General features: G+C 43.7%; 2 long non-coding RNA genes and 1 pseudogene across 2 annotated transcripts in view; all 3 read left to right on the forward strand.

The window, feature by feature from the left end:
* The first annotated feature begins 16,384 nt into the window (after positions 1-16,384).
* Positions 16,385-33,308, forward strand: LOC142775782 (uncharacterized; annotated as a pseudogene).
* Positions 33,309-55,080: 21,772 nt separating this feature from the next.
* On the forward strand, positions 55,081-56,658 carry LOC142767661 (uncharacterized). Its single transcript, XR_012885082.1, has 4 exons — positions 55,081-55,423; positions 55,482-55,586; positions 55,642-55,755; positions 56,052-56,658. It is a non-coding gene; the product is annotated as an uncharacterized LOC142767661 (long non-coding RNA).
* Positions 56,659-64,998: 8,340 nt separating this feature from the next.
* LOC142802549 (uncharacterized) overlaps positions 64,999-72,089 on the forward strand; it is a 10,733-nt gene continuing 3,642 nt past the window's right edge. Inside the window, exons 1-2 of the long non-coding RNA XR_012893946.1 lie at positions 64,999-65,388; positions 69,535-72,089. The exon at positions 69,535-72,089 is cut by the window's right edge and continues 3,642 nt beyond it. This is a non-coding gene — a long non-coding RNA (uncharacterized LOC142802549). The remainder of the gene's footprint in view (positions 65,389-69,534) is intronic.

A 72,089-nucleotide genomic window follows, 5' to 3' on the forward strand; every position in this document is an offset into this window, starting at 1 on the left:
ACTGACTACACTGAATGACTGCGGTGGTCGTTTGTACCCTTCACGAAATTTGTAGTACAGGGCTGGACAGTATCACGATGCAGTAATATCTCAGAGATACTTTTGAGTTCCTGTACCGAGATACATTTAAAAAATGTGTTTGTATCCCCGTAGTGAAATACTTTTTCTTTGTATCAAATGTATCGAAATACTGCGAATACACGGCTATCTCGCTACCATTTTGTCAGAACTGAGCCGGTGTACGTGTATCAAATATCGAAAGAAAAGCTTGTATGCGCATAGCTAGGCAAAAGCACCCTGCCAGTCGGCGACACATGATCTGCCAGGAATACTCTATATGCACAGAATGTTCTGTATGGTTAAGTGTTGGACGTGACTGACGGCAGAATCAAGGAGGCAGGCTTGGATCTCGCTGAAGGCCGGTGAAGCACTGTCAAGTTCATTTTCGGGGACAATTTTGGTATTTAGTAGTTATAACACGAAGTTGTGTTCGCCCACAATACTAGACAGACTTTTCTGTATATCGCCAGTCTTGAATTGAAACTTTACCAGTGCTCTGCCTACTTACAATCTATTTGAAAAGCTTCTGTTACTTTAGTTATCGTAAACCTTCTCGGCAAAACAGATCGATTATGTGTGTGAAATAAGGGCATACAAATTCTCATCAGTGGTTTGTTATTAAATAGAGCGAAACAGCTGACAGCATTGTAATTATCTGCAGCATCATCGATAATATTACGGTACACTTATTCAATGTACATGCGGAACATCAATACCCATATAACTTTAAAATATTTTAGTGTCTGTATTGTCTTTGTATTTCTGGTAGTGTATTCTGGGATACTTTTTTATCTTTTCGCAAAACTATCTCCGTAATATCCCGTTATGTATTCAATAAATATTTTTCAGTACTTGTATTTTTAGGCTTCAGCTCGTCTATTTTTATATTTGTACTTTCAGAATATTTTGATGAGTATCTCAGCCCGAGTCCTGAAATATGCGCATAGACGCGCTCCGTTGTCTCGGAGCTACACAGGAACAGCATTCGTATGATTGTGGCTCTTGTGAAGAACAACTTGCTCTGCTCCAATGGTTATTCTATGCGACACTCACAAGAGAGGGAAAACATGAGAATTATTTTGTCGGTCTCTTCACGCACCAACGCTTGAACAAAAGCATACACTACAGCTGGGCATCGCACAGCTTTCTTAAAAAGCACGCAAAAGAAGCAGTATACGTGAAAGGACTCGCTGCCAGTAGAGAACACCTACCAGCTTCCACTCCACCAGCGCCGCTTCCAAGGCTGCCGCGGCGGCTGCTCGCCGGAAATAACGAAGTGTTTATCTACTTTTTCACTAGGAGGTAGTGCGGGTGTTTGCGATGCGGCGGCTTCATCAATATGAGGTCATGGCCTCTCCTATATTTTTCTTTCCTCCATGAGCCACACGACCAAAGAACCTGAAATTGCCAGACCCACCGTTAACTAAAAGTCACAGCACACCACACGCAGAAAATATGTCTAGAGAACCAGATTTAACTCTGCAGAGAACCTCAGGTCGCCTAACCTACCATTCTCCAAAAGCATAGTTTTGTACGGATCCAAGTCAAGTTGGGTAAAAATAGCATTTTCGATATTTTCACCGGGGTTGTAGAAGTCGCGAGCGTCTATTTATTGTACAGAATCTTACCTAAAAAGAGGTTTTCTGGGGATTCTTCGACCTAGGGATTTTCTATGGTGGCACCGTTACGTCACAGCGGAGTTTTTGAAACGCCGCTTCGCCGGCCGGTGAGGCGTTCGCTGGCCTGATTCTCACGCTAGCGCCTTGTTCTAGTGAGTCTGATCATTTGGCTGTGATCTGGCTCTGTGAATCGTGCAGTTTTTGTGTGGCTAACGTGGTGCACGAACCGGTGCGCCGTGGTGATTTTGTTTACATCGTGGTGACTCTGCTTGCTTGATCGGCAGACGTCGCAGGCTGAAGTGCGCTGCCTTGCCACAACAGGTAAGCAGTCGTCTCTATTATTTGTAATTGTACTCAGCCCTGTTGACCGCTATCCCGCGTGCAATAGTGAAAAATACCTGTCAACATTAGACAGCGTGATAGCGTGGAAATATAGGGCTATGTTGCCGGGATTCGAGAACATTTTCCCAGATGCCTCCCTTCTGTAGTGCTGGATTCTTTGGCACCTGTAATAGCTTCCTGAAAAGTTGTGTAACTTGCACCGAGTCATCTTTTCTTACACTGATAATCTGGAATGGCAAAATTAAATTGTGCTTCGCGTTGTCCATTTGGGATTGAGGTAACAACACTGGTGTAATTGTAATAACCCTAAACGCGTGCTTGTCCGCAACACACGTACATTGCGGTGAAACCAAACGTGTAAATGCGAGTATTTTTCTTGGGTGCTTCTTCGCAGCGCAAGTGTATGGCACTGAAGCCGAACTTGATCATGCCTTGCATTATTTGTTGTATTTACAGCCATAGAGATGAGCGTTTCAAGTTTAAATCAGTACGTATTTTTCTTTGCTTTTATCTAACAACCTATTTTTTAATTATGTGGACACATTTGTCATGAATTACCCACAAAAATCCTAAGCTCTCATATAATGAAAGAACATGTCATCATTTGGTGCCTCCTACACACTGCTGTACCATGGAATGAACATGTCGGCTGTTTGTCGTGCTAATACATACTGGGCAATAGAAGGGCCATGGGATGAATGTGTAAGCAACTATTCAGTCGAGCTGACATCCCCAAAGCCAAGGATCTCGCAAAGCTTAGCTCTGAAAAAGACTTCAGCTATATAAATGTCCGCTCTATTCTTAATACAGCCCAAGGTATGCAAGCTTCTTCAGCTAATATCTGTTGCATCCCCTCCTGGTTCTTTTACGCCTAAACTTGCAAGAGACACTAGCAAGGTTTTACTTCTCAAATTTTGTTTACTTTGAGGTTAAATCTGATTTTTACATTTAATCTACTTGGTAAACCACCTGAAGTAACTACTAGAATAAATTAGGAATACAGTATTTTAATTATTTTACAAAACTGCAACCAAGAAGCAAATGGGACAGCTACTGCAATATAGCCTTTCATTATTAAAGCAGCGAGTTGGGCTTGTCGGTACATTATTCTGGTGCACTACAGTGCGAAAACACACAATAGAGAGAAACAAATGACGACCGCTGATTGGGAGAGCCATTCTGGCAGGTTATACAATGGCTAGCTCGGAAGTCTTCAAAATCTTTTCCGTCATGCGCATTGTTGTTCACATTGTTTGCATGCTCTCTTAGCCTATCATTTATGCAACGCCAGGTTTGGCCATCGTACAATTTATCTCACTTTAAAGGAATTTCGTACTCTACCCCTTCTGCACAATCAGGAAAGGGTGTCCTGTGGAAAGGGTGTGTGATTGCCTCCAGGTTAGTCAATCTGCAGAGCTTAGAGAGCCAGTTTGGTACTAAAAATACGAGTTTCACGTCTTACCACTGGGCCACCTTTTTCAAGTTTCAAGACAGCTTGTGCATATAAGGTATCAATGCTACCATCTGCCAGCGCTGTGCGATGGCTTCACAATTTTGTGGGTGGTGGCGCACCTTCTTGAGCAGGTTGTCTGCAACTGAAATGTGGAGTGGCTCGAGATTCCCAGCACCTGACCGCCTTGTAGCTTGACACTCAAATGCTTCAGAAGTACAGTGTGGGCGAAATTTTCCCAGAGCACTCTTGAGGCAGAACATGGCAATAGCTCGTTTAACGAGCTTAGAGTGGGCGGGCTTGAAAGGTAGTAGTGGTTTGTTAGTACATGGTTCATAGCACCAGCAGACGCTAACACATGTAAAGCGAAACCGGGTATCTAAAAATCTAATTTGGCCATTTACTGGGAGTTCATGCGTTAGGCTAACTGGGCTCATCACACCAAAAAAAGACATCAATCAGCACTTAGCTTTGTATTTTCAAGTCGTACGGATCACAACCTAAAGCAATGAGGTAATTGTCAACATATCAGAATATGCTAAGAACATTTTCATTGGTGAGCAAGTCATTGATCTCACGATTGAAGTGAGCAAGAACTAGAACTCTAATAATGGAGCTATGCAAGAATGAGTGCATACGCCTTGCTTCTGCAGGAGTGGGATTCCTTCAAACATTACGTAGGTAGACGGCTAATAAAAGCTTAAACATTTTAAGAAGCCACCAGCAGAAATTCCCACAAAGTTTTGGAAAGCAACGGAACTGTGTTTGTCAATAAAATGCTCAACATACTCGAAGATTAGGTTATGATTCAGCGAATAAAAAAGATCTTCGATATCAATCAATAAATCGTGACAGCACATGTCAGTGAATGGTCATAGACGTCTAAAACCTGGTTAGATTTAGTCTCAATAAAAGGGTCATCTATCACTAAAAGCTTGATATTACGCTGATCCAGATTCATAGACAATGGACTAGAAGGTACGTCGACCTCGCGAATTTTCACACTAGAAAGACATTTCAAAAATTGTTCTTGCTCTTATCGATCGCCTTAACCAGATCGCCTTAACTCTTGCCCTTCTAACCGTCAGATCAGAAAGGTTAAGCTTCTCACACTTTTTGCATTAGACTGCTGTTTTCGCATTAGACTTCTGTCTCAATGAAACATTGGAGTTAGAATCGACTGTAGAAATTGGTTCTCTCGACATTGTTTTAAGAATATTTTTGCTCAGTAGAATCATGAAACCACCTCTCTTTTCGACCAAGAGAATGTGGATGAGTAGTCACATAGAAAAAAGCTTCTCGTCTAATGGGTGGGCCGGGGTTTAAGTTCTTGCAGCTGTTAAGGAATCTTTGAAGAATTTCGGGGCCCTATACGTGACTTGCGGACAGAACTGCTATTTTTGAAATATCGCATGCTCAAAACAAGCCAGATTTACTATTTTAGGTTATTTTTTGTTCTGGAATAACTTAAACGCAATAGACTCTATCATTCACTGGATTCTCGTGGTTCTCTGTACAATTTTCGTACTTACGCTAGAAGGACTCCGCAGACTCGAACAATCTACGGACGACAACACTCATCTTTTCAGATACCCACCTTTTTAAACAAAATCAACAGTTTCTTAGATGTAAATTGTACAGTTTCGAGGCATACGATCAGGATGGTACTGATCGAAAACAACATTGAATTTTCTTAACTATCATTTTATATGTCCTCTTTGCCTAAGTAGTATCTGATGCTTTTTATGTGTGTGTTCTTTTCCTATGACTCCCTGTGTATATTGTTATTTTTGTATATCTCTTGCAATAGTGATGAGAAATCGCAACTTTTATCTATTGGTATTTAAAACAGTAAGATGGTTATGTATATAGTTGTTTACTAGAAAGAACACTTTATTACTGTTGTATGTGTTACAGTATTTGCGCATGTACTTTTTGTATTTTTGTATATTTTTGTATTTTTTCTGTATCCTGCAAAATTCTTATGTGAGTCTGTCTGCCTCACTGTATTTGGAGCAAAGGCCCCTAGTCAGGCTTTTAGTCTTTTGCCTTCGCTTCATTTTCTGTACTGGCACAGAAAGAAAGAAAGAAAGAAAGAAAGAAAGAAAGAAAGAAAGAAAGAAAGAAAGAAAGAAAGAAAGAAAGAAAGAAAGAAAGAAAGAAAGAAAGAAAGAAAGAAAGAAAGAAAGAAAGAAAGAAAGAAAGAAAGAAAGAAAGAAAGAAAGAAAGAAAGAAAGAAAGAAAGAAGGTTCGCACCTCCTGAAATACAACATGCGCTCTAATCAGCAGGGGCTTCATGCGAAACCTTACATACAAAAGAAAGCTGTGCTGGCCTCGACTCCCTGAATTCCACAGCAAACTTTGGTCCAAGGGAAAGAAAACAGGTTAGACCGGCTGGCAAAGTTGCTTCACCGATGATGTGCACATTACATTGCATTGTGACTTACGTGCGTAGGGTACACCAGGTCCTCAGCTTTCTCAGGGCGGTATAATTATACGTGCTATTTCTTAATAAACGCTGTTGAAAGTTCAGCGCTTGTTCTCATCGATTGTGTTCTGTCCATTGTTTGTTTCTGCACTATAGTGCGCCAAAACTTTTAGTATTGTTTCACAAGTACGTTCACAGACCAGGACCTTCGCCAAATTGTTTGCGTCTCACCATTTATGTTATGAAGTGTACATAATCGTGTCTTTCGAGTGCATAAGTGATAAAACAAACGCCTTTAACTCTCATACGATCCTCCATCTGTCAAGAGCGTATCATTGTTAAACATGACATCGGCATCTGCAAAGAGCTTTAATGTCATGTCAGCTGAACATAACAAAGAAACGTTTTACACCACCTTTTACTTTTAAGTAAATGGTCTTCATTTACTAGCCAGATTTATTTTAGATATAGCGTGTGAGTTCATTATCAATTCTCTCCTGAGTGATGTAGTGGACAACTAAAGGACATGCATAGTAATGCCATGAAAGAACTTTTGCGATAAACTTTGTGTGCCCTTCTGTTGTGAGATTGTTTTTTACAAGGTAAGGAGGAAGGGGTGAATAGAAAAAACTCTGGGCAAATTTCATAGCTTAAGGAAGCTGCATGTTCGCTATTATGCCTGCATTACCTTAAAGTAAAGATGACTTTTTTTAGCTTTCTGCTAAGTTTTATTTTTCCGTCTTGCAGTTTTAGGGAATGTTACAGTAATACCTTTTTTGAATTCTTTTTTTTTTTTGCAAGTGCATTACAGCAGACTCGTTGGAAGATAAGGGACGACCTTGGCCCCTTATGCTGAGATGTTTCTGCAGTGCAAACAAGATTCATTCATATGAACGAGGCAATAAAGAATTGTAGCAAATTTCAACAATACATAGGTCTCTCAAATCAATTACTGGAAATGCAGCATTCTGCCAAGTACTCTGAAGGGACCTGTGACCAACAATTAGTCAATTCGTACCATTTTTTCTTTGGGTTTGTTTCAAATATTCTATCAAGCCAATATATGCTTTCAAGCAGGTGCACGGTTGTAGCGCCAACTAGATAAAAGCATCCGAAAAGGCGTGACTGACACAAGAGAGATGGAGACACTTGTACTGCCAAAAGGTGCCGAAAGGAAAACCCTTTAATCGCATCGAATGCACTGTACTTAGAGCCCACAGTAAGAGTGCTCGGGCATCATAGTGACATAAAAGTTAATATATAACATTCTCGTGGTGACTAGCTTCCACTTGGAACTATATAGAAGTATCAGGTCAAGTGATAAGTTGATTACGAGATGAGAAGTGGCTTAGACAGTTACCTGTAACGAATCTGTATAGAGCAGATAATGGTTCACAAGAGGGAAAATTACTGGAATGAAGACATTTAATTGTTTTTGCAGTCACAAGTTGATTAATGAATAGAAAAAAAACGTTCAAGAGCAAACCTTTGAACTTCCCACCGCATCCTCACTGCCCAACAGCCAGCATGGCGTCACATAATCAAACAATCTTTTTATGTATTTACTTATTTATTTATTCACCTACGGCCGGTTTCTACAAATCGAAATGTTATGACACCTCAGCAGGGATGAAAAGTTTCGAGACTTAATTTTTTTTCCTTCCACACTAAGCTCAGCCAAATAGCCTAAGAGTATGTACGCAGTAATCATTTTCTTTTTCATGCAGAAAAGGCTTGGTTCGTGCATTAATGGCTGGCGCGCGTGAATGACAGGCCAATCAAAGATGCTTGTGAAATTGCGATTTCAGTTCTTGACTGCGCAAAGCGCCACCTGCTTCCTGTATCAAGTGTCAAGGCGACTTCCTGTTTACCTTTTTGGATGCAAGGCGTGCGTTCAACGTCCAAGCTTTGGGCTGTTCTACGTGACATTGTCGGATCTATGTGGATATATACGTGGTGATCACATTTAGCACCATCAGGAACATCGAGCGTCAATATTTGATGTGTGACACTCCGCCTACTGGTCGTCTGAAGGTGAGCAAAATGCCACTGCTCTATGCACGAACTTGCGCGGTCAGCGTGTTAAGGCGAATATTCATTGTTTACACGACTATTACAGTTCTTGAATTTTATAAATGACGCTTGGCTGCTTTCACGTTGCATTAGCGACCAAGGCCTGCGTCTTCAATGCGGAAGAATGTGAGCTGCACCAACACGGACTTCGCAGAGCCAGACGACGTACCTTTTTTGTTCTTCGACGCATGTCCCCACATCTCAATCAGTTCCTGCGAACTACAGCGAATTTCCGAGTGCATTTTTAAATAGATATCGCATACGTTCGCGTGCAGGATCACCCGTTCCCTTTGCTTTTTTGTTTGTTGTTTTTTTTCGCACAGAAAGAAGAGCGGCTTGTGGTTGCATAAACTGCAGCAAAAGCGAGAGTTGGGGTAGTTGGTTTGGGTTCATTTTGAAATAGCGCGAAGACTGAACACATGAAAGACAGCGCTCGTGTTGGCCAGCTTCTTCCGTCTTTTCGCTGTCTTAAGATGAAGTTGCATGCATGAACTGCCTTGTTGACTTGTTTTCTGCACCGCACGAAGCCATAAGACTTTCGCCACTGCGGTTTCCCTTCGGCTGCTGTCCTTACTGTACTGGCCTCAGCCAGTACAGTAACCCATAAGCAAGCGAGCTCCTGTTTTCGCTACTCTTAGCACAGTTGTACAGTTTAGACTCTACGGACCGCACACGCAGCATCTCGAGGAGACATGAACGCGGTGGTTCAAATAACAAACACACATTGGATTTTTTTTTATCTTGAAGGATCGTAAATTAGCGTGCACGTATGCGCAACTAAACAGGTGGAAAAAAAGTTGCATGCTTGTTCATTCACAATGACACTATGGAAAGCGATCAGTTTCTTGGTCCCGAAAATTGCGGGCAATCAATTTAGTGCAATATTCGACCTCTTTCAGTATCATCGCAACAAAAAATTTTTCGCTGTCTTCAGAAGCGGTTTAATGTTGCTATCGTCGGTATAATCTAGGTTGATTAAAAAAAAAAAGAAGCCATCAATAGAATACTGCACGAATTAATAAGAACAGACGCTGCAGTGTCAAATCACATCCAAGGGGATGTTATTTGTTGCAATTATCATACAAGTGTGAAGGGGGCAAAAAGAAAGATTGCTGTGACCGATAATTGCTACAGGTAACATTTCCTACACTTTCCTTGCTATTACTTCCTGTGCTCAATAATATTGTACCTAACAAAAAAACGAGTTCTTAAAATATTCTTCTTTCTTTAATACTGCATGAATTTTTCTGATCTGCTGCTGGTTGCTAGAAAAGGAGTGGTGTGCTTTATCCACTTCACAGGCGTGCACCTTTCTGTAACGATATGCATTTTAGTGAAAGCAAAACAGCAAGTCTGCACCCATTTTGACAATTTTTTCAGTTCTACAAGATATACAATTTCGTCACACGCCAGTATAGTTGCTAGTAATTGTGTCAAAGAAGCATGTAGGCCGATAACCAAGTAGTTTTAAAGAATAAGGAGCGTAAACCTAAAAAAATGTGTCAGGTGACCTAACGTCAGGTGGGTGATATTTGTCCCAAATCCTGCATGTATGGTTTCGTTTGTCTGACACATTTGGTATTTACGTACAAGTGCTCCGAGCGAAAATTCAGGGTAGGTTGACTACGTGCCGTTGACATTTTGGCATGATAAAAGAGGAACTGAGGCATCAAGACGGAAGCACGAAAGGCATTTGAATTTGTAGTTATTCATCAACAGAATCCTTATATAGCCATCTACTACAAGCATATGGCGTTTACGCTAAAACGCACAACCGTGACGTAGCGTGCAGCCAGCTCTGACCCTGATACAGAAAAATGCGTGACACAGCAGCCGCCCGAAATCAGGCCAGTGGTAACGCTGCGGAATCCATGGACACAGCATTTGTCAATGACATCAACCACAGCATTGTATATGCAATCAGTCTGCGGTTCTGGCGGCGACCACCTCGCACCAGTAGGACAAATGTCAGTAACGTTATGTAGGCAAGAAAATACTATTCTGTTTGTCGAACAGCTATGCAATATGTTTGTGTTGATTTCAAGTGTTTTTCCAAGCATTTCATTTAGTAGTCAGTTTATTTATACCTCATCCAGTGCACATCGAGCAGAACAGGTAACTATGCATAATAAGCACAACGCCTGACTACGAGGTGAGTGTCGTCTCGGCCAGCTTGTTTACCGACACGATGCAATACATAAATGCCAGACAAGCTCGACTTTGCTAAAAAAAGTTGCCGCCAACATTATTAACTTTTTAAAGCTTTGTCAGTAATGTATTATAGTCTAGGTCATCACAAACAAACGACTAAACAGTTTTCCAGGCCGTTGCCATTGAACGCGTAGTTTCAGTAATAAAGTTCATACCCCTTTCACACGATGAAAATTGATACGAGCTGCGGTGCTACTATGAATGCCAAAGCAGCTGAGCACCCCCAAAGATGGAAACACGCAAAAATAAGCACGTTAGTGTGTACACTGCATTAATATACAAGTGTAAAATACTTGAAAGACGTGACAGCCAAGTCCACGCCACTTACTATTCCGAAGAAACGCAGAATCGCCATAGCATGTACAGTCTGTTGCTTTGCACGCACTTGACGATCTTTCGCGACAGCACATGTTTTTCGTGGTCAGTCGTAGATGCGACTATGCTAACGTGCTCTAGAAATTCACAGCATACACGTTAGGTTGCTCTGAAGAAAGACAGCACACTGATACCCAAGGAGGGACGCAGCAGATTGATGGAGAGCCAATAAATCGGAGGCCAGTGCAGACTGCGTGCATCCCATAAGCCTTGAAGAGTTTACAGATCACCTATAGAACCACCTTTTCCACTCAGCTGCCAACAAGTCAGACCATTGTTCTTTTCAGGTTGTCTTGCATAACATTCTATATCATAAATATATTAACAACTCTCCTTTGTACAATGTTTGGCATTGAGAGTATAATATAAATAAACAATTTATGTTTAGGCACTTCGGTAATGCAGTCAAATTAAAATTTTATGCTTGCACTTGTTTGGAGGGGCATACAAAGAAAATTTATTGAGCAATGTTCAATTAGACTGACTTGTTTTAAGCCAGAATCATTTTTATGTTGAACATCTGCTACGTCCTCAGTTGTCAGTTCCTAAGTACGCTTAGCTGTACCACGTGCTTTTGGGGGGCAAAGGAAAGAAGCAGTGATCATGCGGATGGTAAGATCATATGCTTCATTTTGTATTTACACAGTTTGACAAGAATTAATCGGCTTTCTCCAGTGCCAGTGATTCACCAAGTTTTAAATGATTTTATTTAAAGTATGTAAACACTGGGGATACACCTTTCATTCTTTTTTTCTTTTGTCGTTTGCAGCTCCTCTAAATGTAACCTGCACAGATCATGTCTTGGAGTTGTCTGCTGCTTCAGTTTCTCACACTTGGATCTTCAGCAAAGGTGAACTTTGCTCCGAAGATCACAGCGCCGATTGAGTGCACAGTTTCCGCAGGTCATTCTTTGGCCACATCCCTTGAAGGCCTCACTTAACATAAGCATTGTGAATGCTAATCATATTGCTTTCTTGTCATACTTTACATGGAGAGCCTGAAAAAAAGACAGAGCAATAAATTCCCAAAGGGGGGGGGGGGGGGGGTGCCACTTTACAAATAAAAAGCCATCACTCTCATTTCCCAAGACAGCAAATTTAAAATTCAAGACGACACATAAAGCGATCGGGGACAAATTCATTTCTAGAAGTGATGAAAAACCAGCTAAAAAGCAATTTTCCACTTTTGAAGAAGGAAAAAAATGTTTAACTTTTTTATTGTGAAAAAAGTGTGGCGCATGACTAGGACGTGGACTAAAAAAAATAACAGCACGATGTGCAGGACAGTGCGTCGTCCGGTCATCTCTCTTATTTTCTTTTTTGTAGGCCACATATTTTCATAATATATCACCATCCACAAGTCTATTCTTACACCTTGTGAATTTAACCCTACATAGGTTTTTGTTTTTTTCAACCTATGTAGGGTTAATTTACCCCCCTACCCAGCCTGGTGTTTTCCTGCCAGAAGCAACTAAAGCGCGTTTTTGAATGTGGAGAATTTCTTAGTCACACGATGTCTCTCTTCGGCGACGGCTGCGGCTCGCATCACGTGGCGGCCTAAGAAGACACCCACAAAACTGTCTCGCCCCGTAAGGCTATCAAAAAAACGACTGCTCGCCCTCTGGATCACGCGTTCAAATTTCAGTTAAGTGCATCTTGGCTTTCGCTTGACGTTGGAGGCAACAATTCTCATTTATTCTATGAAGAAGAATAATAAAGACGAAATAAGAAGGACAAATGGACGTGGGCCGGGCATGTAGCATACCCAATTATGCAACATTCACATTATACCCCCCCCCCCCCCGCCTGTCGCTCTGCGATGCATTTACTTGAGTTCTCCCCCTGGGAAAATGCGGGCCGCATTTTTTTTTTCATTCTGTTTCATTCAACGGAATTCGCAGAAGACTTGCTACGTGAACTTTATAACCACAGCTCATATGCACTTTATTGTTCATCTAACCGCCACCGACGGTGCTGCAATTCTTCCGGGAGAGTGCGTTAAGACTAATAATGAAACCTTTGTGCGAAATTTTTTTATTTCTGAAAACGTATGCATGCCACCTCTTGAAACATTTAACTACATTGATATGTTTTCAATAATTATTGAATCAAGCGGAATTGCTAAAGTAACTAAAACACTCAAAGTTTCTTCTGCTCCCGGTTGTGACATCAGCCCAAGGTTCTTGCAGAGCACTTGCGCCTATTCAAACATCATTTTAACAAAAATTTTGCAGCAATCACTTGACGACGCTTGTTTTCTTGCCGACTGGACGGTGGGGAAAGTGATTCCGATGCATAAATCAGCAAACAAAAACTCGCCGCTTAACTACCAACCCATTTCACTTACTAGCAACCCTTGTAAAATCCTCGAACGTGTTCTTTTTTCACACCTTGTTAATTTCATAGAATCAAATTCATTTTTTTACGTGCTGACAGCATGGTTTTCGCAAAAGTTACTCATGTGAAACACAGTTAGTATCTTTCACACATAAGCTTCATGCCATACTTGATCGATCATCATCTGCTGACTGCATTTATTTAGACTTTTCAAAAGCATTTGAAAAGGTGTGCCATAAACTACTACTACACAAGTTACGTCAGCTTAATATTGAACCGAAACTTCTTGCGTGGCTTGAGATTTTTCTAACCACTCGCTCGCAGTTCGTTACTATTAACAACCTAAATTCTCATAATACCTTCGTTCAATTCGTTGTGCCACAAGGTTCTGTTCTCGGTCCTCTGCTTTTCCTACATATATAATAATGATTTAATGTCGTGCGTTTTATCTAATATAAACTTATTTACTGACGATTGTGTAGTGTTCTGAGAAATAATATGTTACGATGACCTTATCACTCTCCAAACTGACCTGAATTCTAGAACGGCTTGGTGCTTAAAGTGGCGCATGGAACTCAATGTTAGCAAGTGTAAATTTATGCTTGTATCCAGAAAAAATAACCAATTACCTGTTTACTACCTTGATAGCACCACCATAGAATCTGTTTCTTCCTATAAATATCTCGGTGCCTACATTACTAGCAACCTCACCTGAAACGTTCACATTGAACATATTATTAACAATGCAAACCAGATGCTAGGTTACCTGAGGTGTAATTTTGCAAAGTCACCATCTTCTCTTAAACTACTGTTGTACAAAATACTTATTCGTTCTAAATTAGAATACGCCCCGTGAATTGGGGATCCTTATTGTAACAATCTCATAAACTCACTTGAAATGATACAAAACAATTCTACCCGTTTCATCCTGTCTAACTATAGCCAAACCACCAGCGTAACAACACTGAAATCTACCCTTAACCTTCAATCCCTAGCAGTTCGACGTAAAATTAACCGACTTTCGTTGTTCCACAAAATATTTTAACACCAACATCTGCGTGAAGAACTCATTTTGCCTCCATTGTACGTTTCTTCTCGCCTTGATCAAGCTCACAAAGTCGGTAGTGCATCAACACGAACGGCCGCTTTTTCTCAATCATTTATTCCCCGTCCGTCATTGGAATTAAATCACCTTCCCTCTCCTACAGCAACCATTGTAATTCACACGCTGTTCAAAAATGCCATAGTCAACATTTTGTAATTTGTTCTTGTTGCGTACAGGTATGCTTGCTTGTTGCGTTTCTTTTTTTTTGCCTAATCTTTTATAAGTTGTTTGTTTGATATGTTTTTTTTTTCTCACTGCTTTTTTTGTTATTCTTGTGAATGTACCCACACCCCTCTATAATGCCATTGGCCCTGAGGGTATTGCTAATGAATAAATAAATAAATAAATAAATAAATAAATTATAATAAGACGTTTTAGAGTGGCACTCTTATAAAACAGCAGAGCGGTCACGACACGTCAAGTGGTAATGGCGGAACCAGTCTGAGTACCCAGCCAACCAAACGTCGTCTTCTTCACCGACTGAGTCATACCCCCTGCCTTTCTGAGTAGCACTCATCTTCTTCACTACAAAATAAATAAATAAATAAATATAATAAATATAGACTCAGAGTATAAATTTATGGCAGTTTTTCCACTTTATGAGGGTATTATACTTCGCGGTCTTTCTTTGAAACGCAAAAATAACGATAGTTAAAGCGCGAGAACAGAACAACGACCAAGAGACAAGAAGGACACGAGCGCTCGTATCCTGGTTTCTTGGTCCTCGTTCTGTTCTCACGCTATAACTATCATCGTGTCATACAAACTAGCCCAAACTGCCACGCTTCTAAGTTGCAAAATAAATGTAGCGCGGTTAGTGCTGCATAGATGAAAAAGCCATGGAGTGTGACTCCATATCATTTGTCATTATTCAAAAATTATTTCCCAGAAGTGTTACAAGGGTAATTTACCGGAAATATACACAGAAACGGGTAAAGTTATGGCCCTGAAAGAAATTTTCAAAACACTTTTTTAGAAGTTATCTTGTGTGCTGCAGGTTTTTACTCAATAACCGACGATTGGACAGTGCTTCGTTCATGCTGAAAGCATATTTGGCAAAAACAGGTCGGGCCCAAACTTTTCGAGCTTGGGCCGGGTACGGGCCGTATTTAAAACCCCGGGCCAGGCTCGGACGGGCCTGCGCGTAAATTTTTCAGGCCAGGCCAGGCCCGAGCCGGAAAAATCGGCCTGTGCAGTGCTCTAGTGCCAACGTTTGAATATGTGGTTGCAAGAATGAATCTGTCAAGGTGCAGCAGCTTCCTTGAATCCACAGAAGAATCACAAATGTTGGCATGTTAGCTCGATTTAAGTACTCTGCTGTGAACGTGACGCTGAAAAATAATTGCAGATTTATTTACACAATCTTCGAAAACCAAAATGAAAAATTTAGCTGAAGTTACCAGTGAATTTCCTCCTCCTCCTCGACTAGCTTCTACACCAGCTAAGAAGGGAAGATGTTTGAGGTTCGGAATGGGTCCTCTCGAGGACTCGAGTGAATGGTGGCAGCGCGAAGGAAGAGCCGTAGTGTGGTGAAGAGACGCTTTATTGCAGCCTCAGACGTCTGCCCGAGTCCAAGCCCGAACCTCCGCCTTTTCTTTTCCACATTCAAACATCCTCTTTTCAACCCTCGGTTGAACAAAGGGTCTCGACACAAGCCAATCACACGTGTGGGCTCGCATCGCCACAACCAACCGCAGAAACACTTTCATAACAGACACTGCATTGGTAAAAACCCCGTTACCAAATACAACACACAAAGGGATAGGTTCTCCACGTGTCGCACTCTCTCCCACGCCAGGCCGTGTATCGGCCGACCTCCGTCGATAGCCGTTCTCACACACAAGCTCCATCACCTTTCTCATTATACGTTACTTCATAGAAGCCTCCTTAAGTGCGTATAAGTACACCGTGAGGCCCTGTGCGCCAACCAGGTGTGCACGCGGCAGCCAGACGCCCCGCCATCCTAACAACAGTCGGTAATGACGTATAGCGGGGGTGAATAAGCTCGTCTGCGTGCCGCGGTCATGTGTCGCACATTCCAGTGGTCGCGTCCCTGCATCATTATCAATGGGACGCCTGTATGCCAACAATAACTTAAACTCAGATGGCGGCGCTTACCTGCTTATTGCAAGACGCTCTTTCAAGTAAGCTTTCCCAACACCTCCTAGAAAAATTATGCCTGGAACGTGAGCCGCGAACGCGCTGCCCTACCCTCGGACTTTACCCTCCCCCTCCGGTACAGAGCCGAACGCCTGTGGCGGTCACCCCCTGCGAATACAGCAATGTTCTCACAATTGCCTCCGAGCAGCTGCGATGTGATGTGACAGAGCTGTACGGAGGCGAACGGTGACACTCGGCAGACGGTCGCAGCACGCGGTTGGAGGCATGGCCTCCGAGGTTTTGTTCCGGCAGAGCCACGTTCCAGCCATAGTTTTTCTGGGGGGCGTTGGCTTTCCCCTTCTAGTCCCAGACGGGGGTGACCTTGACGGCTTCGCTCGTGAACCGTGTGAACGAAGGAGTCTCCTTTCTCTCCCGTGCTCGGGTCTTCCACGTTCGCCTTCGCGGAACCCATGAGCTTCGTTAGTTGACGGGTTGGTAGCTGGCTCCGCGCTCTGCATCTGCCACAATAATTGCGCTACAAACAACGCACCAGTAATTGTTGTCTCATACTAACTTTACCCAAGTGTTATCCTTGAAACACGAGCAATAGGTGCGTAGCTGAAGACGTTGGCTGTTTGATCACCAATGATGATAACAATAACAACAAGAATAAAATAATAATAATAATAATAATAATAATAATAATAATAATAATAATAATAATAATAATACCAGACATGAGTAGCCCGGCAAACTTATGCTTAGAGCAGTTCTAGCCAAGACAATCCAGGCGGCCTTCAAGCCGAGCAGAAATGGTGGCGTAGACAGACATGAGTGAAGTTGTGGTTTAAAAGTCAGATATGATGTGTGATACGTAGAAGCAGGTACTTAGGGCAGGTACTAACTGCGGAGCTGAATCACGAGATTGAAGTAACTAGAAGAATAAGAATGGGGTGAAGCACATTTGGCAAGCACTCTCAAATTATGACAGGTAGATTGCCACTATCCCTCAAGAGGAAGGTATATAACATCTGTATCTTGCCGGTACTTAGCTACGGAGCAGAAACCTGGAGACTTACAAGGAGGGTTCAGCTTAAATTGAGGACGACGCAGCGAGCAATGGAAAGAAAAATGGTGGGTGTAACCTTAAGAGACAAGAAGAGAGCAGAGTGGATTAGGGAACAAACGGGGGTTAAGGATATCATAGCTGAAACCAAGAAGAAATGGACATGGGCCGGGCATGTAGCGCGTAGACAGGATAACCACTGGTCGTTAAGGGTAACTGATTGGATTCCCAGAGAAGGCAAGCGGGTTAGGGGGAGACAGAAGGTTAGGTGGGCCGATGAGATTAAGAAGTTCGCGGGTATAAATTGGCAGCAGCAAGTTCAGGACCGGGATACCTGCCGGAACGTGGGAGAGGCCTTTGTCGTGCAGTGGACGTAGTCAGGCTGATGATTATGTTTATGATGATGATGATGATGATGGTGATGATGATGATGATGATGACGTAGAAGCAATAGACATGAAAAAAGTGCATGTACCAACATGGAAGCTAAAGTTTACCCAATGTGAAGGACAAGTTGCTGAGCAGAAATTTTTTTAGTCTAGTATATGCACTAGGCTGCCACAGTTGTGACTGCCAGTACATTGGTGAAACTGGCGTTTAAGAAAAAAAGTTAAAGAACACACATATGACCCCACGAAACGACGTGTGGCCTCGAATGCCCTTTCTGAACACGCGGAATCTACAGACCACCAAATATATTTGTAAAACTCGCGAGGACTCGCTTGCTGGATTCCCTGCCGACTGGTTGTGCCCTCGCGATCTCTGACGACAGCGCAGCACAGGCCGACTGGGTTCGCCCTACGCCACCTCCTGCCGCCGGTCCCCTACGACGACGTCAGCGCAGCTCTGGCCTACTGAATTAGCCCTACGCCATTTCCTGTTGCCGCCAAGAGCTCTCGCAAGTGGTGCTCCATCCTCGGACAACTGTGACCGTGTTTCCATCTCTTCTATCTCTCCTATACCTCATATGTCGTTGCTCGCTGTCCTAGCGCATATATCTTTCTCTCTATACCTTTAATCCTATCCTTTTTTCCCTCCTCACCCCCATCCCTTGTGAGCTACTGTTGAGGTGTCGCACGCTGATGCAGACAGTTACGGGGCTCACTTTTCTCTTCTTTTCCTCTTATAACTACAATCTCGTGTGCTCTGGGCAAAGAAAAAACTTGTATCTTCCCGCGAGGGGGAAGGGGAACTCGAGTAAATGCGTCATGGAATGGCCGGGTATCGCCATGATTGTTGCATAATTAGGTAAGGTTTAGGAATGCCTAATTGTCATTTCGTCTTTATTATCCATATTTCTTTAATCAAAAAGTAGCGTTGCCTTCAACGAGTGCTGGGACACTGTTGGCTTGTGCCCTACTACTGGATGAGGGTACTGTTGCTTCCATCGCATTTACTCGAGTCAAGCAAAGCGTCAAGTCAAGTGAAAGCCAAGTAAAGACAGCCTCGACTGAATTCCGAACGCCCGATCCAGTGCCTATATATACGGAGTGGTCAGTGAACGATTGTTCCTGAAGGTGGGACAACCACTCAGTAATTGTTGGCGGAAAAGGTAATTTTGTTGCGTGTGTAAGTAAGAAAAGGAGTCTGGGCACAAGAGTTTTTTTTCCCTTTTGGTTGGAAAACAACCTTGCAGAAAAGCAGCCTTGCAGAGTTCTACAAATGGTCAATTTATGAAAAATGTGCGGACACTGTCTCACCTAGTAAGCATGCAAGATGCATCCAGTAGGGGGGCGACTCCATAACTTCTCGCCCCTATACTACGTTATACTATGCTATGCTTTATGCTCTCAACTCCTCCTAAGATCGTCTTCTCCTTTGCTTCCCTTTCCCACCCTTACTCTATGCGAAGCTATGCTGAGAGCTGCTTGGCACATATCCACTTTGGAGAACTTTCCGCTGAAAGAGCTCCGCTCAGCTGTAACAAAGTTCGCGAAGCCTCCGTTGAACACAGAGCAGACAATCACAGCGAAGGGCGGCCTTTTTAAATGTTATTGTAGAGTCGTTTGGGGCTACTTATACAAGTACACATGCAAGGTACCAACTAGGTCACTTTTCGTTTTTGGGCAGAGAACCGTGGACGAGCTAGAGCCCTGCCCTCACTAGTTACTCGTCTGGTTCTTTCTTTTTTGATAGAGCTAGAAAACCAAAGTAGTACAATCTGTTTAGATTATGATTACCTGGCATGTATATGCTCACAAAAGTAGAGCAAAGGAATAAGTAATTATGCTCGAGTAAAAGAGACTGAATGGTGACATGCAGCCTCTTAGGAACTTGTTTAAACTGATGAAGCTGACTTTTGGCCTTCATTTTTGTTGTTGGTGCATGCGAACCAAAATGTTATTGGTCCTTTCTGCAACAGCCGAACAAATTTGTATCAGTGCATGCACAATGCTCTTTTTACATGACAGTGTGTCCACTTTTGCACCTTGCAGATGTTGGACAGCTGATGGTTCAAGGAGAATGCCAATATCTGCCTTTTACATTTCGACACCCATTCTTGAACATTCAATATTCAGCCAGAAGTGGCACGTACTTTAGTCATCCGCCCATGTTGTTCCAACAAATTAAATGCCAACAAAATTAAAATCTGAAAATTTGCTTTGGTTTTTCCATATAAAGATATTCAGACTGTATGTTGAGCTTCTTTCACAAACCATTTATAACTGGTTATTGTAATCTAAAACACATTTAAATATGGTTTGAAAGTCAGCACAAGTGCCTCTATCGGGTCATAACACCTAGTGAACTCATTAGCAGTGCAATAAATTTACTGTCTGCTCAGGCCCAATGTTACAATTCACCTGCTCTGCGAGTACAGCAGACATCAATGACAAACGAATTTTCAGGGTCCACGACGAAGGCTATCGTCATTCACCACTGTTGCTGCGTTCTTCGGCTGCCTGCTGTCTAGTTGGTGCTGGCTGCTTACGCCAGTGGTATTTTAAATATTGCAATAAATACACACACATTCAAATAGTCTTATTTTATGACAGATATTATGAAACAGGTGCCCACTGGCACCTGTAAACAAAGTTTGGAGGGGGACTGTACCTGATGCCGCATCACCGACATCATTTCAGTTCTCCCAGCGTGCTCTCTATGTCCCTGACGTATGGCCTGGCACATAGTACAGTAAAAGCCCATTAATATAAATGTAAAGGTGCCCTGAAACACGTCTTCAACTTACCGAAGAGTGAATTTACTAAAGTAGCTTATTGCGTCACGAATTCAACGCCGCAAAAATTTTAAGAATCCGTCGAGTACGAGTGGAGTTGCAAAGATTTGTTGCACGCTGTGATCGCATACTCTCTTCTCTCGTCTCAACAAAAGCCCTGGAAGCTAAGCAGGGAGGGATGGCAGGGGCAAACAAAATACGCCACATGTTACTTGTGATCTTGAGCACTTTTTTTATTCGAATACACTTTTTTCGTGTGATCATGCTTGCATGCGTGAAAACATCGCGGCCTCCCACGTTTATTCCTGTAATGACTGAATGCTTCATGTTCAAATCAGCCAAAAGCCGACAGGTGGCCTTCTACAAGTATTTTTGGAGGTTCCTTCATCATTTCGCGAAAGAAAAGAAAGCACTTTTTAGCTGATTTGGCAATTCCTTGGGAATTGCAGGCCGTGTGCTGTGCTATATTATTTGGCTCACAGGTTCTCGGGAGCCTTTATTACCAATCCGCAGCGTATTCTGGCCATGCTCAAAACGTGTTGCAGGGCAGCTTTAATTAAAACGTGCACCTTAATCTTGGCACAGCTTTAAGAATTTCAATGGGGGGAAAACTACAAATAATTTGAACACGTCGATATCAACAATGGTGAATTCAAACTGGGAGCCCCCTCACTTTTGTCCACATTTGCGTGAATCGGCCTGGGATGATCATAAAAATTACTCAGTACTTTCATCTGTGTAAAACAAGTGCAGTAATTGATTCCCATGTATAATTTTATGGCTGTAAAAGCAGTCTGTCTCCTGCTACTGCTGTATAGCTGGAACAGCTCAGTCTGGCAATATTTGCCTTTAGCAATGTTTTTTTTTTTACAAATTTCACTATTGTTCTAAACAAACTAAGAAAGAAAAACTTTAAATCTTGATTGAATTAACTCTGCAATGTAAACAAGTGTGTTTTGGAACACAAATAACATATATGTTTTGGCACTAGGGGCCACTGCTCACGTGAATGCGTCTCTGCTTGTTTGTGGAGTGTCCCCGACTAATAAATAAATTCTGTCCACTGTTGAAGCAGGAACTTAATTTATGAAGTGACCTGCCACAAATGTACACTGCCTTCTAATTAGCAGGAATGAGTACCGAGGTGTCCTCTCTAGATTCTCGCCGCACAGTGTTCCATTTGCTTTTTTGTTGCAGTTTTGCTAAATTGGCTAGGATGCTATATCCCTAATTTAGTACGGCAGTTTACTTCAAGGGGTATACCGATGAGATCAAATTGAAGAATCAGATTCACGCTGAAAGTAAACAATACCTGAGAAGCAAAAAGTAGCTAGTGTCTTTTGCAGGCTTCGGCATTAAATGACCAGGAGGGGATGCCACATAAGTTAGCGAAGGGAGTTGTCCAAACAAGCTTGCATATGTTGAACTGTAGCAAGACTATAGAACACGTTTATATAGCTGAAGCGTTCTTCAGAAATTGTGTAGCCGAATGATCGCAGCTGTTCAGTGCAGGCGTGAAAGTTCCGCCGTAGAGCACGATCGCTGTTGTTGGAAAGGTAGGCTGACTTTGCGTTCATTTCTAATCGCGTTTCTTTTGTCATGCTAGCCCCGGTAAATCTCGTAAACACGGTCAGGAGAAGGCAGGATGTCTCGGCGGTTCATGCGGTGAAACCACTACATCCTTCGTCGTACTGTTACCTCTGCGGTCTTCCGGCATTATTCCGCACCTTTGGTGTAAAAAAAAAACCTACCGAGGCAACATTCTTGTCCCCTGGCTTCTTTTCGCGTGGCTGTTAAAACCAAATACAACAAATTTTACCACTGTCACTGCTGGCTGGCGTGCAATCACGGCGCGTACCGCCTCTCCACAAACGCAAATAAACTTGTTCGAAGACTTTCCATCCAATTAATACGCACCGCGCACAATACACTGCTGTATGTACACTAAACAGGACAACTTGCACAGTAGAGACCCTCGACACTTCTCGTATGGCGCGCATACTTAGTGAAGACAGAGTGCACACAGAACGTAGCCTAGGCCAGTACTGCGCTCTAAAATGGCCAGACCAACAAAACGGCCTCGCTGCCCGGCGATACTTTAGCCACCTCGCGAATCTAGGTGCAGTGCATACCCCGTATTGCGTTCACCTCACAGGGACATGGAGGATTCGTATTTATGTGTCAGTATTCGAACCACTAAGCAACAGGGGCGCTTGTCTCCGTATACTGCAGAATGTTGCTTTGAGTATGTCGGCAAATTTGGGTATGTGTTAGTCTGCAGTAGTGCCACAATGTATGACCATTCTTTGGGCTTTGGGGATGTCAGCTCGACTGAATAGTTGCTTAAAAACTCATCCCATGGCCTTTCTGTCACCCAGTATGTATTAGCATGAGAAACAAGTGACATGTTCATTCCCTGGTACAGAAGTGTGTAGAAGGCACCAAATGATGACATTTCTTTCCATATTATGAGAGCTTAGGGTTTTGGTGGCAAGTTCATGACAAATACGTCCACATAATTAAAAAAAATAGGTCATTGAATAAACGTTAAGGAAATGCGTCCTGATTTGAACTTAGAATGATCATCTCTATGCCTGCAAATGAAGCAAACAATGCAATGCATGATCAAGTTCAGCCTCACTGCCATGCACGGCGCTGTGGAGGAACAAGCGGTAAAGACAAGCGCAAATTAACCAAACTGACATTCACAGGTTGTGCTTCACCGCTATACACTTGCGCTGCGAAAAAGAACCCAAGAAAAACACTGACATATACACGGTAGGCTTCACCGCCGTATACACGTGCTGCGGAGAAGCATGCGGCAGAAACAAATACGAATTTACCAAACTGACATTCACAAGTCCGACCTTACCGCCTTGTACGTGTGTTACGGAGACCAAAGGTGATTTTGAATTACCTCTTAGCGCGCTTGAAGCAATGTTTTTTTTTATAAGAACTAATCACAGTTCAGTTCCACAAAAGCGGGCGAATGCTTGTTTCCACCTAAGCGCTTGGGGTCATTACAACTACACCATTGTTACTCTCTTAATACCAGATGGCCAAAGCGAAAATATTGAATTTCACCATTCTAGCATATTTGCGTAATGAGCGGATGACTCGGAGCAAGTTACACAACTTTTCAGGAAGCTAATAAACGTGCCAAAGAATTCAGCACTTTTGTGCTTATCTGCCTGGGAAGCCTCTGCGAAAGTCTTCTCGAATCCCGCCAGCATAGCTCTATACTATGACGCTGTCTGATATGTACTGTACAGGTATTTCTGGCTAATACATATCGGGCATCGACCGACAGGGCAGAGTACAACTACAAATAATTGAGACGACTGCTTACTTGTTGTTGCAAGGCAGCGCATTGCAGCCCACGACGTCTGTCGAACTAGCAGTTTTGGTTTGGTTTGGTTTGCTTTATTCAAAGCAAAAATGAACAAGATTGCCTTGGGGGACACGACTAAAGGCTAAGTAAATGCCTGACTTGGTCGTGCCACCCTGGCAGCAAAGCAGAAACATACCGCAAGTACAGTACACAGAAAATTACAACATCACGTGTTATCTTACACGGGTACCATAGTCGAACAGGTACTGCCAAAAGTGTGAATAAAAGAATAGAAATATAAACAGTCCCTATTCGAATGGTGGCAAATACAAACAAATGCATGTTTTTATCAAATAAATCAACAAGAGACATCTTGACTAGGAAATCGAGTTGCTCTACAAGACAAATTAGAGTATAATAAACAACAGGCAAAGGGACAATAATGAACAAGGTGCAACGAATACAAAAACATCATTAACTACAAATTTCAAAAATCAAGAAAAGCATCGCTTTCATTCACTAGAAACTCTTTCGTTATTTTTGTAAATGATCTAGCTGAAATTCCGTCTTCCAGTAAATGTAATATAGTTGGGTGTTTGTTTAGAATGTTTGGAATTGGTGACGCTAATCGTTGGGCACCGTAGTTCGTTCGTGATCTATATTTGTATATAGTCACCACGATGTTCACGAAATCGCTACGGAGTACCGGTTTACTACATAGTCTGTCGATCGAGCAAGCGTAGTCACCACGACGTTGACGAAAGCTTTACGAGGCACCGGTTCGTGCACTACATTGTCTACACGAAGCTGCATGGCTTGCGGAGACAAAGCACGATGAATGGTACTTCCCAATGTTTAATTGAGGCGCTAGCTTGAGAATGCTGGTGGTGGTTAGATGAAGCGGTTAGATAAAACATCCCCTGTGGGCTCTGTTTGGGAGCTAAAGTTAGCGGTGAATTCACCGTGTTGAAAATTGGCCATCTATCAGAAACTGTAATTCCAACGAAGTTCACGGTTCGTGCGCGTGGCAAATTGTGTATCTACATGCACACACACAAAAAATAATAAACTTTGTATCGTACTTTGTACTTTTTGTGAAATTGTTTATCTTTTTTTTTTTGCTATAGCTGTCGCACCATCGTTTCCCTGGAAATCAAGAACCTCGTGGCAGGGCACCAGTAACTTGTGATTCTAGCTCGCCGCACAGCGCAGCCATTGCCATCGCCATGATCGCACAGAGAAGCGCAATCATGGTGGTAGTGCCGTGCTGTAATGTTTTTTTATTTATTTTTTTGTTCGCGCTACTTCGCGCTAAGAAGGCGACCCGATCCAAAGGGTGAACGCATCTAGGAGGCATTGAAAGGGCATAGCTGTATCGCCATCGCCATCAAGTTGCAACAATGGCGGCAACGTGCGCCCAACAAAGAGGAATCAAATGAATCAATATGAATCAATATGAAGAGGAATCAATATGAATCAAATGACTACATACCGGCGCGTGCGCCGTGCTGTGCAGAACGATCTAAATGAGATACTGTTGGCTGGAGAAACAAATTCGTGCCTAATTAATGCCTCCACTTCTCACTGCGCTATCGATGGCAGAGTAACTCCACCGGCCTCATTGTCCAACCCTGTTGCTGGGCTTGGTTGTCGCACACTTTCAACGCTTGAATTTCCGCAGGCAGATGTGACGACACTCATTCAAGTATTAACAGCCCTTAAGGTGATCACTGGCCTTGCACTTACAGTTCTGATGAAGAGCCGAGCTCTCTACGAGGAAGAAAATGTACTCAAAGTGAGCAAGCAAATGCACTATCATTCAAAGAAAGGTTGCAGGTTTGGTGCATAGAAAGAGGCGTACTACAAGTTACTGTCACAGGTTTATTGAAGGCTTTGTGCTCGCACACTTGCTTTTCTAGCTTCCCGAAAACTGCTGGGGCTCTTCTGTCAACGCCAAGGTCAGCAGAAGATGTTTGACCAATGGGTTCAGGTCAATATTGTCATTTTGGTTTGAGTGAAAGTCTTCAGGACGCTTTGAAAAATGTTATGTCTGTGCCAGACCCAGTCATTCTTCATATCAGTGTAGGTGGACTTTCCTTGACCAAAAGCACCCAAGACAAGTTTTGGCACATTCTTTGTAGAGCAGCGAATTGTGAAGGCAGTGCACCATTTCCAATTGGTATTTATTATGAACAGTCCAAGGCTTTAGAGCCGAATGTCTTCCTGCGTCAGTTTGTGTTGGATATGAAAGCAGCACTACATGAAGGTGTTTCTGTGAAATACAGGGTTATCCGTGTGGAACTTGGGGCAATAATCTGTGATGCTCCAGCTAAGGCTTATAATCTTGGCATTAAGGGCCACAAAGGTTACTTCAGTTGTCTTAAGTGCACAACAGAAGGAGACTAAAAGCATGGTCGTATGTGCTTCCCCGAACTTAATGTTCCAATGCGAACGGATTCAAGCCTTCGGGATGCAGATCACCATCTTTTGGATACAGGCCTCAAGGAGCTTCCAATAGACTTGATTAAGCAGGTGCCTCTTGACTACATGCACCTTGCATGTCTAGGTGTTGTTCGTAAGCTCTTGCTGCTATGAATGAAAGGGGAGAAAAATTACAGAATTAGAAAAACATCAAGAGAGAGTGTGTCTGGAGCAAACACTGAAATATGGCACTATGTGCCATCAGAGATGTCCCGAAAGCCCAGAAGCCTCTCAGATATTGACAGTTGGAAGGCTTGAGAATTCCGTCTTTTTTTTTTTGCTCTATACTGGTTCTTAAGATAAAATGTGCCAGACCAAGTGGCAGATAATTTCATGGCATTGCATACAGCTATAAGCATTCTGTACAGCCTACTGTCATGTGCCGAGCCCCTGGAGTATGCAGAGAAATTTTTAGTGCACTTTGTTAATGTATTCAATACAATATATTGTCACGCAGCAAAGGACGACGCAGTTGTCTATAAGGAAAACAAGTTTATTGGAGCGAACCTGTGCTCCCCTAACAACTGAAAAAAAATACACAGGCGGCGAAGCAGCGGCCAGCAAAACGACGGGCACGCTAGTGAGCGTCGGCGATCGAATGATGCGGCATCGGATGTGCGGGAATTTATATCCCTCGGCGCGAGGATTTCTCGAATAGTCGAATTGTATCGGGAACGCCGTGACAGCGTTTGTTAGAAACACTGTTCGTTCGAACAGCGTTTCTAACAAACAACGCTTGAAGCGTTGTTTCTATCGAACAACGCCTGAAGCGTTGTTCGATAGCGTTTGTTCGAAACGCTGTGGTAGCGTTTGCTCGAAACGCTGTGAAAACGGCGATAGCACAGGCCGGTGCAGCCAGGCCGAAAAAACAAAACACCAATAAACAAACTCAATGCATGGCTCGTGGCATTACCCCCCCCCCCCTCTAAGAGTGTATCGACCCGATGCTAACATAAGGGACAGTCCACACAAATTAAAGTTCGTCATCGTCCGTAAAAAGGTTTTAAGCGAACCACATGGACGACTTCAGGCCGCGTGCGTCGTCGTGATGTACGGTAGTCCCCATCGGGGATCACTTCGGATGTTAGTTCGCCAACACGTCGTAGAATCTGGTAGGGTCCGAAATAGCGTCGTAGAAGTTTCTCACTGAGTCCACGTCGTCGAATGGGAGTCCAAACCCACACACGATTTCCAGGATGGTACTCGGCGTCTCGGCGTCGGAGATTGTAGCGTCCGGCATCCACCAGTTGCTGGTCCGTTATACGAGCTCGAGTGAGCTGGCGGGCCTCCTCCGCACGTTGGAGGTATCCTTGGACGTCGGCGTTGAGGTCGTCGTCTTCTACGTGCGGAAGCATGGCGTCGAGCATCGTAGTCGGCCGTCTTTCGTAGACGAGCTCGAACGGTGTCATCTGCGTGGTTTCTTGAATAGCCGTGTTGTACGCAAACGTGACGTACGGGAGGACTTCGTCCCACGTCTTATGTTCAACGTCGACGTACATAGACAGCATATCCGCGATTGTCTTATTGAGCCGTTCCGTTAGTCCATTCGTTTGGGGGTGGTACGCCGTCGTTCTTCGGTGATCTGTGTTGCTGTAGCGTAAGATTTCTTGCATGAGCTCCGCAGTGAAGGTTGTTCCGCAGTGCGTGATTAGGACCTCAAGGGCTCCATGTCGCAGCACAATTTGGTTAATAAAGAACTTTGCAACTTCTTGTGCAGTTCCCCTAGGAAGAGCAGTGGTCTCTGCGTAGCGCGTCATGTAGTCCGTCGCTACGACAATCCATTTGTTCGCGGATCGGGATGTAGGGAACGGGCCCAGAAGGTCCATTCCGATCTGTTGAAAGGGCCTCGTTGGGACGGCGATCGGCTGCAGAAGTCCGGCTGGTCTCGTCGGTGGTGTTTTTCGCCGCTGGCAGTCACGGCAGCTCCGGACGTAGTGGGTGACACCGGATGTAAGGCGGGGCCAGAAGTATTTCGCCTTGATTTTTGTAATCGTGCGAGCTGTTCCGAGATGTCCGGAAGACGGGTCGTCGTGGTACGCTTCTAAAGTTTTGTCACGAAGGTCTGCGGCGATGACAAGTAGATAATTCGTCCTCGTTCCGGGGTTGAAATTCTTCTTCACTAGAATGGAGTTTTTGAGGCTGAATGCTGGTAAGTTGCGCTTGAACGCCCTAGGCACGGCGACGTTGCGTCCTTCGAGGTAGCCGATCATGGCGCGGAGGTCAGGGTCGGCACGCTGCTGGGCGGCTAGGTCGCTCTCTGTCACGACTCCGAAGAACGCGCTGTCTTCATCGGAGTCCTGTGGTGGTGGGTCGACGGGGGCGCGGGACAGGCAGTTGGCGTCGGAGTGTTTCCTGCCGGATTTGTAGAATATTGTAACGTCGAACTCTTGCAGGCGCAAGCTTCACCACCCAAGACGGCCAGACGGGTCCTTCAAATTGGCGAGCCAACACAGCGCATGATGGTCTGTCACAACCTTAAACGGTCTACCATAGACGTATGGGCGAAATTTTGAAATGGCCCATATGATAGCCAGGCACTCTTTCTCGGAGGCAGAGTAGTTTCTCTCCTCCTTCGACAGACCACGGCTTGCATAGGCGATTACCTTTTCGTAACCGCTTTGCTTTTGGACGAGGACGGCACCCAAACCGATATCACTGGCGTCCGTGTGCATTTCCGTTTCGGCGTTTTCGTCGAAATGAGCGAGCACGGGCGGGTTTTGTAGGCGTTGTTGCAGCTCGCAGAATGCCTTTTCTTGGTCGTTTTCCCAGCTGAAAGGGGTGCTTTCTTTCGTCAGGTGCGTGAGTGGCTCTGATATGCGTGCGAAGTTTGCGACGAAGCGCCGGTAGTATGCGCACAGTCCGAGAAACCTTCGCACACCCTTCTTATCTTTCGGCCTTGGGAAGTTCGCAATGGCTGATGTTTTTGCCGGGTCAGGTAGGACTCCCGCGGCGTTCACGACGTGACCCAAGAACTTGAGTTCCTCGTACACGAAACGGCACTTCTCAGGCTTCAGAGTTAACCCCGACGTACGAATGGCCTCGAGTACAGATTCCAACCTTGTGAGGTGTTCGTCGAAAGTCCGGGCAAATACGACAACGTCGTCAAGTTATACGAGGCAACTGTGCCACTTCAGGCCTGCTAGCACAGTGTCCATGACTCTCTGAAACGTCGCGGGTGCCGTGCACAGCCCAAACGGCATCACCTTGAACTCGTATACACCGTCCGGGGTTATAAATGGAGTCTTCTCTCGGTCTCTCTCGTCCACTTCAATTTGCCAGTAGCCGGTCTTCGGATCCATGGATGAGAAGTACTTGGCGTGGCAGAGGTGGTCGAGGGCGTCGTCGATTTGTGGCAGGGGGTACACGTCCTTTTTGGTGATTTTGTTTAGTCTCCGGTAGTCAACGCAGAATCTTAAAGTGCCATCTTTTTTCTTCACGAGTACAACCGGCGCAGCCCACGGACTTTTTGGTGGCTGTATTATGTCGTTGCTGAGCATGTCATCAACTTGAGTCCGGATGGCTTCGCGCTCGTGTGAAGAAACGCGGTACGGTGACTTTCTGGTAGGTCGGGCTCCATCTTCGGTTATTATCCGGTGCTTCGCCAAAGGTGTCTGACGTAACTTCGAGTTCGAGGAAAAACACTCGCTAGCGACGGAGCAACTCCAGTAATCTGTCCCGATTTTCTTGCGACAGCGCCGGGTTCACGTCGAAAGGATGTGGCAGCCTGGAAGCATCTGCGCGTGCGCGTTCAAAGGTGGCGACCGCGATCACTTGACTCGCTTCTTGCGTTTCTTCGAGGAACGCAAATTGCAGCGCCCTTGTTTAGATGCTGGTACTCCTCGGTGAAATTGGTGACCAAAACGTGGGATCTGCGTTGCTTAAACCGCGCAATGCCTCTTGCGACAGACACACCGCGGTCTAGAAGCAACCTTTGGTCAGTCTCCACTATAGCGTCGACGTCAGGAGCAGCACCTTCACAATAGACGGCGATCATCAAGCTTGCGCGGGGTGGCAGGGTGACGTGATCGTCGGCGATCCTTACAGCAGCACGGTGTCCGAGGTTCGGCTGCGGCGTCGTGGAGTGATCGGAAGAAAACGTTATCGACCTGGTCTGCAGATCAATTATTGCGCCATTGTCCGTAAAAAAGTCCATTCCGAGAATTATGTTGCGGGAGCAGTTAGGCAAAATGACGAACTCCGAAGGGTACGTAGTGCCGTCTATGGTGACGCGCGATGTGCACATTCCACTTGGGGTAACGAGGTGGCCTCCTGCTGTGCGTATGTGCGGACCGTCCCATCTGGTCGTAACTTTCTTTAGCTTGGACGCGAATGACCCGCTCATGACCGAGTAGTCGGCTCCCGTGTCGATGAGGGCGACTACGTCAAGGCCGTCGATGGACAACTGGACGTCGGATGCCGCTTTCCTCGAATTTCGGGTGCGTCGGGGCGTCGTATCGCGGCTTGCACGTGTTGATGGTCGGGCACTATGCGTCGTCATCGTCGTCTTCTCAGCGGCAGGCTTCGTTATTTCGGGTACGCGTCGCGCAGCGTAGCTGTCGTCGTTTTCGGGGGTCTCGTCAGGGTGTCGTCGGGTCGCCGGGATGAGGGCATGTCGTGAGTCACGGTCTTGCGTCGTTGGAGGGTTTTCATTTTCTCGCCGCTGTGCAACTTCACCTTCAGAAGTTGCTGCTTTTAGTTTCCCCCTCGTGGGCTGGGCGACCTTCCACGGGCTAAGTCAGCATGGCTGCGATGGTTGGGGGATTGGTACGGGTAGGGCGACGGCGAACGGTTGAAACGGGATGGTCCACGGCTGGTGTTCGACAGGTATTCTTCGATCTCAAATGGGCGCTGGCCGGCTCGCGGGCGGGGTGCGTTGACGGAGAACCCACGCAAACCCAGCCTCTTGTACGGGCAGCGGCGGTAGACGTGGTCGGCCTCTCCGCAGTGGTAGCACAGCGGACGATTATCTGGCGTTCGCCACACCTCGGTCTTCCTGGGCGCCTGGTTTCGGGTTACAGGGGGTCGGGCGGGCGACATTGGGCGGCGGTACGGCGGTGCCTCTTGATAACGGGTTGGGACGGGTCGGGGTCGACGAGCAGCAGCGGAGTAGGTCATCGCTTGTGGCTCGCAAGATGCTTCCGACGGCGTGGAATTCCCCAGTGCTTGCTGAACCTCTTCGCGGACGACGTCATAGAGGGAGGCGACTTGGGGCTGCGGCGTTGCTGGGAACAATTTCCTCAGTTCCTCGCGAACGACGGCGCGGATGGTCTCCCGCAAGTCTTTCGTCGCCAATCCAGGGGCGTTTACCGGGTTCACCGAAAGGGTGTTGAGTGGTCTATCGTATTGCCGCGAACGCATATCCAAGGTCCTCTCGATCATCGAAGCCTCGGTGACGAACTCAGCGACGGTCTTAGGGGTTTGCGGATGAGTCCAGTGAAAAGCTCTTGTTTAACTCCCCGCATCAGAAAGCGCACCTTCTTCTCTTCTGCCATTTCGGGGTCAGCTCTCCGGAACAGCATCTTCATCTCCTCAGCGAACAGTACAACACCTTCGTTAGGGTGTTGCATTCGCGTCTCCAACAAAAGGGCAGTTCGTTCTTTCCGTCTTTCCGCACAACCGTAGCGAATGTTTTGAGGAATTCGCTCTTAAAGACAGTCCAGTCGGTTAGGGAGCCTTCATGGTTCTCAAACCACGTTCGATTTGCATCCTCCAAATATAAGAAGACATGACGAAACGTTTCTTCGTCATCCCACCAGTTAAAGATGCGGATGCGCTCCAGCTTCTCCAGCCACTTTTCCGGGTCTTCACCAGGAGATCCTCGGAATGATGGGGGCTCACGAGGTTGTTGCAGAACGACGGGAGGGTTGGTAGCGCAGGTCATGGCGCCTGCGTTGATCATCGTGGTTTTTACGTCTTCTGTCCTTTTTTTATCCGGGAGCAGTCCAAACTCTGGCTGAAGGCCTTGCTGTCGGCGGCTGACACGAGTTTGGCGTGCTTGTCGGCTTGGCAATGGCTTAGGGTTCATGTACCCCGCACCTCCACCAGATGTCACGCAGCAAAGGACGACGCAGTTGTATATGAGGAAAACAAGTTCATTGGAGCGAACCTGTGCTCCCCTAACAACTGAAAAAATACACAGGCGGCGAAGCAGCGGCCAGCAAAACGACGGGCACGCTAGTGAGCGTCGGCGATCGAATGACGCGGCATCGGCTGTGCGGGAATTTATATCCCTCGGCGCGAGGGTTTCTTGAATAGTCGAATTGTATCGGGAACGCCGTGGTAGCGTTTGTTAGAAACACTGTTCATTCAAACAGCGTTTCTAACAAACAACGCTTGAAGCGTTGTTTCTATCGAACAACGCCTGAAGCGTTGTTCGATAGCGTTTGTTCGAAACGCTGTAGTAGCGTTTGTTCGAAACGCTGTGAAAACGGCGATAGCACAGGACTGCGCAGCAAGGCCGAAAAAACAAAACACAAATAAACAAACCCAATGCATGTTTCGCGGCAATATGGCAATCACACAGTTTCACTGAATGTTCACTGTTTGGTGCACTTTGTGGATATTGTTCGAATATATGGACTTCTGCAAGGATGCAGCGCTTTTCCTTTTGAAAACTACATGCCTAGACTTGAAAAGTATGTCAGAAAGCCTGAAAAGCCTCTCCATCAGCTTTACAATAGAATTATAGAAGAGCGAGCATTGGCTGGCATAATTGGCAGATCAGAAAGTTCTGTTGCTAATAATCTGGCAATGAAAACTTCACAGAAGCTCAAGAGCTGCTTTTAAGGCATGATAATGAACCACTTCCACTAGGTTGTGCAGGACTTCAATTCAAAGGTTTCAAGTTCTCTCAACATGTCACTACAAAAGCGAACAAGAAAAACTGCACGTCCATATTATTGATAATAGTGTTGTGAAAGGGGAGAACTTTGCAATCTGTGATGTTAGCCTAGAGCCTGTGCTTATTGGCAGAAAGCATGAGAATTTTGAAGACCTTTACACTTATCCATGCAACTACTTTTTCATGAACATTTTTTTAGCTTCCAAGCTTTCAGAGCTCTGCTTCTGGCCTGTTTCGGAGATCGCACTGAAATGGGTCAGGCTGCCTTTCAGGAAGAAGAATGCTGTATTTCCAATGAGACACCTGCAGTGATATTTGTTTATTTATTTATTTATTAGAATACCCTCAGGGCCCGTAGGGCATTACAGAGGGGGTGGGTACAATATATATAACACACAAGAAAAAAAGACAAAATAAAGAAACAAGTAACAGATGCGCAAATCAGGAAGGCAACATAAGTCAACTAAAAATGTATAAGAATTCAAGCACATACAAGACAAAGATAGATAATGGAAACTGCGTATAGTTACAAGCATTGCTGAGAAATTGCAGTCTTGAATAACAAAGGGTCTGTTATTGATACAACGGAAGAGGGAAGGTGGTTCCAATCGGCGGCTGTTTTTGGTAAGGAGGCTGCTGAAAAGAATTTGGTGCGGCAAAACGGAATGGCAACCTTATGCTGATGATCAATGCGCGATGAGTGGTATGACGGTTGTGAAATGAGGTCTCGCTTCATTGATGGATTGTGAAAAAATATCTTATGAAAAAAATGCAGTCGCGCCAGTTTCCTCCGGACAGTTAAATTGGGTAGGTCAAGATTAGATTTCATTTCTGATATGCTAGCAGTACGGGAATAATTAGAACAAATGAACCGAACTGAGCGGTTCTGAACAGATTCTAACGCGTTAATTAAATTTTGCTGCACGGGATCCCATATAGCGGACGCGTACTCAAGCTTTGGGCGAATTAGTGATCAGTATAATAGAATTTTGAGGGACAGCGGAGCGCGAGAAAAGTTGCGGCGTAAGTATCCTAGCGTTCGGTTAGCGTTATTACAGATGTAGGTAACATGCGTGTGCCAAGATAGATTGTTGGTAATGTAAACGCCGAGGTACTTATATGAAGAGACATGCTGGAGGGGAACGGCGTTAACTCTGTAGGTACAGGGGGGAGAAATAGATGGCCGGGTTATTGACATGCATTTAGATTTGTTAGAGTTGAGAGTCATAAGCCATTCATTGCACCAGGTTGAGACAGTGTCAAGGTCTGACTGTAGAAATTGGTTATCATATTCATTGTTTATTTCGCGGTAAATTACACAATCATCTGCAAATAACCTTATAGCGGAGTTAATGCTGTCTGGGAGATCATTAATATATATAAGAAAAAGTAAAGGGCCTAATACGGAACCTTGGGGTACGCCGGATGTTACTTTAGAAAGAGGTGAGTTATAGCCATTAGTTGTTACAAACTGAGTGCGATTAGTCAGAAAGCATTCAATCCATTTAAGAATGTTCGGGTCAATGTTTAAGGCACTAATTTTCAGGAGGAGTAATTGGTGAGGTACTTTATCGAAAGCTTTTTGAAAGTCAAGAAAAATGCAATGCACAAGTGAGCCGCGATCTAAAGCTGATGCTATGTCATTAGTAAAATAAAGAAGTTGGGTTTCACATGAGTAACTTTTTCGGAATCCGTGCTGGTAGGGAGTAAAAAAAGAATTTGATTCTAGGAATGAGACAAGGTTGGAGTAAATTATATGTTCTAACATTTTACAAGGAACACTGGTTAGGTAAATTGGTCTGTAATTGAGAGGAGACTGTGTGTTACCAGATTTGTGCAGAGGGACCACCTTCCCCACCTTCCAGTCAAGCGGCAAAGTGGAGGTCTGAATAGATTGCGAAAAGATTAAGGACAAGTAAATTGATGAATACAATGCAGTGTTTTTTAGAAACTTTGAGTTGATTTCATCTACGCCACAAGAAGAGGATAACTTAAGCTTGTGAATTAAATTTTGCACTCCAACGGCATCAACGGTAACAGGATACATGGGTAAAAAATCACGACTAGGCATTTGCGGCAACGCAGAAGCAGAACAACTTGAAAAAGAAGTAACAAAAAAATCATTTAATGCAATGCAACACTCTTCACAGCGAACTGGCTGCCCGTCTGAGTTCGTAAGCGAAATGTTTTTCTTTTCCCTAGGTTTAACAGTTTTCCAAAACTTAGAAGGGTTGGTTACAAGAATTGAGGGAAGGGTATTATTAAGAAAAACGCGCTTGGCTTCCTTGATAGCTGCTCTGTATTCGGAAAGGACAGATTTGTACACGTGCCAACGGGCTAACGAATTAATCTGCTTTGCCTGACGGAACAACCGTTTCTTTTTATTCCGCAATTTTTTAAGTCAGTTGAGAACCAAGGGGGGCGTTGGCGACCCTTGATAACGTATGTGGGAATGTATCGCGTGATTAAAGATTCAACTTTCATTTTGAACAAGTTCCAGTTTTGTTGAACGCTGCGATCAAAGAAGCCATTAGCAAAGCTCTCAAAATTCGATTCGAGTTCACTGTTGATTGAGTCATAATCGCCGCGTGAGTAGTCTCTTATTGTTTTCCAATTGTTTGACCGACGCCTTACAGAACCTGTTAGATTGAAGTGCACGAAACAATGGTCACTTATGCCTGGGATATATGAAATAGAATGGACAAGGTCAGGTACAGTGGTGAGAATCAGATCAAGAACATTTGATGAATTGGGGCCCATTCTTGTTGGTTGCGTTACGAGTTGGGTAAGGTTAAAGTCTTCGCACAGTTCCACGAAATGTAAACTGTCGGCTGAAAGTGAGCTTAATGAACAGGAAGGAAGTGACCAGTTTATTTTCGGGTAGTTAAAATCGCCTAGAATAAAAACAGGTGTATGCGGGTGCCTTTTGACAATATCATTCAAAGCATCATGCAGTTGATCGCAAAACACTGGCGTCGCACTCGGAGGGCGGTAACAGCCACAAAATATGACATTTTGATAGTTGACATGGAGGGCAACACAGACAAATTCTAAAGGTGATGCTATTACTATATTGCTAGAAACTATATAATTTATTTTATATAATATATTTATATAAATATATTATATATAATATATTTTTATATAATATATTATAATATATATATTGTATTATATATAATATAATATAAATTTATGAATATATAATATATTTGTTAATGTTCTATTTGCGCTTTGTAATTTTACTTCGTGCCTTTCACTAGCTGCTTCTAACTTTAAATTATTTTTAAAAGTCATGTGTTCATACTTGTCTGAGACGGTCTCTTTCTTTCCAAGCTCAGCAGTCTGCCATTATCAGAAGTGTGGCTGCAGTTAGGTTCTTTCTGTCCTGTACAGAACTTCACTACATTTAGTATATTTAACCTATTATATAAGCTTTTATATAACCTCGAGCTACTGGGATCAAAGAAAAACATAGAATGAAGCTGCATAAACTAGTTACTGTTTGTACATCCTTCTTTTTTGTGTTGCTTGTTGCTGTTCTTAGATGTCTCACTTGTGTGTTTTATTATGTATTGCTTCTTCATGTATCTTGAGTTGGCAGATTTTGTGGTGGAATCCCCTGAAGAAGACGACAGCTTGGCTGTTGTGCATGTGTCGTGGCTTAATGAGAGTAGAAATCAGACGCATTGGCCAATCAGAAAAGTTCTACAAAGCTTCGCCGCGCCATCACCGAGAGAGCAGCACCATCACCTTACTGGGAGCGAACCAGTTGTGTGGTGAAAGGCTGGGCCGGTATGATTGCACTTATGCTTCTTGTGTTCCCTGCACTGATATATATATATTTTTCAGAAATTTATGAGAAGGCTTTCAAAATTCAGCGAAATTTCGAATACTACTCAGAAATGAGCGAGGAGTAAGAGTTGGGCCGAGGTAAAATAAAACAAAGAACTACCTTGCCACCGAAGAGTACCTACCAACGAAGACGCAGCTGGTTATTGATAGTCACAACAATCAATCATTTTCTGGTCACTTGATGTTCACTTACTTGGTTTCTGAATAATTGGCTAGATTTCAAGTGATATATTTATTCATGCTAGAAAAAAGTGTGTTAATTGGAGGAGGAATATGCTTTTCTGTAGGGTGACTGGCTCCCTGAAGTGAAGGCAGGTGGGGGGGGGGGGGGCGTGGATGGTCCACTCTTTTGGAAAGTCTCTAAAGTAGCCAGAAATTTTTTAGGGGGGAGGGGGGCCGTTTTATTCGTACTTTTTGCGTGTTCATGCTTATCATTGGTTGTGTGGGTGTATATATACACAAGCAAAATAAAAAATGGGGGAGATTAACCCCCCGAACCACCCCTGGCTACGCCCCTGTGTCCCGATAACATCCTAAACACTTCCTATTTGAACATCCCAAACCCTTCCAATGTAGGACATCCCATATGGGTCTTTTTTGTAACACTTGGGATGCTTTTCCATCTTGTGTGGGAAGTCCTTTGGATGTCCCAAACTCCCAAAAAGGAAATCATTCGGAAGTCTTTTGGACATCCTTGCGTTGTCTCGGTAGGCGACCCCTACCTACGTGGTAGGCCCGTTTGAGCTTCGTACCACATGCAATCTCATGTGTCTTGAGGATAAGGTGGCCTACCAGATTAAGAGACGCATCCGCAGATCACACTGGTACGTTGTGATAAATCTTCTGAAACCGATTGCGTTGGTCTTGGACCAATGGCTTAGGCTCAAGGATTTCGCGAGCCCGGAGCAAGCGAAGCAGGCGTCCGCTTCCTTCTGAAACTTCGTCTTCATATCCCAAGATATTTATGGGAAAAACGCGACGTCGCTATTGGCTGAAAATGGTCACGTGATCTGAATGCATTTTCGGTACTTTTTTATGTTTTTTCAAAGCAAGATGGCGGCGTCCGCTGTTTGGCAATATTAAAGCCTTGCGTAGGCGCAAATTACGCCGAAAAATGTGTGTGTCGCCGTTTCGTTGATCGCGGATCGTTTTACGATGGACGCAGAGGTGTATGCGTGGATCGCATTACGACGGACCGAAAGCTGAAAACGCAGAAAAATGTTTATACTACACATTCGCAACCCCAAGCGTTGCTTCAATCAAACGGGGTGTGTTTTTACGCAGCAGCTCTTCGCTCCGACTTTTTCTCCACTACGCCTTTGTTTGGGGGCTGCTAGCCGGCGCAGAAGACGTGGAACCTTCCACCTGTACTACTGTTAGCTGTTTCATGGTAAGTACATAGTTTCCCTTGTAGAATTTACGGTGCAGTCCGCTGTTTCGCGCGTTGTTTCGACTTTGTAGGCCAGAGGTGCGCTTATCAAATGTTTACAGATCTGTGGTACATTCGCAGCTTGTCATTTGTAAGCACGCAAGTCTTACCACTTTGCAAAATCTGCATCAGCACTAAACTATTTGAAACATGTATTCCCTTTTCGTACATGCTCTGCGCTGTTGCCTGCAATATTATGTGGTTTCACTTTGTTGAACATATTAGGTGTAACAGCTACCTTTAAGTGCGTTCAATGCACAAAATATGCTATGTAGCGCTTCAAAAAGAAAAAAATGTGCTTGGGCATCATTTTCTAGCGTCTTCTGCATACATTCACGTTGTCATCTAATCCTCCCGGCATTCGACAACACTGGCAGGGATTTCGCAATGCCAGCCGGTGCGGCGCGCGTGTGCACGCATTACCCTTGTGGCAGCTAGTCAGTCAGTCAGTCAGTCAGTCAGTCAGTCAGTCAGTCAGTCAGTCAGTCAGTCAGTCAGTCAGTCAGTCAGTCAAAGAACTTTATTTGGTCCTGAGAACACGAGTATGCCCCCGTCAAGGGGTACCGTCTGAGGTCCCACCCACGATGGTGCAGGGAGGTTCAGGCTTTTAGCGGGACTATCTGGACAGCCCTTAGCTGCTGGTCCTTTGTGGAGCTGGTGATGAGCTGTAACCAGTCTTCCTCAGTGGAGGGAGACCCTGAGCTCCCGCGCAAGTCATGACACTGCCAAAGCATGTGTGGAAGGGTGCACCTGTGATGACCACAGCGCGGACAGCGTGGGTCTATTGCGTCTATGATTTTTTTTATGTGGCAAAGCATCCCAGCAGTCCGGACAGCAAGATGATCATAGAAATGTCCGTGTCAAACTACAATCTCATCGGAAATCTGCAGTTTAACTTGCGTCCTGCGCCAGGCAGGATGTAGAGGGAGAAAAAGAGAAGGAAAATAGAGAAACAGTCACACTCAGACAAAAGTACATAGAAAGCCACAAACAATATCACAAAAAAGATGAAAAATAAAACATTAGGACAGTTATCCCCTACAGCTGTGAGGACTGAAGAAGCAGCAGTGCTAGTGGTGTTCTCCTCACTCTCACTTCCCTTGCCTACCTCTTGCTATAATGCAGTGCTGTGTGTCATCTCTCCTTCTCACTTCTCTTTCCCACCCATCCATATAATACACACAAGACTTATTCTATGCTTCGCACTCTCCATTGCTGCTATCCCTTCTTGTCGCCCCCACTTCCCTTTTCCTCCTTCTTGATATACTATACTCTATAACATAGTTTCTCAAAGTTGGTTCCGTGAAACGAAAAGGTTCTGCAGACCCGTCTTCGGGGTTCCATGTGCCACTCAGACTTTTGCCTGGTTTCACACTCACGAAGTCATTTGGATGGTGAAACCGAGATGCCATCGATTTCCATTACCAACAGGTGAGTGCCAATATGCACATCCCAGAGCATAGCAAAAATGCATGAGCCGCCCAATAAATCCAGCCAGCAGCTTGTAGAAAGCCAGACTCCAAAGACAGATCGCATGCTTGAGCTTCTACATTTGAATCTTGGAGACCCTATTTTGTCTCCATGTGCATTTTCCTTGTTTGAGGATAGGTGTCAAAGATAAGGCAGTGAACATGGTACTGTCTTTTACAACAATGCTTGTGAACAGGCCTTCTCAACAGTAGCTTCCCTGAACAATAAAGCACAGAAATTGGCTGAATCCAGCCGCCTAAATATGGTGGGCCCTGTGCATTAGTGGGCTCCTTATAGAGTTGTTTGTGCAAGGAAAGTGCTAACCATTGATGTAGTTTTTTGTGTACCTTTGCTTTAGAATTTTTGGCGCAGGAAAATTCCTTGCATTGAAATATACTTACATTAAAATGGGGAGGGTCTGGGCACTTAATAGAGCTTAGTGGGGTTCCCTCGGACCCATACACTTGGAAACTCCTCCTCCGCTATGCTCTGCTAACGTGCCTGAATAGACAGTTAGTTACAACGCTTGCATTCGCATCGCAGGGTACACAGGTCAGAACAGCGCCTCACCAACAGTTTGTTTCTTTCATTTCTCTTTATTTTTCTGCCTTCCTTTTCTTTGTTTTTACCTAATTTCAGCTCTCTCTCTTCATATATTACTTTATATTCCTCGCTTCTTTTTTCTCTTCCCTTTCTTTCTCTCAATTTCTCACTTCCGCTTTCTTTCAATTCAATACAATGCTTTGCATGGCGAGATTGGTCATTGTTTAAAAAAACAGAGTACAGAGAAGAGAACTTGTTCTTGTGTGCAGCGATTTTTAATTTTTACAAGGTTAACTTTTTACCTACATTTCGACGTTTTGTCAGGTCAACAGCAGTCAGTAGCAATAGAGAGCTCTGTAAGGCTTAGATTTAGCTGGTGTTCGTTCAATACACACACAGCCGAACCTGTTCATAAAAGGCACTGATATAAGAGATTAATGGGTTTAAATAAATACCTGATGATAGGAAAATGCATGCGAGTACCCCTGCTTACGAGACACTTTATATAATAGACAAGACATGCTCTCCTGTGCATGTCTTTTACAAAAGGGTTTAACTGCAGTTCTCTTCCTTAGGTTAATTCTGAGCTCATTGCATGGTCAGTTCTAACCTGCTGCTTTTTTTTAACAACCTAAAGTGTCCTATGTCGTATACGATTGTGATGTATTGGTTAACTTTGAAAATATTGCATAGTGAAAGTGAACACATATTTATAACATTAGGGTATGATTTTAGAGTCTCAATTTGAAAGTTTGACTAAGCTACAAATTATCTGGCATTTATTTTAAACACTAGTATATTGCGTGTACTAATTTTTGAAACTGCAAGTTTGGATGTATGCCATTTGCTTGAATGAGTTTACTAGTAAATAAAATACTTCAGAAGAAAACATGTTCATTTTGGCTTGGTTGGTTAATGAGTTACTGCTAGCAATGACATGAAAAAATAACTTCACTTTAGTGCAACCTGGTTAAAAGAGGAATATGTTACAAAGTTTTCTTCTTTTTCTTAGTTTCAGCAGAGCCAAATGACTGCACCGGAAATTTCATTCAACATTATATTGCAGAACGAAGTGTGATGTGGCACCAAGACACCAGAGTATTTTCTCATGCTGTTCCCAGTATTGTAATAAATGATGATGTAAGACCCAGCAGTTTTCATTCTAATGGATTAAATGCAATTCTCGTGTTCTCAAAGCTAATAAACTTGTTCGAAGTCTGCTTTGTTTTGGTACTTATTTATGTTACCCACCATTATTCATTGCCAGAGGGAGTGGTTCCACCCGTGAAAATGTCCTAACTATTCAGCAACCATAGCAGATGTATTTTTGCAATAATAGCATAGCATTTACGAAAAGACAAGGTACATGGCACTGCACTTGAAGATACACTAGCTAGCTGACCTTAGAGCCACTGAAAAATAAGTAGTGTATGTGGTTTAATCTCTAATGAGACAGGGAACACCTTAGAAGCAAGGTTCCTTCTGTAAACTGATTATGTACGTGAATCAAGCAGTATAAATAGGAGCTATGAGAACTTAATGTCTTTACAAAAATGTGCTTAGCATAATGCTTAGCAGTTTACATGGTAAGGGCTCCCAAGAAACAAAGAAAATCTTGGATTTCTTGGAATTTCTCCACAAATGTTTGTCAAATGCTTTTATAAATTACAGTGCTTTTGGGAAGGACTTTCGCGGCATTTTAGAATAGAAGTATTACAGGTATGACAAAGTGCTAGAAATAAAATCAAAACAAACTTTATCCTCCCACAAATACATGTGTTGTGGAACTTGAAGGTGCGAGAAAAGGTGCATTTATCCACTTGAGAAGCTTCGAGCCCCTGTTTCACTTGGCATACAAAGAGATTGTAGTAGTCTTGCAGTATTTATACAAAATAATAATTTTACTGATAGAATATCACAATACAATAGTAATAAGAAACACCATACAGTAAAATGATTGAGCCTTATGATAAGTCATTCACATAATCACAACAAAACCAGCATTCACTGACACACTCTAAGAAAAAGAACCAACTTCGACATGAGTTGAACATAATCAGCACCCTTCTCAAGAAGTAAACATGTCAATCTTTAGCAGCAAAAATCCTTTGATTGCACAGTTCATGGTAATTTCTAAATTAACACTGTATTCAATGAAATTGTTTATTTGTTGCAAAATAGATAAACGCATTGGGGCTAGTATACAGGGTGTCCCATGTAACTTTATCCAGAATTTAAAAATAAGTCGGAACACGTAATTTCGAAGCGACCAAATGCGACCGTAGCATTGGCCTCATTGTGCTGTCTCGGCAGGGCTGCAACGATGGTGGTGGCTTTACGATGAACACATTTCGCTATCGGCCACAAAAACGATAACCGCTTTGTCTGCTTATTGCTGTCATGAACCGGTGCGAGAGAAGCGTGTCGTTCGTACTCGGAACATTGGGGAGCACTAGAATAACCGTGTGCACTAACGCGCGAGCGGATTTGTCTCGTGGCATTTTTTGTATTTCATGTGCATTCGCAATTAACAGAAAAACAATAACACGTAACAGATATAAAGTTTAAAACTGTCTATTTGGACGTTTTGCAAATCGATCTACAACTATATCATTCGAATGCTTTATCCATCTTCGATCCTTCGAAATCGTTAATTAAACAGAATAATTAAACAATATTTCAGAACACAAAGAATAGCCTGACTAACTTCAGGCAACGGTGAGAAACATGCGTTTGGTCGCGTCGTAATTACGTGTTCCGGCATATTTTTAAACTCTGGCTAAAGTTACGTCGGACACTTTATATACAGAAGGAGGTCCCATAGCACAAGGCTGAAAGGGGACGTTTCAGGCTTGTGATAGGAGTTTAACAGCTTTGAAAGCATGTAATTAAACAATTCTCTTCTTAGCATAATGCGTGAAAGTAATATTTCAGGTATAGTCACTGCGTGAATTGCAAGGTCTTGTGAGTATTCTTAATTGAACTGAACATGTGCAGATTAGAACCTTAACTACAGGCTTGAAGTTCAAAGATGTGACATGCAAACTAAAACACATGAGATGTGTCGGGACCACGATCTCCAGCAAACAACTGAAAAGGCACACTCACAAAAAATGAAAACATATCTGTGCATGTGCAGGCAGACGGTGATGCCTATCTGTTGTGGTGGTTCACGTGATAAATAACTGTTTGGGTACTTCATTTTTTTATGTGTGTATAGATTCACTAACAGTTGGCTCACTTACGCTCTGCTATCGTTATTGATATGCTATGGCTCAACAATTAGATGAGTTTATTTTTGTAGTAAATGGTGCATTCATAATTATTCCTAATTCATTTACACTTTCTACAATATAAAGATAGATAAGATGCATGCATCAGCCAACTGCCAATTACCTAGCATAAAGAAGAAATCAAGAGCCTGAACAGTTATCATTCACAAACATTACCACGTTTACCAGACTGATGTGCAGGCAGGTTTCCATGTCTATTTTCCTATTTATTATATATAGAGCTCCATGTTTCAGATTATTTTTAAAAAACAGCAGATAAGCACCCACTGAGGAAACTTCTGGCAATTCAGATTTATCCCGTGAACTTCAGTTTTAAAGCACATTTTCAAAGCTAAGAATCACCATTAGAAAAAAACAAACTCCTATCAGTGGCACCAACAATGTGCAGTACGCTTGTGTCTTTTACAAACCGCTTCAACTTAGCAATAGGAAACAATGTAGGTGTTATGTATTGAAGTATTTGTGCTTTGTGTATACATCTCTGTGCAGTCAAAGGTTCGAGACATCTCAAATAGACTTATTGGGTTTGCATAATATTGTGGTAAAATATTATTTCAACTAATATTTCAAAGCATTGAGAAAAATAAATATTAGGTCCTTCATTTTCCATCAAGAAGCTGAGAGAGGCTGGGAGAAATAGCTGAGGAGCAGCTGGACAGCTCTAGCCCCCCAAACGTACACTTTGTCGATTATACACATATCACTTCTATCTGTGCCAACACATCAAGGTCATTTGGTTTTCTGCGCTGAAATATATACAGTGCTCCCTCCGATGTACGCAAACTGGCTTATCTTGCTCTAATCCGTCCTCAAGTGGAGTTCCCATCCTCCATTTGGTCACCATAATAACAGTACCTCATAGACAAGTTAGAATGTATACAGAACAGAGCTAGTGGATTCATAGCACGTAATCACAGCTACCCGTCCAGCGTAACACAGATTAAACATAGCCTTGCACTCGAGCCACTGAAAATTCGCCGCAACATCTAACTTTTAACACTATTTCACAAACTCATTCACACCAGCATGATGCCATCTGTTCACCTTAATCGAGCACATCGAACTTCGCGCAGACTACATAACACTTTTAGCTTATCCGCATGTACGGAAATACTAACGCTTTCAACCAGTCGGCTCTTCCACAAGCTATTTGTTTGTGGAATGATTTGCCAGATGATCTTGCGTCAAAACAAGACCAGACAAAGTTCTATCATACTCTTAAAAAGTACTTATGCACCAAAAACTGCTCTATCGCATCTTCGTAATCATCTGTGCTCATAGGACTGTTGCCGATGTTTTTGCACTATTGCTAGATTGTAGTTACTGTCATAGTATTTTTTGTATTTCACCTTCACATACTGTAACTAACTTTTCTAGTAAGTATTTTGCTTATATGTTCATAAGTTGAACTGCGTTTTCTATTATATTCAATATTTGCCTGTGTATGTGCAGATATATATGTATATATATTTTTTTTCTGTACCACCCCCCTTACACAATGCCCCTCGAGGGCTCTGTAAAATACTGTAAATAAATAAATGCATAAATAAAAATAAATAAATAAAGCAGTACACATAGATAGCTTTTTTAAAACATGGTAAGTAAACAGCAAGTAAGAAAGAAATGAAAGAATGAACAAGCAGGATTATCAGCAACAATGCAACCCACTTTAATTATATATAATATTATTAAGACCACATATGAGAACTTACACTACAAAACTAAATGCTGAATTTTGGAGAATTAGGTATTATTTATGAAAAATAAATTCTAATAAACACCAAATTGTTACCCAAAAAATAAACCTTCAAAACACAGAGCCCTATTTATAGGTGACATAAAAGCTTGAAATATGGAAGGATTCTTAAGGCGGATTTCATGCCTGTCATATCATGGCAATTAAAGAGCACTTGTATCTATAATAAGAAATACAAAAGCCTTTTTAAGAAGCATGACATGAGTAATGCATATTGCAAACACCCCTCATATATATTAATTATGCTGGTTAGTGCCAAATAATGCCAAATGTCTCATAAGTTGTTCAAATAGTCCAGGATGGAAACTGACCCGTTAACCATCCAGGATCATTTGATTCAAAATGTGTGCACATTTTGCCAGAAAAAATACCATGGTGTCCATATAACTTACAGCCTTCTTGGAAAATACACACCTTATTTCTAACAACAGCTGGTAATAGCTCACTGAAGCACTTTCACTAATTGTTCGGAAGAACCTGTTTTATACATTACGCTTTTGTCAACAACACAACGTTTTTAAGATAGATATTGAGCCTTAAGAAACAGTGTATTGTATGAGCACCTGAAGTTGTAGCGCCGCCATTATGCCCCGCCATAATTGGTGCGGGCTCTCAGCCTTGCCACCTTTCCCATCAGTAGTGGGCATTGCGGGTGTCCCGCCGGGTGAGTGAAGTAATAAATCAGCCTGATGGAAAACTACGCATGATATGCAGGTGAGTGTGATGTCTCAGTCAACATAAAGTTAGAATATTTTTCAAGCACAGCCGTTTGGGAATCGGCTTCTGCTTTGTTCTCCTGGTGCTCCTTTTCTTTTAGACCACGTTGTTAAGTTGGTTTAACCTTCTTATTTATTAGGTTTGTTAAACGTTTCTTACACATGTTTTCAAAAATGCACTAAAGCGCGAACACTTTAAGTTCCAGAGTTTCTTGCATCGAGGCAAACACATGATCGCGTTGCAAGGCACGCCAAACACTCCTGGATTGACGTTGAGCACCACTTCGCCCACTGCAAAACAGTCCGCGCATACACCACGTCGGTCAATCGTAATGCGATCCGCACACACAGTTGCCAGCGAAAAGCCGAAACATTTCCGGCGTCCGTCATGTATACTGCGCACAGTTCAATCACATTGCAAAACTGTCCGCGCATACACCACGTTGGTCAATCGTAATGCGATACGCACACACACACACATTTGGTGGCGAAAAGCCGAAACATTTCCGGCGTCAGCCATGTCTACAGCGCTCGGTACAATCATCACGGAACACGCTTTCAGCGCAAGCGAGTTTCCTTGCGTCGTGTAAAACACACATGATTGCACGCCAAAGTGGAATGCACTACACCTCCCGGATTAGCGTTAAGCACCACTTCTTCCGGCGTAAAACGGAACAGCTGCGCTACGGCGTACGGGGCTTTGTACCAGCTTTGCAAAACCTCGCCAACACCTTCTAAAAAAAATTCTGCCTGGAAAGTGAGCCGCGAAGGCGCTCCTCTACTCTCTGATTTCACTCTCCTCCTTCTGTACGAAAGCGAGCGTCTCTGACGGCCGCCCCTTGCGAACACAGCAATGCCCTCACAGCTGCCTTCGAGAAGCCGTCATGTCACGTGACAGAACAACATGACAACATAGAGAAAGAGAAAGATAAGAGAGGACACTCCGCGAAACCTGGCTATGGTGGCTAGAAGGGGGAGGTGGGAGCATCGCGCGCTGCGGAGGTTGGCGGAGAGGATGTCAGTTGTTCATGCCGACGAGCGGTGGCGCACGTGTCGTTTTTTAGATGCCCCTCTGGGCCGAAGCGGAGCACGTGCGTTTCCGCGGCTTACGTTCGTACTGTTCGCACGATGCTCGAAGTTTTGAAGTCTCTTCACACCGCATATCGTGATGGCTAAACCAGTGAAGCGCCAGACTCACTGCTTCGCGCCCAGATGCTCTACCGGGTACGTTTCAGCCCGAAAGGCAGGTGTAAAAAAGGTCTGTTTTTACCGTACCAAACAATGAGGACCGGCTGAAAGCATGGCAGCGGTACGTTCCACGTGGTGACAAACTGCTCGACCGAACTGCAGTCCTGTGCGAGTTACACTTCGAGCAACGGTTTATTGTGAGAGATTACACCCACATCGTGAATGGTGAAGTTGTGAAGATTCCTCGCGGCCGCCCATGCCTTACCGACGATGCAATACCGTCGATCTTCCCAAACACGCCGAGTTATCTCTCTAAAAAGCTTCCTCAGAAGCGCAGCTCCCGGACATCGAGAGGAGAAGTGCTCGGCAAAAAAAGAAAAGTGAACGATGAAAACGAACTTCCTTCGATGGAGCACGATTCTTCCTTAAATGTGACAACGAACGGTGAACGTGTTCCCGGCGCGTCGTGTACAGTGGAAAAACTGGAGCATATGAAAGGTGAGAAGCTTCCAAGCAAATACTGGTCGATGTGCCTACTTGCGGATGCCCCGAACGCTGTTGCGTTTACTGTTTGTGCTCAAGGTGGTGATAGTGTGTGCTTCAAGAAACTGGTGTTGTGCTCTGCTGAGGATACTTGCTATCATTGTGTAGTGTTTGTTCAAGGGAAAGTTGTAAAAAAAGTGGACGTGTTTGATGTGAATGCTGTGGAAAGCCTCCTCCACTCCATCAACGGGATGGTTGTGTGCTCCGGTTTTGAGCAAGGTGCTATTCCACTGGAGCGGCTTAACAGTTCCAATCAATCAAAATACAGAACGCGTGGAAACAAGTTGTACAGCAAACGTTGCTCAGGCATGTCTCAAGATCAAAGGCCTTGTATACACTGCAGGTATCTAAGGAAACTGCTTTTGAACCAAGCATCCTATAAGAAGAGAAAAGCTAGAGTGGCTACTGGTTACCGTGCTTCGAAGAAACTAATTATGCGGGGAAGACAGTTGAGGCGAGAAAAGGCAAAAGTCCGTGAACTAAAGCAAATGCTTGCGAAAATGAAGCAAAGTAATTCTGCCCTCTCTGAATCAAACCTTCAGGAGAGTCTGTCTAAGTTGCCTGAGAAACAGCGGCAGCAGGTACAGACATGCTTTGAAGCAGCGAAAAGGAAAGGAACACAGGGGATGAAGTACAGCGATGAATGGCTTCTGGACTGCATTATAATGCGCATGAAAAGCCCAAAGCTGTATGAGCATATTCGAAAGCATAAAATAATGGTCTTGCCCAGCAAGAGTTGTTTGAACAAGTACGTGAGAAATTATAAGAGCAACTTTGGGTTCAATGATAATGTTTCTGCTGCCATCGAAGAAAAAACCAAAAGTATAGATGAGTTTCACAGGCACGGAGGTCTCTTAATTGACGAGCTGAAGCTCTCGGAGAGCCTCAAAGTGACAAGCAGAGGACTCATCGAAGGTTTCGTTGATTTGGGCAAATACACTTCTCTAGATCAAAGCACACAAACGTGTGATCACGGTCTAGTAGTATTGTACCAGCCATTTTCAGGCAACTTTCAGCAAATCTTAGGAGTTTTCGGCTCCCATGGAAATGTCAAGGCAGATGTGCTTGCAAAAATCATTGTCGATGCAACACTAACTGCCGAGAAGTCTTGGCTTTTTGTGGATTTTGTGACCACAGATGGTGCATCCTGGAACAGGAGTATGTGGCGACAATTTGGCATCAAGGGTTCTTCAAAGTCAGTTGTTTGCAAAGTGAAGCACTCTGCAGATGACAGCAGAAGTCTGCACTTCTTATCAGACTTTCCGCATCTTGTGAAGTGCGCCCGCAACAGCATTGTGTCGACGGTTCTCCAGGTGCCCGAAGGAAGGGTCAAGATAGATGTTGTGAAAAAGGCATGGAAGTGTGACAATAGGGACATTGTGCGGCTTAAAGCAATGCCTCGTGTCACAAGAGTCGTCATCGATCCGAACGGATTTGAAAAAATGAAAGTGAACTATGCCTTCACTTTTTTCAGTGATGAGATGGTCAGGGGTTTGTATGCATATAAGGAAGAGATCGAGAGAGTATGGGGCGTTGGCTCTAGTGATGCAACAGTGTCATTTATCAGAAGAATGGCTAGGCTGATTGCAGCCATGACTTCCCGCTGCAGCCGTGGTGCCATGCGTCCCAACTCGCCAGTCCTGGCTGAAGTGGAGGAATTTATTGCATATCTAGATGCGTGGGAAGGAAACGTTGGAAAGCAGGGCGTCTGCAGCCAGGGTACTGCAGAAGGGCTTCGCGTTACTCTGAAAATCACCATGTAGATTTTCGAATATCTCACAAAAGAGCTTGGTTACAAGTACTTGCTGACATCAAGACTAAGCCAGGATCTTCTGGAGAATGTGTTCGGAATCTTGCGGCAAATGTCGGGAAGCAACGACCACCCGACGCCAACCCAGTTTCTGCTTTCGGCAAATTGTCTGTCGTTCTGCAGTCTGGCGAAGGCACCTGCTAACGGAATTGTGTCACCATCAGTGCTGAAGAGCCTCATACATGGCAGCCACAAAGACCGGAGAGAGTTCCAGACGAAGCTTGACGAGCTCATGGACATAGGGTGTCTCAATGAAGTACATGAAATCCTTGAATCGTCTGGCATCCCAACAGATCACTGCGCAAAGGTTTCGGTAAAAAGCGACTCCCGAGTTATGCATTACGTTGCTGGATATGTCGCCCGAAGGATGCTGAGCCAAACCAAGTGCCCTGAATGTGCAAAAGCCCTTATCCGACCACGCGATTCTGATATGCCCGCAGATGCCTGCCTAATCAGAGAAGTAGACCGGGGTGGGCTGCTCTACCCATCTGATGAACTGAATGCTTTTATCGAAAACATGGAAGACTCATTCGCGCGCTGCTTTAGCTTCAGCAAGATTAAAGCAAATAGCATAATGGACTTCATTTCTGCGTTGACAAGAAACCGGCTAACTCATCTTGGCTGCGAAAAACATTCCAGAGATGTTACTAACAGGCTCGTCAAGTTTTATACAATGACAAGGCTGCAATTCATTGTAAAAGCGGAAAACAAGGCACGGAAGGGCAAGCGACGGCAGCGAATGCACTATTTGAAGCTTCGTCGCGTAACGTGAATATGTGTGGAGTTGCGCTTTCATGTGATTGTAATTTAGAGCTGCTTGCTGTATGAGATTGGCGATGCACAAAAATAAAGATCATCATCATCATCATCCTCATCAGCGTGACTACGTCCACTGCAGGACAAAGGCCTCTCCCATGTTCCGCCAGTTAACCCGGTCCTGTGCTTGCTGCTGCCAATTTATACCCGCAAACTTCTTAATCTCATCTGCCCACCTAATCTTCTGTCTCCCCCTAACCCGCTTCCCTTCTCTGGGAATCCAGTCAGTTACCCTTAATGACCAGCGGTTATCCTGTCTACGCGCTACATGCCCTGCCCATGTCCATTTCTTCTTCTTGATTTCAGCTATGATGTCCTTAACCCCCGTTTGTTCCGTAATCCATTCTGCTCTCTTCTTGCCTCTTAAGGATACACCTACCATTTTTCTTTCCATTGATCGCTGCGTCGTCCTCAATTTAAGCTGAACCCTCTTTGTAAGTCTCCAGGTTTCTGCTCCGTAGCTAAGTACCGGCAAGATACAGCTGTTATATACCTTCCTCTTGAGGGATAGTGGCAATCTACCTGTCATAATTTGAGAGTGCTTGCCGAATGTGCTCCACCCCATTCTTATTCTTCTAGTTACTTCAGTCTCGTGGTTCGGCTCTGCGGTTATTACCTGCCCTAAGTAGACATACTCTTTTACAACTTCAAGTGCACTATTACCTATCTCGAAGCGCTGCTCCTTGCCGAGGTTGTTGTACATTACTTTCGTTTTCTGCAGATTAATTTTAAGACCCACCTTTCTGCTCTCCTTGTCTAACTCCGTAATCATGAGTTGCAATTCGTCCCCTGAGTTACTCAGCAATGCAATGTCATCGGCGAAGCGCAGGTTACTAAGGTATTCTTCATTAACTCTTATCCCTAACTGTTCCCATTCTAGGCTTCTGAAAACCTCCTGTAAGCACGCGGTAAATAGCATTGGGGAAATTGTGTCCCCCTGCCTTACACCCTTCTTGATTGGTATTCTGTTGCTTTCTTTATGAAGCACTATGGTAGCAGTTGATCCCCTGTAGATTTCTTCGAGAATGTTTATATATACTTCATCTACGCCCTGATTCCGCAGTGTTTGCATGACGGCTGATATTTCTACTGAATCAAACGCCTTCTCGTAATCTATGAAGGCTATGTATAGTGGTTGGTTATACTCTGAGCATTTCTCTATTACCTGATTCATAGTATTAATGTGGTCAATTGTTGAGTAGCCTGTTCGAAATCCTGCTTGTTCCTTTGGTTGATTGAATTCTAATGTTTTCTTTACTCTGTTAGCAATTACCTTTGTAAATAGCTTGTATACTACAGAGAGCAAGCTGATCGGCCTGTAATTCTTCAAGTCCTTGTCATCTCTTTTCTATGTATTAAGATGATGTTAGCGTTCTTCCAAGACTCTGGTATTCTTCCCGTCAGGAGACACCTCGTAAACAGGGTGGCTAGTTTTTCTAACACAATCTGTCCTCCATCTTTCAGCAGATCTGATGTTACCTGATCCTCACCAGCAGCTTTGCCTCTTTGCATGCTCTCCAAAGCTTTTCTGACTTCTTCTATCATTACTGGTGGGGTGTAATCTGGGTTACTGCTAGTTCTTATAGTATTAAGGTCGTGGTTGTCTCGGCTACTGTACAGATCTCTGTAAAACTCCTCCGCTATTTTAACTATCCTATCCATATTGGTAGTTATTTTGCCTTCTTTGTCCCTTAGTGCATACATCCGACTTTTGCCTATCCCAAGTTTCCTCTTGAATGCTTTGACACTTCCTCCATTTTTCAGAGCGTGTTCAATTCTCTCCATGTTATACCTTCTTACATCGCATACCTTACGTCTATTAATCAACTTCGAAAGCTCTGTCAGTTCTATTTTGTCTGTTGTACTTGACACTTTCATCATTTGACGCTTCTTAATTAGGTTCTTCGTTTCCTGGGAAAGCTTGCCAGTGTCCTGTCTTACTACCCTGCCTCCAACTTCCACTGCACACTCCGTAATGATACTCGTCAGATTATCATTCATTGTATCTACGCTAAGGTTGGTTTCCTCACTAAGAGCCGAGTACCTGTTCTGCAGCGACACTCTGAATTCCTGTACTTTCCCTCTTGGTGCTAGCTGATTGATTGGCTTCTTGCGTATTAGTTTCTGTCGTTCCTTCTTCAAGTCTAGGCAAATTCGAGACCGTAGCATTCTATGGTCACTGCATCGTACCTTGCCAATCACTTCCACATCCTGCACGATTCCAGGGTGTGCACTCATTATAAAGTCTATTTCGTTCTTATTTTCGCCATTAGGGCTCCTCCATGTCCACTTGCGGTTTTCTCGTTTTCGGTAGAAGGTATTCAAAATCCGTAAATTATTGCGTTCTGCGAATTCTACTAGTAGCTCTCTTCTGGCGTTTCTAGTACCGATGTCATAATCTCCTACTGCCTGGTCTCCAGCCTGCTTCTTCCTTACCTTTGCATTAAAGTCGCCCATCACTATAGTATACTGTGTTTTTACCTTACTCATGGCCGATTCCACGTCTTCATAGAAGCTTTCAACTGAAGCGTTATCATGGCTTGATGTAGGCGTGTAAGCCTGTACTACCTTCATCTTGTATCTTTTATTCAGTTTAATTACGATACCTACCACCCTTTCATTATTGCTATAGTATTCCTCTATGTTGCCAGCTATGTTTCTGTGAATTAGGAACCCCACTCCCAGTTCTCTTCTGTCTGCCAAGCCCCTGTAGCAAAGGACATGCCCATTCTGTAGCACCGTATAGGCTTCATCTGTCCTCCTAACCTCACTGAGCCTTATTATATCCCATTTAACACTCTCTAGCTCCTCGAATAGTACAGCTAGACTTCCCTTACTAGATAAGGTTCTAGCGTTAAACGTTGCCAAGTTCAGGTTTCAATGGCGGCCTGTCCGGATACAGAGATTCTTAGCACCCTCTGCTGCGTTGCAGATCTGACCGCCGCCGTGGTCAGTAGCTTCGCAGCTGCTGGGGACTGAGACAAAAATAAAGATGCAGGCTGTTAATTCCCTGAACGTTGCGCATGTATACAATTTTTATTAAAATCTCCTTGATTGAATATACGTCACTCGGTGTGTAGAAAATTCACCAGACACAAAACTCATCGAAAAAGTGAACAGCTGCGAAAACTACAATTTAATAAAATCGTTAAAGGTTACGCATTGAAATGTAAAGGGAGGTACCGAACGTTGCGATTTTGAGCATATGATCGTTTTACACCGACGTTTCAAATGGTATTCAAACTTATACGCACGGTCTTATCGTGGAGTACGCCGCCTTGTCTTTTGGGTGCTACCGCGTATGTTTGCATGCCATTAGAGGTAGTTCGTTGCCTTAATCTCGGTATACATTCCGTGCTTAAATTTTCGTTTAAAACACCCCATTGCTAGTGCACACAGCTGCATTCCAGTTATTACATGGAGGTCGCAAGCTCTGCAAAGTGCGCATACCTTCTAGTGCAGCGCCTGGCTTGTTTGGCCGTCAAGGACGCTCGCCCCCACCGACCGATCTAAACAGCTACAGCAGCGCCGCCGCTGCCACCATGATCTGTTGCTACACTCCGCAGCTGGTGATGCTCCCACCTCCCCCTTCTAGCCACCATAACCCGGCGTCAGAAAGTGCGTCATGACTACGTAACAAACTTGTGCTCTCACCAAACGTCAGAGGACGCGAGCGCAAAAAAAAACAGTTATAATCAATGCAACAGAATTGTTTTTACAGAATAATAATTATACGCCCAAATTCGGTATGTTCTTTATACATAAAAACAATTTATTCAACACACCTTACGCGAATATTTTTCTTCAGCCGTACTGTCATAAACACCATCCACCCAGCGACAAGCCCATGCATGACTGACAGCGGGAAACTTTCGTCGCTTTCGTCAACGTCGGCTGCGTCGGCATTTTCGTGCGTGAGATAACAGGTGAGGCACGTTTTCAAGCGAAGCTTGTTGAATGACATGTTGTTGGGCTTGTTGGGTCATTTTTTTAGAAAACGGTTACACCTGCGCGAATAAGACACCATGCAACAAACATAAAAAGATGCACACACACACGTTGCGCTTCGTGTGTGCGAGTTTGTTTCTTACGTGGCGTCTCATTCACGCAGTTGTAACCTTTTTCTGAAGCTTGTAAGGACGGGGAGGTTCGCTAAAAAGAAAGTTTGCGTCTCTATGTGGCGGCTAGACAGGAGCATTGTGCAACGTATGCAGTATAGCAAAGGCGGCACGGCGTCAAGCAGAGACGACGCGTGCTGCGTCTGCCACGGACGCGAGCGTCTGTGCGCTGAGCATAGCTGGGCAGCTAGGTCATAGGCTCGGTGGCTCGGTGCCAAATATTGAGAAGCGTTCGCTGAGCCTCGCATGCTTCACGACACGTTTCCCGAAGGCTCGGAACACGAATAATTCTTGGTGTGCCGGAGGCAAATCTGGACTAGCCAAGTGGTCATTATCTTCGTTTCTTCGCTAGCCTTGTGCCACTAGTGCAAGCTGCCCACAAATGTTTTTGACGTTTCCAATATAATTTTACCGAACAAATTTCAACTACGATTTTGATGCTCTTGACCTGCGCAACTTGTTTTGAAAGACTTTAAAGGGCTATTTCACGTTATCTTCAATCCTGAGTGAACATGTACATATACGTTTCATCAGTGAAAGCTGGCACTGTTGATAATTCCAAAAATCACAAATTACTTCTTTCCTAGTTGGTGCCTTCTCTTTTCTTCCACGTTCGACCAGTTTATGCGTTTGAAAGAGCTGTTAAAGTTTCCCCATGCTACAAGCTTTGTAACTTGTACCAACTGCACATATATGCAAGTTCTCTGAGCGTCGCTTCAAATAGTGACTGTGACATGACTGCAGAAGCTGCACTGCAAGGTGCGGATGAGCTTCAGTTTGTGTTATTTTAAGCCTCTTACTGACACATTGTCGTAATTTCATTTCTTCAGGACCTGCAGTAGAGGCTTCAAAAAGCGGCTCCTACACATTGAGGTGCCCCGATGAGCAGGGTGCGTTCAGTGTCGCGATTTTTTTTATCCGAATTGACTATTGACCAAACCTCTGCAGGTGGCAGCTCCCTTGTAGCTGGTGAAAGAATTTCTGCTGACTTCGTCTTGCCGGAGAAAACCTTAACCAGTCGTTCAGCTGTCACAAAAGGAACTTGTGTGACCGGTAAGTTGTATGTTCGCTTCAACACCAGAGTGGATTGATATAAAGACTTCCGCAGGCCACTCGCAAGATTGTTCCGACAGCACTGTCCGAGGCACTGAAAAAGCTTCACAAGACCCTCCAGAAGACGTCTCCGCCAACAGCTCCACGCCTGAGTGCCCTAGAGAAAATGGTGACTATGCTTTTATTGCAGCTGTTTTTAATGTGCTATTTTATGTTTAGGACATTCTGAGGAAACTATTCTCAAAAGGACACTACGTGTGCACTTACAAAATGTAAGAGTGGGCTCTTAGTGATTTTCATTTTTTTGTGCATTGTCAACATTGTGAATGGTTTGTTTTTAGGTAGTGTAATCGAAAACTTTGCACCACAGAAAGTTGTGCACCTTGGGTCTGAAAGAGCGAGGAAAGTGCTCTTATGGGACTAGTTGTTCTTCGCTTTTACATCAATTTTTTTTGTTTATTGCAGTGCGTTCCTGTGTGCCAGCGACAATGTCCCCATCAATGAAGTACAAGCAAACCATTAAACATCTGCAAACCAAAGTAGCAGCACAGCGGAAAACTATCAAAAGACTGCGGAGACAGCCTCACCAGTTACCGTCATCGACTTCAAAGGCCCTTGGAGTTATCCAACCGCACGTCACCGAGGAGGTTTTTAAACTTCTTTCTGCACATGTTCGCTTGAGGCCCAAACGCAAGGGCAAGCGGTTTCCCGTGTGGTTCAAGAAATTCGCTCTTCACTTAAACTTCCGCGGTCCGTGAGCATACCGATTTCTGGCTCCATATTTTTCTTTGCCCTCTCGGCGTTCATTAAAGAGGTGGCTAGCTAATGTAAAGATGACTCCAGGCATAATTCCAGGAATCCTTTCTTCCATTGCAACAAATACTGAAGCTTGGAATGAACGGGGCCGAGTGTGCGCTTTAGTTTTCGACGAAATAGCACTCAAAAAGAATTTGTACTATGATGCTGCAAGAGAGGTTGTCCAGGGTTTTACAGATGATGGCACTCATCGCACTTCAACCATTGCTGATCGAGCACTGGTTTTTCTTCTTGTTGGTGTTTCGAGAAAGTGAGTTCAACCGGTTGCTTTTACTATAGGGCACACATCAACATCATCTGTTAGGCATAACTTGCTGGTGTCACTCATTTTGGAGCTTAGGAGCATTAATATTGCAGTGAAAGCAGTCATTTGTGACCAGGGCAGTTCAAATGTAAGTCTCGCTAACCAACTAAGGGTGACTGTAGCATAGCCTTTTTTTGAAGTTAATGGCGAGCGGGTGTATTACATTTTTGATGTTCCGCATTTAATTAAAACAACGCGCAATAATGTCCAAGCACACAAGTTATACATTGGGGATGACATCGTTAACTGGTGGCACATTGTAAGCCTTTACCAATCCTCACATGAGTTGCGGTTGTGGATTGGCTCCAAAGTTGACTGAACGGCACGTTCATAAGAAACCTTTTTCTAATATGAAGGTCAGCAGAGCAACTCAGATCCTCAGTGCATCAGTTTAGATTGATATCATGGCAATGGTGTATGCGAAGGTGCTGCCTGCCTCGGCCATCACTACAGCTCAATTTTGTGATCGTATGGACAGGATTTTCGATGCTTGAACAGCTCGAGTAAAAAAAGAACTTCGCAAAAGCTGCGGCATGCAATCACGAAAAATGATTCAGAGCTGATTGACTTCCTCCGAGGCCAGCTTCCCTGGATTGCATCATGGCAGTTTGTTGGCAGACGTCAACCACAAACCATCGTAGGTTGGCAAATTACAATTCAGGCTATCCGTCAACTATGAGACGACCTCTCCAAAAATTACAATTTTTAATACCTGTTAACACGCAGGCTTCAACAGGATCCTCTGGAGAACATATTTGGCCACATTGGACAAAACAGGGTTGCAACACCAACCCCAATGTAGCACAATTTATTTGTGGCCTGAAGCACATCTGCATAAGAAAACTTTTCAAGCTGTCAGAATACGGAAATGTCGAGGATGATGAATGTGACCTCCTCCAGGAGCAGCTCTCGCCATTCTCCCTCACCAGTGCGTCTCTTGTGAATAACGAGGAGTGTGGACAGCGACAGCCGGACGACTTTCCCGCTCTAGACGGTCTCTCTGAATTTGCGACCAACATTCACTCCCATATTATCGATGACTCCGCTGCATATTATGTAGCTGGTTTTCACATCAAACGCTTCCTTCGGAATGCATGTGACGGTTGCAGTTGCTGAAAGACGACAGTGAGACGCTTAAAGGGACCCACCAGTATTTCACAACGACGTTTCAGGCATAATTTTTCTAGGAGGCGTTGACCTGGCTACAATGTTCTGTAAAGGGCTTTACCCTATACACCTTTTCACAGGAAGGAAAACAATGCCGCCATAATGGGCTGTGCGCGGGAGTACAAAGACTAGGAGAGCAGCGTTGCCAGTGCATTTTCGAGGGGACGCGGCAATTTGCACAGCCCAAGGAGGGCTATGGCGGTGCCCAGGGAGGCGTTTATGAAAAGGTGAATAGTTCAGGATGACGGCGCAGTTTTGCAAAGCACTGGGGTTTAGGGACAGGGAGGGCAAAATAGACTTTAAGCGTGTAGAATTAACCAGAAGGAGTTCATCTGATTGGTGGCTAAAGTCAAGGCACGAGTGAAAATTAAACCCGCACTACAAAGTACGAATACTCAACCCCAGTTTTTAAAGGGAAAAAAATATAAATCTAATTTTTGGTTCATTAAGTATTACGGCTTGGTGACGCTAGCCACCGCCCCACCTTAAGGATACAGCCCTATTCATCTATCCAGTCATGCGGTAAAAGGGGGCAGTTGTTTATGGGTAGCTCCGGAAATGTCACATGTTTGTGGTTCTCTGGTCGCACGAGCGGCGGCGCTGGCATAGCTATCAATGAGGAAAATGGAGGAAGCGAACCAGGAAGTTGACTGGTAAATATTAGAAAACAGCAGGTGGCCAAACCAAAAATAACTATCGGTTAAGAAGAAGGTGAAGGAAACGGGGACTGACATGTGGAGAATGGGCATGATTAAGAAGTCCGCGCTACAGATCTATCGAACTTTTAAGCAGGAAATGATCTATGATAATACTCGGGGTAGTTCTCTACTGTTTGAGGCCAGGACGGGAGTACTGCGAACCAAGACATATCGGGCCGAATACGAAGGGGTAGACACAGTGTGCAGTGCGTGTGGAGAGGAAGAAGAAACTGCCGAACACTTGATAATGTTCTGTAAAGGGCTTCACCCTATAGTTCAGGATGATGGCGCAGAGTTTTTCAAAGCACTGGGGTTTAGGGACTGGGGGGGGGGGGGGGGCAAAATAGACTTGAAGCGGGTAGACTTAACTAGAAGGAGGCTATCGATTGGTGGCTAAAGTCAAGGCACGAGTGAAAATTATACTCTTCACTGCAAAGTACGAATCCTCAAACTCACTTTTTAAGGAGAAAAAATATAATCTCGTTTTTGGTTCATTAAGTATTACGGCTTAGTGGCGCTAGCCACCGCCCAATCTAAAGGGTACAGCCATATCCATCCATCCATCCATCCATCCATCCATCCATGAAACAAGTTTGGGAGAGACGTTGCAGCTGAGCCGGTTGTGAACCGGTCAAGTCCTGCAGAGCAACAGAGTTTGAGACACGTTGTGTTGCTGTGGGCATTATTGCGCCGAGTTTTTGCTGTCAGCTTTGAGCATTACGCATCACGCAAGATGACAGTATGCTTTACAGTGCATACTGTAAGCATGGCGCGACAACGACAAAGCCACTGTTGGGCGCTGGGGTGTCTAACAGTCAACGTGTTCGTGAAGAGTAAGCAGAACCTGTCATTGTTTGGCGCCCTGAAGGGTGAAAACAGGCGGAAAGAGTGCGAGAATAACCAGCACAGAGCGGACAAGCTTCTGTAAGACACCAACATAGTTTGCGAGCTCCACTTGCAACCGCGTCTTCAGCTTAAGGACCATGTGCATATTATCGATAAAAAAAAGTGCGCATACTACACCCATTACCCACGCCGAGGCTGTTTTCAACTTGTTCGGTTGACCTACTTTTGTGACCAAGGAGGCCTCCTTCATCCCTCAAGTCAGCTGTACAGCTTCATGAAAAAGCTCGAGCATATTTTCACAGAATGTTTTTGCCAGAGTAAGCTTCACTCTGACAGCATAACGGACATACTGGCAATTGTTCAGCGCAGACTCTTGATTGAAGTTGGTTGCAGTGTGCACGCAGCTACCATCACAGCGAAAGTAGTTACTTTTTACGTTGTCACACGTCTTCATTCAATGTGAAAGGGCTGAACACTAGCTGACAGGGCGGGGAAGCGGCAGAGGTCCAAGCAGCTGAAGATGAGCCGTCACACATAAAGTGAATAAGGTGTGTAAATCAGTGGCTAGATAGTGTACTTCAGTTCTTGCAAATGAGAGCTTCGTGTTAGGAGCAGAAGCTTCGTGTGTCTCTTTATTTAGTTTTTCCCTATGTCGCTACACATATGCCTAACATACGTGTATCTGCATAATTATGATTATTAATAACCCCCAGAAAACAGTTGTGCCATGGTCAACAACTGAAGCAGAACAAAAATTACTTAAGCCCTACAATTTCACTTTATAATAAAGGCACAAACCCAGCCAGCACGCCTGCATGTTAAAGCTTTTCTAGGAAGTGAACGTGCACTGTTTTCTAACTATGTCGTGAAATGTCGGGCATAATCTTGTTACGAATTCTTTTTAGGTTCGGTTACAGTGTGCTAGACACTGTAGTTCGGTCTACATAGCATGAACCGTACGTCTGGTCACTGTATCAAACCATATAATTTGTGGGACACATCATCCTTTTCGACGAGGTGTTATATTCGAGGCAACATGATGTGGCCTCAACAAATATAGTGCTTATCAGGAATACTCAACTAACTCAAGCACACACCCTCCGAAAGCCACACACACACACACACAAGCGTTAACTGCGTCGCACTAGAAAGGAGAATGCACAGACTGCGCCGGCTGCCATCGGATTAATTTTCGGGAAGCTGTATCGCAAAAGAAAAGGGAAACACTGTGAAGCGGGAGTACCAGAAGCTTTTAATATAATCAGAGGGCAGTCAAAGCATGCAAGTTTATTACAAAGATCGAATAAACGCACGTTCCAACTTTTACGAGCGGCCATTGGCGAGTAGCTTATATGCAGGTGAAGCTTCCTTTGAAGATGCCTATGGCGCCATTTCTCCTATGTGACGCCAAATGCGTCAGAATAGTGGCGGAATAATACCCCTGTCACACGGCCACCTCTAAACTCCGTTGAACACCGTCAATGTAAATCTTCCCTAGGGGGTTCGATGGAGAAGGAGTTGTGGCAGTGCACATGGCAATGACAAGGTTGTAACAGTTGCCTCGATGGGGCTCTGCTGGCGCTGTTTGATTTTCGGAAAAGTATTCTATTTTCATCTCTATTGATTTTTTTGTAAACCCTCGTTATGGTGTTCTTACAAAAAAGCACTATTAAGTAGGTAAGAGGCTAACAAACCATTAAAAATAATTTCAAATAAAAACAAATTTGCTAAAAGTAGCGATGCTGCTAGTGACGCTGACCACATTGTGCTTTTAGTTGTTTTGTTGTTTGTGTTTATGCCCGTGTTCGAAAGTTCTTGTGCTTCCTTGCCTCGTGAGCGCACATTTTGTGTCCTTCAGCCATGAGTGACACAACGATGACGACAACCACGCGCATGGACGAAATATTTTTCAATTGCGCTGGCCGGCCCGACTCGCGAGCCGCGAGGTACTACGTGCGAGGTACGGAGTGTAGAGCATCGGTGTTGAGAGTAAGTGAACTCTGGCGGGCGTAAATATATGTAAACAAACACGCGTTGTGAATGAGTACTACAACGAAAGAACGTTTATTATTGCCAAAATGTATTATTCTTTCACTGCGGCCACTTAGTTGTCGAAATTTTTCTCTGACCTCTAGACTGCTGGAAATGAGAGTACCTCGTTTCACTGCGAAGAGAGATCGTTGAACGTCCTTTGCGAAATGCTCCGTTTACCTTCGTTTGCGTAAGGGTGGCCGTGTGACACTGACCGCATCTTCGTTGCCGTAAGGACGAGGGAGTTAAACGGTCTTCGCAGGCGCCCGTGTGACAGGGGTATAAGCCCACTGCCCTCTTCTAGTACGCTGTAACCTGGCAAAGGCGCTCGGCGGGCGTCGCCATTTTGCTTGAAGCGAAAAAACGCGCCTCATTTATTGAGATGCTTAAGGAATGGCTCGTGTTACCAGTGGAGTTGTCCTGCTTTCATTTTTGAGCAAGCGCCGTGCAGTGGTAATCGAGGCCAACACTATTTCTCGAGACCGACACTATTGATTGGTAAATACTTAGAAAACAGCAGGGGGTCAAAACGAAAAATAATAATCGGTTAAGAAGGTGAGAAAGCTGAGACCGATATGTGGAGAATTTCCATGATTAAGAAGTCGGCACTAGAGATCTATCGAACTTTTAAGCAGGAACTTGCCAAGGAAAGGATCTATGATAATAGGCAGCATCTTCTGCATCGCGCGGCGCAGCAGCCATCCCCACACAGAAGTGGCTTCTGCGCCACACAGAAGTGACGTCACTTAAAAAATTATTACTTAAAGTTAGTTAAATGTGTAAGTTATTTGTGAATAATGCGTTAAACCTTCAAAACTTTTACTAAGCAGGCGTTTAACGAGTCAATTAGTCTAGGTTTGTTATTTAAATACATATTACAAGTATTTTGAATACAGGGGGCGCCATGGGTGCTGCGACTGCGAAAGGTAAACACTGCGAGATGGTAGCCGCCTGCGATGTGTTAGGTGGTGAAAACTCCGATGAAATCGTGGCCATGGCCTAGGCCACTCCCAAGGTGGACTGGAGTGTCGTCGCTGCTTCATGTGATTGCTGGATGCTTAGTTGAACCTGGTGGTTGGAGCTAGCGCGGCCGTCCACCGCGCCGCAGCTTCATCTGAGTGTGTGCGCCATAAAGTTTCTCAGTATGATGTGCGGATTACAGTCGTTGGACGTACTGCATTTTCTAGATTGCAATGCCAAGCGTGGTGTTGTCAAAGGTGAAAGTGTTCTTGCTGCCGAGTTTTGCTTGTCGCGAAGGACAAGGTCGACGATGAAATAAATGCTTTCGCACTGTTCACGTGTGACTGACCGGATGCACATGCATGAAACCCCAGTGCGTCGGCGAAGTATTCATACGATGGATGGAAACAACTTTATTGTAATGTTCTTACGAAGCCTGTGATCTCCGAAGGCCAGAGCTACTGCATTGCCGTCTGTTTTGTCAAGTGCGAACACGTACGGCCGTTCTCGTCCGTTGCTGCGTGAATGCTCCCGTGCTGTCACAGGCCGCGCGTGTTATTGAGCAAAGCAGACAAGTAGTTAGATGGGCTAACGCCGTCGGCGCTTGCCCTTGGGCATTGTTTATCAAGTGCTGATCGCCGAGAACATTGCGATGACACGTCAGTATTTTTAAAGAAAGCGGCCTGCCGGTTACCTCGTCAGGTGATGGTACACTGAGCGACATAAAAAAAGTTGCCTGAGACTACGTTGCAGTGCACCTTTCTGTCATCAAAACTTTGATAAACCGCGGAAATCAACATTCCTGACACCTGTGCTGAAGAAACCAATGCAGCCAGCTGCATTCCAGTTTTTGTGTCTTTTTGCGTCTCGCCGATTAAGAGCACTAATTCGCAAAACACTTTATCATAATAAATATAGTCAATCCTGCAAGAGTCATCGAAGATCCAATATTAAAGGGCCTGTGGACGGGACCACCACCAGCAGCAAGTCGGGCTAATGAGGAGGCGCAAATGTTAAAACAATACATGCGTGAACAAAAAAAAAAAGAGAAAGTATCGATAGCAATCGTACTTGAACCACCGACCTCACCAGTTTACGTGTTGCTTTGACCAACTACGCCACAGCTGCCGATCGGGTTGAAGTTACAAACAAGCCGGTTTTGTATTGTTGTCACGCTAAACCTAAATAACATTTTTGTTCACTTTTTCGTATGGACGTAATTTTAACGGCTTTTATCGTTATGTCTAGACGTACCGCTAGACACTCCCGACTATTCAAACAAAGCGCCTAACCAGAAAATTCATTACGTCACTTTCGTGCGGCGCAGCAGCTGTTTTTGTGTGGGGGTGGCTTGTGCGCCGCACGGTGCAGCAGTCTCTGCCATGATATACTCGCGGTAGTTCTCTACTGTTTGAGGCCAGGACGGGAGTATAGCGAACCAAGACATATCGGGCCAAATACGAAGGGGTAGACACGGTATGCAGTGCATGTGGAAAAGAAGAGGAAACTGCCGAATACTTGATAATGTTCTGTAAAGGGCTTCACCATATAGTTCACGATGATGGCGCAGAGTTTTTCAAAGCACTGGTTTTTAGGGACAGGGAGGGCAAAATAGATTTTAAGCGAGTTGAATTAACTAGAAGGAGGTTAACTGATTGGTAGCTAAAATCAAGGAACAAGTGAAAATTAAACCCTTCATTGCAAAGTACGAGTCCTCAACCTCACTATTTAAAGAAAAAAAAACAAATCTAGTTTTTGGTTCACTAAATACTACGGCTTGGTGGCGTTAGCCACCGCCCGATCTAAAGGGTACAGCCATATTAATCCATTCATTTATTTAGGGTCCCTACGTGGAACCTTAACACTATACACCACGGAGAAAGGTTCCTTCCTGCGTGCTATACACGGTGTATTTTACTTGTGGCCCTAGGAGCGCGTCACTCAAAAGTTATTCGATACTCGCAACAGTACATGACGGTTTCGGAGGCTATGCAAAATGTTGAGTTGTTGCACCGTCCGCCACATGCACGAAAGGAAAGGTTTCCTTCCTCCGTGTAATGTCGCGGCCGGGAACCAGCTCTTGGTCTCAGGCATAGCCTCCTAGATTTTCCTTGCCTGCTGTATTATCGGCATGTCGCGGCCGGGAACCAGCTTTTGGGCTCAGGCATAGCCTCCTAGATTTACTTTGCCTGCCGGATTATCGGCGGTCACTTGGGAAACATCGTCGGAACTATGGCGGTAGCGCCACTAACAATGGAGTGTCTTCAAATAAGTTTTTACAGTTTTAGAGCTTATTTGCAACAAAATAACGTGAAAGCTTTAAAAAACGTAAACGTAATTGTAATTCATCCTACGTAAGTGCCACTGTTATAAATGACGGGCGTTTTCCGCTCACTCAACAGGCAACCCCTTCAATACAAGCTACAGCCTCTGAAATCAGCAGTTGCAAAAATTGCCGATTTCAAAGGCCAAATACGAATACCTTTACACCTACGTAGGTAGCGCTGCCATAAATGACGGGCGTTTCGAGTTCATTTGGCAAGCAAAGAAAATCTAGGCAACGCCGCCTATAAATAAACTGTTTGGCCGCGTCTGCTGCCACCGGGTGGCACGAACCTTTTCGAGGCAAAAGCGTTCGGTTCACCCAATAGCCGCTTAAAACCGGCTTGACTTGGTTGAAAACGTATGAATAGACGGCGACAGAATCGCCGTGTTGGACATTTTTTTGGGGACGTTTAGGTGGTGGGAACGAAAGGTCTAAAGTTCCTCACTAGCTTGTGAGGATCTTTACCGTGCGGTGGTTATTTATCCGTGGTCTTTGCTTGGCCGGGAGCCTCATGCATTCGCGAGAACCGCCTCTGCGCATGGATACGTGGTCTCGTTCTGTAATACTGTCTATAAGCAATGTGGTAACGACTTGCCCGATCATGAACACCGTGTGTTATGCTATTTGTGGATGTATGCCGTACGTGTATGTCTGGTAAGTGCGTGTGTAGCGTAAGGATCGATGTGTCGCTTCGGTGAAGTGTATGCTTGCGCCAAAACTTTCATTGAAGCTTCTTCTTGCGTAACTGCGCGAGACAGATACGAAATGCACAAGTTGGAAGCGATGGAATATTACCAGGCGTTCACACGACGTTATTTTCCAAGTGGCTTAAATATGTTGTCGCCGAATACGATAATTGGTTTTCTAAGCTATGTCTTTTCTTGTGGGTGTATACAAAGAAAAAAAAAGAAATAAAGTTGAAGATATGCTGGGAGCACTGTAAATATTCGCTCAAAATTGCCACCTTAAGCGTCTTCTTAAAATTAAACAGTGCCGCAAGGCAATCGTGCCTTGCGGTGAAGTGCACGCTGTGTATTGCGGTAAAGCATACATATTGCGCGCGCTCGTGTTTAAATTGTAAATGTAGCACTGACATTGGGCCTCGTGTGTGCACCTAAATTGTACACGCGCTATCCTCTGCCTCATCAGTGACGATGCGGCAGTCAGTATCGTCATTATCTTCAGCTTGTGTAACAAGCACAGAACAATTTACCTAGTAAAATATATTTTGTGGCAGGCAATTCGCAAGGCATTCAGATGTTAGTTCATTGCAGGATTAATTCAAGATTGTTAAATGGCACCTTCAAATAAACGAAACATGCGTATGAGAGGCTTCAGTCGTACTTCAAAATTTGTGCCATGCCTCAAATTGAAAATGATTATAAAGGAAATATATGCTAAGGCTGGGTGTAGATTACCATTCACAATTCAATTACCATTCATATTTTAGAAACTTAGAAAATTTGTAGCTCATGTTTTCCTATCGAGTAAGCACAAAAATAACTGTTGAAGAATGGTCTACAATTACTCACACAGTTTGCAAAAAATAGATCTTTGAAACGTATGTCGTGCCAGAACTAAGTGCAAGGTGGTTAGAGGAAACTGGTTATGACCCGACATAATAGCACATGTTCGAACGTTTTACATGGGCTGCTTGTTGGCAAAATGAGGTGCGAATTAGGTAAGTGCCTGCAGGGATCTGCACCAAGAGACGAAACCTGCTACATCTTTTTCATAAATTTCATTATTTGTGTCAAGCATGCGTGCACTCTTCGTTGTTGTGTTCTCTCAGGGAGCAAGTATATGGCATACGCTTGAAATCCATACGTTACCCCTGCGATTTGAAGATGTTATCACAGTGGACATGAACATGCAATGTAGTTGAAAACGTTGCTGGGCACCAACTTTCTTAACAATCTGAACCCGCTTATACTACAAAAGTTACCACGTGACTTCAGCCAAATAGTTTCTAACTGTTGTGGTTACTGTCAGATAAAAGTAATAATGAGCTAGTTGTGCTTGGACAACAGTCTTGCTTTACTGTATTAAAATACAGTAATTTAGTACCTGCATATAGAACTGACCACTTATTTTTTTTTATTTGTGGTCCTATTTGTTACAGTTCACTTTCAAAATATTTCATACAAGGTGGTTAAGTTTTAAGTCCATACAGTGGGCAAATTTTATCAGCAGTACCGCATGCTGTACAATCACTTTTACTTCTCCTAGAATGCATGGTGTTCCACTATTCCGGTATGTCTCGGCTGGGCTTCTCGACCTCGACGACTGTACATGTCAAACAGTTGGCCAAGTGTAACTATTTTGTCGAGCCATAATAAATAATTGGCAGTAAGGACCAGTGACAAAACCCTTTTTTTATGAAGTGCTCATTAATCAGGGACCTAACAATTCTGTACATAAACGATGACAGCAACCACTTCTCCACAGATTGAACGATTAGGTTGTACTAATAAAAGCATTAATATAATCAGACTCTTTTTTTTTTTGGAAAGTAAATACAATGCATAAATAGTCTTACCAGTCCGTGATTCAATATTGTAGCTAAACTATCGTTGAAAGCCAGAGTCATTTACAAATGCCATGTGAATTCCCGGAAAGCGCTAGGTAGCTTTATATTAATTGGGGATGTCTGCAAAAAAGCAAAAAGCCTACGTTTATGTTGAGCAGAAGTCCAAGTGAACATGCATGCATATGTTCATGAACTAGTTCCCTGTAACATGTGGTGCAACAGCTCTAGCTTAAAAGCTTCAGGCAGCTTTTATGCTGCTCCAAAAAGATTTTAGTTGCACCACAAGCTCCGGATATGCCTTTCATGAGTCACGTCACTGTGCCTGTTGAGTCTTTAAAAAACAGGTTTGAAGGGGATGCTAAAAAATTTTTTTGAAGGGGTGAGTAGCAGAGAGCATTAATTTATTAAAGTCTTCAATTTTATTATGTTAGCTCTGAGGCTTGCAGGTATGTTAAATGAGCATGGTCATATGAGTAACACCTCATAGGTCAATAATTTTTGGGTTGACAGCAAGGTATGAAGGGACAGGATTATGAAAATCGTAGAAGTAGAAGTAATGAAGTTGTCGAGAAGACTTTGTTAACAGTACATTTACAGGCTTCACGCACAATTTGCTTTCCAGCAGGGTGAATTTACTTTTGCTGATGTTTCCGATGGCGTCATTGCACTTCATAAGCACTGGTTTTATGCACTGCACGTGACGATCTTGTTTTTTCAAGGTTCATGTGCTGATTAAAAAGTATAGGATCAAGAAACTTACATGCTGTCTTAAGGCATAATCAGGCTCACCATAGAGGTAATTGGTGACATTTTAGTGAGTTGTATGTGGGAGGTCTGTGTACATAACATCATAGTAATCTTGCAATGCTGTAGCTTTATTTGTGTAACGAGTGAAGCTTCTTTTTCTGTTAAAAATTTCTGCCAAGCAAACAAGTTCCAATAGTAGGATTTGCCCTTGGGTAAAGCAGGTGGTAAGAGTGAGCTTATTCAGAAGCCCTTCAAGAGTACCCACTGAAGGAATTAGTACCTATAGGGCAAAAATTCCAGTGCACCAAGAAGGGCAAGGGAGGACGGTGCAGGTTAACATTTCAGGAGGGCATCTTCTGGACATCATCCTTCTCTAGCCACAAGCTTGTATGGCCAATGTTTAGCACACTCCTACTAACATAAACTAGGTATAAATGTTGCTTCTCTATTGCAAGATGACACACCATATACCTTTTGAGAGTCTCCTCACCACAAGCCCTTACATTAGCCTAAAAATATTTTTTTCTACGATGCCCTTTTTTTGTCCTAAACAGTTGTCTGAAGCAACAATATGCACATTGTGACAGTCTAGCTGGTGACCACAGAGATGGCTCCCGCCATCACGATGTATACTCCACTCAAAATGTAAGACACTGCAAAATCATAGTCCGGTGTGCGTGTATAAGACCTTGAACATGCAAGCAGTGACCACTTCTCTTGTGTTCTCTGCACTGGCGAATGCTTGTTGCACACCTGTTCAAGATTGTGACAGTGAAATTAGTTCTGGCTATGCTGTCTCAGAGGTAAGACTGTGTACACCCTTAGGAACACCATGGTGGAGCGAGCAGAGATTCATATCAAATGTAGTAATAAACTGGCAACACCATGGTGATATAAGCACACTTGCATTAATTTATTACATTTTTATTGAGGCAGACATCACACAGCTAAGCCTAGTTGTGATCTCTTTTCATTATTGTCTACATAGTTTTTCCATTGGTCACAGCACAGGAAGAAAAATTTCTCTGTGGGAGCACCATATTTTAAGCTGGCATGACTCCAATGAAGCACTGCGCGAACAGATATATTGAAAATGTCAATACTTCGGGTTCTATAAATGGTGAACTGGTTGTCACATTCAGCCGGTGATGCTGCAGGAGCTTTAGCATATGCTCTAAGGTCATTTTGCATCAACAATGCCACATACAATAGTTTAACAATGGTTGTTAATGGGCAAGATGATGCATAGCTTCAGGGAGCTAATTAAGCTAAAAGGGAAAATTATAGATGCCTAAGCACCACTGGAAAAATGAAAAAGCACAGAAAAAGAGCATCGGTCGCAGCTGAACTACAGAAAATATTTACACTGCACCACACATTCGCATCGTCTAGAGTTTTCCCTAATAATGTTATACCAACCTGCCTAGCAGCAAGTACTTCTAAGGTAATAAAGTGCAGAATAACACTTGCATAAGACAGGGAACAGGACGCGAGTTAACTGCCATCTATCTTTGTTTGTGCAGGGTGTCTACCAACCTGGGAAAGTCGGGGAATGGGGGCCTTGCTGGAAAACTGTTGGAACTTTGGTAAAACCTGGCTAATTCATGGAAAATGGCGGCAGCCTGTGCCACCATCACAAAAATAAGCATTACCCTTGATCAATACTCAAAAAGTCACTCCTTCGACTGCAACTACAGTGAACAGCTAGAAGAGGCCTAAAAAAAGGCAATGCATAACTGTTTCTTCTTAGTCTACAAACAAAAGGATACACCGACCAAAATAACACAAAGTTTACTGATGTTTGGGCACCTGATATTGTTCTGAATGACAGCCATAAAAAAGGTACATCGTATTTAAGTATGACTAGGTGCGGGATGTAAGCACCAAAAGTATATGGTCCGCGTTCCATAAATCTTATTGAGTATATGTGAAGCTGTGTGAATGTGCAGGGATTCCAGGTGCTGGCATGATGCAAGCTTGTTTTCTTCGACCAGAACACGGTTGCTTGACCAGTCAATTTGAAAGCCTGTATATTCCGCATGTTCAGCGAGGGCATCCAAGGCCACCCATGATTTGGTGACTTCATTTTGAACTGTTGTGTTGTTTAACTCTTTCATTGAAATCACAGGTCTCATATAGTGACATGTTGTCACACTCGTGGCAGACTACAGTGTAAAGAAGACTACAGAAAGTTCGCTCGGCAGCTTATTCTTCCCATTGACTAAAGCATTCCTTAGCTTCCATGTTGGTACATGCACTATTTTGATGTATGTTCCTTCTACATATCACATATCATATCTGACTTTCCTAGCACAGCATTTCTCACATCAGTAAATTTGTGCATATTTGTCATGGCCACAGATTCGGCTTGGCTTGAAGGCCTTTTAGTTTGGTGCTTATGTTAGAACTGCCATCACAAGAGGTTTGCTGGGCTATGTTTTGCCTTGTATAATATTATTGCTATTATTATTATTATTGGCGATGCAGCTGCAAACGTCCTCTGCTATGCACTTATTGCAGATATTTCAAGAGTAGCACACTCTCTTCTCATTTCATTTCCTTGAGATGGTGTTATTAAATCCATGAGTATTTTTTATCATTATGTTCATAGAAGAGTACGTAAATGAAGGTAGCATGAAGGTAACCAAAACATGCAACTTAGCTTCACAAAAAAAGCCTACTGGCTTTTTCAGCTTGCCTTTGTTGTACATAGCCTGGTCACTCCTCACAACGGTGTTCATGCTGTCTGAGACGCATCTGGAAGCTAAGTTGCATGTTTTGGTTGCTGACAAGGAAGGCTTCTTTTCAACTCTAGATGGCTCTATGTATAATGATAAGATAGCCACTGGTTCGGAAAAAAGCTGAATAAATCATTTTCTGAGCAACTCCAGCCAATCAATTTATGTGGATGGGCATGCATCTTCACTTTCACATGCAAAGTCTGGTGTTCCCCAGGGATCAATCATGGGACCAGTTTTGTTTCTCATTTACATCAACGACATTGGACATGGTTTGTCATCTACTATGAAATTATTTACATACAACTACATCATTTATAGAAAAATTGACAGTACCCAAGCTAACGAGTCATTATAGTTGGACCCTAATAAACTCGCATTTTGTGTCACCATGGCAAATTAACACTTCCAAAACGAAGGCCATGACGTTTACAAGAGCACATAAAACAGAAATGAGTCAATAAGAAATTCAAGCTCTCCCCATTGAAAAGTATCCCCATTTAAATATCTTGGAATTCATTTATCTTCTGACCTGCCTTAGAATAAGCGCATCGATATCATAACTAGTGAGGTGTCAAAAGCACTTGGATTTATTAAAAGAAACCTTTACTTGGTGAACTATACCTCTTAAATGCTAGCGTACACTACACTTGTCCGTTGAAAGATAGAATATGCATCCACAATCTGGAACCCACATCAATCATATCTCATCGATTAACTAGAGTCAATACAAAATGAAGCAGCAGGATTTATCACCAAGTAGTATTCTCGCAACTGTAGCACTACAGATATTACACACTCACTTTCATTACCCCTTCTTGAAACACGCAGACTGTCGTTGTTGTTGTTGCATTTTCATAGATTTCATCGTAGTAAATCTGCCTTCGTAAAGCTTGCACAAACACACCTCATAATATTTTGAAACATATTGACAACCAATTCAAAATACAGCCTGTTTTGGTATGCACAATTATGTATCAACACTCACATTACTTCGAAGCACACATCACTAGAACACTCTGCCGGGCGACATCGCTTGATTCATTGATCATGCCGCCTTTGTAAACCAATTCAATATTTTCTTGGACATATGACTTACCTATCTGTGTGAGTTTGTAAGTGCATGTATGTGCTTATTTTTACTCTTCTTTCATTGTAAATATATTTTCTCCTTAAAGATGATAGTCTTGCTTGGGATACTCCAACGCAAAAATTTTGGTCTGTCTGTCAGCAAAAAGGCTCAAGTACGACCACATCCACAGTATCCACCAGTATTCCTCAAGTTTCTGCGTTCATAGTTGTACGATTGTCAATAAAAAGCAAATATTGAGCATATTTGA

The sequence above is a fragment of the Rhipicephalus microplus genome, chromosome 1 (genome assembly GCF_043290135.1).
Source record: "Rhipicephalus microplus isolate Deutch F79 chromosome 1, USDA_Rmic, whole genome shotgun sequence".
Taxonomy (NCBI): domain Eukaryota; kingdom Metazoa; phylum Arthropoda; class Arachnida; order Ixodida; family Ixodidae; genus Rhipicephalus; species Rhipicephalus microplus.